At 34.4% G+C, this 72089-nt stretch overlaps 1 protein-coding gene across 1 annotated transcript; it reads right to left on the bottom strand.

Moving 5' to 3' along the window:
• Positions 1 to 22269: 22269 nt before the first annotated feature.
• On the bottom strand, positions 22270 to 64611 carry LOC136029447 (zinc finger FYVE domain-containing protein 21-like). The gene is made up of 7 exons (XM_065707859.1): positions 64368 to 64611; positions 56136 to 56186; positions 43724 to 43879; positions 32810 to 32928; positions 30163 to 30269; positions 25391 to 25506; positions 22270 to 22535 (listed from the first exon to the last, which is right to left on the bottom strand). Exons 1-7 carry the CDS (start codon positions 64485 to 64487, stop codon positions 22455 to 22457), a joined length of 750 nt encoding a protein of 249 aa, XP_065563931.1. The 5' UTR covers positions 64488 to 64611; the 3' UTR covers positions 22270 to 22454.
• Positions 64612 to 72089: the final 7478 nt, after the last annotated feature.

Genomic DNA, 72089 nt, shown 5'->3' with positions numbered 1-72089 from the left:
TGGTAACGAACTGCAGTAAGGAGCGAACCGGCTCAATAGTAAAATCACACCATTGAATTCAGCGTATCAGAGAACCCTACAGCAAAAATTTAAAGCTCCTATCTAATGTGGAATTTTGTATTTTTTGCCAGAAGACAGATTACGGGTGCATGTTTATTTGTTTTTTTGTTGTTTTTTATTTTCCCCAGGGGTCATCGTAACGACCAAGTAGTCCTAGAATGTCGCAAGAGGGCTCATTCTAACGGAATTGAAAAGTTCTAGTGCCCTTTTTAAGTGACCAAAAAATTGGAGGGCAGCACCCTCCCACGCTCATTTTTTCTCAAAGTCAACGGATCAAAATTTTGAGAAAGCCATTTTGTTCCGCATAGTCAAAAACCATAATAAATATGTCTTTGGGGATGACTTACTCCCCCACAGTCCCTGGGGGAGGGGCTGCAAGTTACAAACTTTTTCCAGTGTTTACATACAGTAATGGTTATTGGGAAGGGTACAGACGTTTTCAGGTTTGTTTTTTTTAGTTTGGGGGTGGAGTTGAGGAGAGGGGGCTATGTGGGAGGATCTTTCCTTGGAGGAATATGTCATGGGGGAAGAGAAATTCAATGAAAAGGGCGCAGGATTTTCTAGCATTACTATAAAAAAAACAATACTATAAAAAAACGAACAGAGATTATTACGCATATGAGGGGTTCTAAAGATACTTTAGCATAAAGAGCGAGGTATTTAGGAGGAGATAAATACCTCGCTCTTTATGCTAAAGTATTTTTAGTAATTTCAACTATTTATTCTGCGGCCTTTCTGAGTCAGAGGTCATTAATTAAGAATTGGGACAAAACTTACGATTTAGTGTAAAGAGCGAGGTATTAACCAGGGGACAAACCCCCTTATATACATAATAAAAATATAATAATATGAAAGTTTGTTACGTAAGTTAATTCCCAAGTTATGTGTATTTTTTTATGTGTCTCTAAAGAAGAGCACCATAACTTTTAATTTCCGTTCAAATAAGCCCTCGTGCGATGTCTAGGACCACTGGGTCGATACGATCACCCCTGGGAAGACGAAGAAAAAACAACTAAAAAACAAATAAACACGCATCCGTGATCTTTCCTCTGGCAAAAAAACAAAATTCCACGTTTCTGCAGAAATGAGCTGGGAAACTCTATAATAGGGTTCTCAGATACACTGAATCTAATGGTGTAATTTTCATTAAGATTATATGACTTTTAGGGAGTTTCCCCTTTTTATCAAAAATAAGGCAACTATTCTTCGGCTTGTGGCTTTTGATGAATAAAACTAGACTTGATGAAACTTACATATTTGAAATCAGCATTAAAGTTTGCTTCTTGTGATGCGACTAGTATCAAAATCCTATTTTTAAAGTTTCGGTTACTATTGAGCCGGGTAGCTCCTAGTAAGGATTACCACGTTCATTACCACTAACTGTTTGAATAAAGTCAATGCTTCGCATTCATGAGACCTAAATATCTTATAAATTATATTAACTTAAGAAAATTTGAATTACTAATCTGAAATGTTTTAATCTGACAGTTTCGAATTCTTTAGCCAATAATAAACAATTTTCAACCAGGTTTCCTCAAATCCCTAACTACCGGATATCGCTTGGAATATGGATGGAAATCAAAACACAAGCATTATACATAAACATTAGTAAAACATAGATAAAACTTAAACATAGAAATAAGGTCGTTAACCTGAACTAAATAACCGACGACAAAACATATGCTATAGCAAGTCTACTAAGGCAAAACATTAATTAATACGGCTTATTAAAATCATTCTGACAAATTTAGGTCCGTTAAAGAAACAACGTCTTTCTATCGTTTCTTTAATATCGATGTTTCAAACTTCCAAGTAAAATAGTCAAGGCCTAGGGTGTTTTTTCACAGTTGAAAAAAGTTTGAAAGAATAACAAGATAAGTCAAGCATGGTTCTGAAACGTGGGCACTTTGGAAAACGGATGAGGATTTGCCAAATGTTTTCTAAATAAATTATCTATGGATTGTTTTGGGTACACTTCTGATTGACCGCATTTCAAACAGTAACCTGTACAAAAAATCTGGTCCAATCCCTTCTTTCTAAGGCTATAGTGAGAGAAAGATTAAGATGGCCAGGATATGTTCTGCAGATGGAAAATGACAGATTGCCAAAGAACGTCTTGTTGGCCAACCATCTAGGGCCGCACGAAAAACAGGTCGTTTCCTAATAGGGTGGGAGGATGTTTTAAGGAAAGATTTAAGGGAAATTGGAACTTTTCGGGAGGGTTTATCAGCATCAGGTGGTTTAGAGCTACTGAGAGTTAGAATTACTAATTAGTAGTATAGTAGTAATAGATTTTTCAAACCCAAACCAACTTTAAAAAGGACCAAATTCAACGATTTGATATGACAATATCAAAGCAGAAAAATGAACAATATTTTGAACTATAAACTGTGTTAGATGGAGTGACTTAATTTTAAAACTTGATTAAGAAGCTTGAAATATTATTATTCAATTTTAACGTTCTTTTTATCCCTAATATTTTTTATCTAAAAATATTTTTTTTGATTAAAATTTAAAAAAAAATTATTTAAAAAAAAATTTATACAAATTTTTATCCCTAATATTTAAGTCCACTAATTCCAGTACACGTAAGTTCATCCTTACAGTTCGTAGTACACGACACTATAGTACACGTCAATGAGCCACCAGTGACCCCATAGAAAATGGTTTAGCGATATTTTCTAAGGAATCACTGAGTAAAAGTTTCAACTAAATGTCAATAAACATATTTCACTACTTATAACTTCCAATTTAATAGAGGTCGGAACCGTCTTTAGTGAGCCTTTCAAAAAAGAAGTTGTGTCACTTGTCACAGTTTATTAGTATGAATTCTTGCAACAAGAAGCCCCTCCTTAATGCATTGTTCAATACATTTCAAACATACTTTCTTCCCTTTAATGGGCGTGTTTTCATTGAGTTACAACGCTCAATAAGAACATAATTTACCTCAATAATTGAGTTGTATTGTGCTGATTTTCTTTTTTTTTCTGTTACCAATGGTTTGTGGCGTGAAGCTGAAAAATCAGGATCTTTGGTCTACAAATTATTGTTTATTTCAATCATAAATTATTATATTCAATAAGAACTGATAGAAAATCAGACAACAGTTTTATTATGTTTATTTAAACTTTAGCACAAGCTTTGCAGAGTTTAGCACAATGGCTGATGAATAAATAAGCACAAACGTATTTTTTGGAAAAACTACGGCAAAAGCATTCATGAAATTTGAAGTTTAACAACGAAGTGAAGTTGAAATTTGAAATTGAAATTTCATTGAACAACGTGTGAAGAAGTAAAAAAAAGGTAGAGAAGTATTTTCACATACAGTAATACGTATATTGGAATGAAAAGTTTTAAACCGTGAATGTAAAATGTCTTTCTCATAACAAGTGACATTTTTCCCTGATGCTGTTATTTTTTGCATCGTCAACTTTTTGAAATTGTAAATGTCCTTTTTGCAATATCAACTTTGTGATTATTCAGCATAAATTGTCATGAGGCTTTTTATTGAGGATACTTTTTCATCACTTTTGAAAGTTTAAAAAGAAACGGTACAAATTTTATTTAACTTTAGTAGATCATTTTAGTTTTCATCGTACTTAGCGTACTACATAGTATTTGTTAAGCATTAGACGGGGCCACTTTAGCATATTTAACGAATATAAACAAACATAGATACACAAGCATAAACATATTATAAACGAAAACCACATAAACATAAACGTATTATAAATAAAAACCCTATAATCGTACTGAAAGAATATACATAAATACATAAACATAAACATATTACAAGCAAAAGCACTCTTTACGCTCACATTCAAATTTGTCACTAAGTTTGGTATTTATGAGCTAACGTTTGTTGTTAAAAAAACTATCATTTTCGAGATTAACGGGGATAATTTGAACTCCCCTCCCCCTCAGGACCCATATAGCCTTAGTTGAAATATGAGCTCACACCTCCTAGTCAAAATATGAATTTAGTCTACGGGGTTCAACCTTCCCCCCTCCATATTTATCTGAAGGGCCTCCATTGTCTTTTGTTCATAAATAAAAAAAAAAACAAGTTTTTTTAGTGACATTAAAACTTAAACAAACAGGAATTACTCCGTAAATGAAAGGGGCTGCCTCGCCTCAAAGCCCTACTCATCATGCTAATGTTTTCATTGTTTTAAAAAGCAGAGTAGCAAGAAATAGTCAGTCATTAGTGTAAAGAGCGAGGCGTTGAGGAGGGGACAGCCCCTTTCATATATTTAATAATTCCCGTTTATTTTGAGTCATAATGTTGCTCCTACTTTCAGTTAAAGAAACTTATCTTTTTCATTTAATTTCTGAATGTCTTTGAATTAATGCAGGTTTTGAATTTGGCTCACCGCCCATGAATATTTAAAAAAAAATTGTATATGAAATATACCTTGTTTGGCTAAATGGCTCACTCAAAATTTTGATTGGACAATTTTGGGGAAAAAAGGGGCGGTGAGGGAGCCTAGTTGCCCTCCAATTTCTTTTGATTACTTAAAAAGGGCACTAGAATTTTTAATTTTATTTACGAACGTTTTTATTAGTAATAGAAATGCGTAAATAACGAATTAAATTACGTAAACAAATTTCTATATTCGTATATTTTCATTATGTATATATGGGGTTCACCCCTTGTCAATACCTCACTCTTTACGCTAAAGTTTAAATTTTGTTCCAATTCTTTAAGAATGACCCTTGAATCATAAAGGGTTTAATTAGAATAAATAGCTCTTATAAAAGTACTAAAAAAAATCTTTAGCGTAAAAAGTGAAATATTAACGATGGAGCGAACCCCCCTCATATACGCAATATGTTAGTTTTAAATTTTAATTTTATTCCTTACTTTCATTTGAAAAAAGTTGTTTTTTCTATTTAATTTCTGATTGTTTTTGAACAATGGTGGAAAATCCGGCGCCTCTATCATGAAAAATTCCCTTCTTCTGTGAAGAATTCCTCCATGGAAAGATCTTCCAACGTAACCTTCTCCCCCTCGCCCCCCATCACCAGAAATAAATTCATTGAAAACGTCTGTATACTTCCCAATAACCAATACTATATGTAAACAACAGAAAAATTTCACAACTTGCAGCCCTTCCCCAGGGGACTGTGGGGGATTATGTCATCCTCAAAGACATAGTCATTAGGTTTTTCGACTGTGCTGAACAAATTGGCTACCTCAAAATTTTGATCTGGTGACTGTGGAAAACAGATGAGCGTCGGAGGGGGCTTAGTTGCCCTCCAAGTCTTTTGACCTCTTTGAAGGGGAGCTAGAGCTTTTAATTTCCTTCTCGCGAAGTTGTAGGACCACTAGGTTGATACGTTTACCGCTGGGATAGAAAAAAAAACAAAAAACAAATGAACTCGCATCCGTGATCTTGCTTCTGGAAAAAAAAAAAAATCTCGCAATTTTGTAGATAGGAGCTTGAAACCTCTACAGTACGGTTTTCTGATACACTAAATCTGATGGTTTGATTAAGATTCTTTAAGATCATTAAGATTCTATGACGTAGATAACTTCGAAGACCACGCTGCCTTTCCATGACGAATGTAAAACAGTTCAAAATAGGGACGATACCTTTTTATTGACAGTTGTTATTTCAAAAAAGAAAAAGTTCGATAAGATTAGTAATAAGGATAACAGATTATATTTACCTATTAATTTTACTTGTAAGCAGATTGAAGATATTAATTTACCAGAAATTTTAAATCAGCGGCATGTGAAACAGGCCCTTTCTAGTAATTTGAATTATAATGATAGTCCAGTTTTAACTTATAAATTTTCAAAAACTATTGGGCAAATTATTTTTAATTATAATTTAATACTAAAAAGATTAGATAGTGATATAAATTGGAAACCGGTTTGTAATTGTAAGCAACTTGGCCCATTTGTAAATCCTACTTACAAACATGTTATAACAGGGGACTTGTCAATAATAAAGCAAAATGATCTTCAAATTATAATGAATAAAGGGGCTAATTGCCGTCTTTCTCATCATCTGAAACCATCGAGTGTTCTTGATGACTTGGAAAATGATTTTGATTTATTTATTGATAAGTGGTGTAAGAAAGAGAATAAAAATAAAGAGAGTTTTCAAAGTTGGAAGAATTTAATTATTAGTAGAATAAGAAATAGAATATATTCTAACTTAAAAAATAGTAACACTAAATCATTATTTTATAATGCGAAGATTAAACAAGCAATTGCTAATCTAAAGAATGAATTTGTAATTGTGCCAGTGGATAAAGCTAATAATAATTTTGCCATAATTTGTCAGAATCTGTATTGTGACATCTTAAAAAGGGAGTTATGCACAACTAATGTTTACGAAAAGGTAAATATAGAGGATGAGAATTTAATTGAAAAGACTGAAGAAATACTTTTTAAAAATTTCAATATTAAAATAAATGACAATGATAAAAAGTTCCCTTTCCTATATTGGACTGTAAAATTTCATAAGAATCCCCCTAAACCACGGTTTATTGCTGGAGCAGCTAAATGTCCAACCCGCATTGCTGCTACTGACCCCTCTTTAATTTTAAAGGAAATTGTAAATAAACTTAAAACCTATTGTTCTGGTATTAAAAAATTTTCGAATTTTAATCCATATTGGAGTGTTAATAATTCACTGCAGGTGATAGATTCTTTAACAATGGTTTCAGCTAAAAGAATTGAGTCTTTCGATTTTGCGACAATGTATACTAATTTATCACTTAATGTAGTGTTTGATAATTTAAAAACTGTTATCAAGAAATCTTTCCTCTTATCTAGTAGAAGGTTCTTGAAAATAGACACATATAATAAAAAAGCTATATGGACAAGTTGCTTTAATACTACAGTTAACTCGAGATGTAACAGCTTGGATATGATTTTTGAGTTATTAGAATTTGTTTTATACAATACTTATATAAGATTTGGTGGTGATTTATACAAGCAAATTGTGGAAATTCCCATGGGGGGGAATGCCAGCCCATTTATAGCTGACTTGTTTTTAAGTCAACAAGAATATAAATATATGATGGGTAAGAATAATCCAATTAATTTAAAACATGTATTGTCAAATAATAAAAGATATTTAGCTGATATTTTGGTCTTAAATTGTAAGGATTTCATTTATATTTCTAAAAATATATATCCATCAGAGCTTATTCTTGAACCTAGTCATGGCGCTGGTCATGAAGATCATTTCTTAGATTTAAATATTAATATTTGTGATAATAATAAATTAAGTTTTAAAATGTATAATAAAACGGATGTTTTTGATTTTGAAGTGATTAGTTTCCCATTCCCTGAAAGTAATATACACTCAAATATGACGTATTCAGCGTTTTTCTCACAGTTACTTCGCTATGCAAGGGTTTGTAGTAATTATATTGATTTTAAAAATAGATGTAAAATCTTAAGCCAAAAATTGATATCAAGAGGTTTTTCTGCAAATAAATTAACTTGGCAATTTAAAAAAGTTTGTTTTCATTATAACGAACTTTTAAATAAATATCAAAAGAATTATCTAAAAATACTTAAAGAAATTTTCAACTAATTTCGGAGGTTCGAGAATTGTTGTTGCAGCGCCATTTATTTTAAATTGGGTTTCTAATTGAGCGGATTTTTTTAATAAATTAGCCACATGGTAAATATGAATTCTATAATTGTTTAGTTCATTCAGGTTTTTTGCAATGTGTTAATATTTGTGATTTGGTAAAATTTATTATATTTAGTTTACCTATTGTTGCTAAAAAGAGGGATATATTAACAGGATAAGCTTGTTTTGGTGTTACTTGGTTGTTTTACATTTGCTGTTTTTTTTTTTTTTTTTTTCATAGGCATGTATTTTGGGGGTGATACCTGACACGGGAATGCCATGGATATTCTGTGGTAGCCACAACACTGTGCTGGGTAGAGAATTTAAAGTTTAGAAACCCTATATAGGCCAGTGTATTCTCCTGATGAGCCCTTGTGTTGGGTTGTTGCCTCTGAATTATTTGTCTTTTTTATTTTTTCTATTGTTTGGTAAATTACGACTCATACTTATTGACGACATGACTGCCTGTCCATGGATTATTCTTTATGGTTGATTGTGTATGGCTATGCTGTTTGACCTATGTGATTGTATAGATGAGTAGGGTTAAGGCCTCATTCAAGTGCTGGTCTATATTAATCACTAATTTAGGAAAACAGTCTTCCTTTTCTCCTTCTGTCTTTTTTTTTGTGTTTTTGCTGTTGCATTGGTGATTTCTCTTTTCATGATATAGTTTATTGCTCTTATTTTTTTCAATGCAACAGCCGAGGCAAATCTCTTTGACCTTTTCGGTTCTGGTTCATTAGAATTAACTGACATATTACGTGGACAGAGGTCATAGATCTTAGGTGAGGTGATATTTACTTTATTTGACCTCAGTAAATTATCATAAATTGAGTTCAATCCAAATTCACCTGTATCTCTGTTTATAGAATTATTCTTGAATGGAATTTTTTTAATTTCGATTGTTTCCCTGAAAGTTTGCTTTAAACCTTGGTCCCTAGAAATCAAAGAAACATTTTCAAACAAAATAAAATGATTTGGAAAATTAAAGATATGCTCCGAGAGGGCCGACGTGAAATCTTCAGGTTTGGTATTTTGCTTTAAAGACGATGAAATGTAATTATGATGTTGTAGCAATCTCGTTTTTAAATTCTGGTTAGTACGTCCCACATAAGAGCTTCCACAAGTACATGGAATTTTATAAACCCCACTTTGTTGCTCTACGGAAGTCCGATCCTTTCCAGAATTTAAAAAACTAGCCAAAGTATTACTACCTCTTAAAGCTACCTTTAAACCATTATTTTGTAAAACTCTTTTAAGTTTTTCACTCAAACCTAGAACATATGGTAGAGAACAAAAAATATCTTTCTTTTCTGTTGTTTCCAGAATATCGTCAGAACATTCTAGAAATTTTTTCCTTCTTTTCGAAAAAGTCTGGTCAATTAACCAACCCGGATAATGGTTACTTATTTAAATCTCTTTTAACAACAACAATTCCTCCTCAATTAATTTTGGAGAACAAATTCTAAAAATGCGGTCAGTTAAAGATATGATTAAACCAATTTTTACTTGGCGAGCATGACCGGAGAAAAACGACAAAAATCTGTTATTGTTAGTAGGTTTTCTGTAAATCTTAAAATCCAGACCATTTTCATTTTTTAAAAGAAGGACGTCCAGAAAAAGGAAGTTTATTATCCTTTTCTAATTCTATTGTAAATTTTAAATCCCCTCCCCAAAATTATGATGTTCTAAAAAACTTTTTAATTCCTCCACCCCATAATTCCATACTGAAATTATGTCATCCATATATCTCCCCCAAAATTTATGTTTTAAAAAATATGAATCTAACGCTATTGTTTCAATATTTTCTACAAAACAATTTGCTAATAAAGGACTTAAAGGGACCCCCATGGGTAAACCATTTACTTGTTCGAAAAAACCCCTCTGAATTGAAAAAAAAATAAGAGAACATGTTGCACAACCTGACTAAATTCATAATTACACCGACTTCCAAAACTGTTTCACCACCAATTAAGTCCAAATTTCTTAGTATCTTTCTCTCAAGAAGAATTTCTGCGGCTTTTACATCAATACTCGTATACATTGACACTATGTCGAAACTTGAAATTATAGAATTTGAAGAAATCTCAACTTCTTTTAGTTTTTTTTTACAAGTTCTGACGAATTCTTAATGTAAGAAATTTGTGTAGACATGAGTGGTTTATAAAATGACACTAGCCACTTACTCAGAGCACTTGTTGGTGACTTGTTACTCGCAATAACTGGTCGTAATGGCAGATTTGGCTTATGTATCTTTGGAAGTCCATATAATTTAGGGCACAAAGAATCTCTTGGTAAGAATTTGTAGAAAAGTTGAGGTGTAATCTTCCCTTCTTCCTTCAAACTCTTTAACTCGTTTTTAAACTTCTTTGTGTATGAGTCCGTCGGGTCAAAAGAAAGTTGTTTGTACGTTTTTTCATCTTTCCGTAAAGCGTTTAATTTTGAATCGTAGTCCTTGGTGTCCATTACCACTAAAGTGTTACCCTTGTCTGCTTTTGTAATAATAATAGATTCATCCCTTCTTAAATTATTAAGAATCTTTATGTCTTTGATAGAATTGTTAGGGATTTCTGGTTTTAAAGCAAACTCTGACAGGGCTTTAACTGTAGAAGCTCTTACTAGGCTAACATCTTTGATTAGGATGGGGTTTCTATGTAAAGATGTTTCTATTGAAGAGATAATTTCTTCTACTGGGACTTTATTAGTTTTAAAACAAAATTTCGGATCTTTTTCTAATGCGGACTTTTCTTGTAACGTTAAGGTCCTTGATGAAAAATTAATTACACCTGGTCCAAGAGTTGACGAAGGTATTACGGCTTTATTTTCATATAATTTTGAAAACTTTTTAAGTAATCTTTCTCTGGAAAGGTGAAAGTCATGATTGAAATGATTTCTTGCTGTTTGTTGAATAAAACAAAAATCACTTGCACTCACCTTTTTTATATAATATTTTCCAGGAAAAGTTTATCTTTCTCTAATAAAGCTTTTTTTCTCCTTTTATCTTTAATCAGATGATTTAAAGTCTTGAATTGTAGACCTCGTTCGAACTTTTTCCCTTTAAAAGTGCCTAAATGTAGATTGAATTTTATTGAAGGTGGCTAAATCCTTTTCTTCTTACATTGATGAAGAAAACCTTGTTGATTTATAACCTTTGCGTGTCTCTTATGGGTGTTAATATAATTAGACACCTCCTTGGTCACATTATCCCCATATACTCGACGTAGATAACTTCAAAGACCACACTGCCTTTCCATGACGAAAGTAAAACAGTTCAAAATAGGGATGATACCTTTTTATTGACAGTGAAATATAAAATTATTTAACTGGATATTTCGAACACATATACAGTGTTCATCATCAGCAGTAAAACTAAAAGACATGAATAAAAATAAACAAAATTTATACCTAATAAACTAATTACCTATAGTTTATTGCTCTTATTTTTTTCAATGCAACAGCCGAGGCAAATCTCTTTGACCTTTTCTCCGGTCATGCTCGCCAAGTAAAAATTGGTTTAATCATATCTTTAACTGACCGCATTTTTAGAATTTGTTCTCCAAAATTCATTGAGGAGGAATTATTGTTGTTAAAAGAGATTTTAATAAGTAACCATTATCCGGGTTGGTTAATTGACCAGAATTTTTCGAAAAGAAGGAAAAAATTCTAGAATGTTCTGACGATATTCTGGAAACAACAGAAAAGAAAGATATTTTTTGTTCTCTACCATATGTTCCAGGTTTGAGTGAAAAACTTAAAAGAATTTTACAAAATAATGGTTTAAAGGTAGCTTTAAGAGGTAGTAATACTTTGGCTAGTTTTTTAAATTCTGGAAAGGATCGGACTTCCGTAGAGCAACAAAGTGGGGTTTATAAAATTCCATGTACTTGTGGAAGCTCTTATGTGGGACGTACTAACCAGAATTTAAAAACGAGATTGCTACAACATCATAATTCCATTTCATCGTCTTTAAAGCAAAATACCAAACCTGAAGATTTCAAGTCGGCCCTCTCGGAGCATATCTTTAATTTTCCAAATCATTTTATTTTGTTTGAAAATGTTTCTTTGATTTCTAGGGACCAAGGTTTAAAGCAAACTTTCAGTGAAACAATCGAAATTAAAAAAAATTCTATTCAAGAATAATTCCATAAGCAGAGATACAGGTGAATTTGGATTGAACTCAATTTATGATAATTTACTGAGGTCAAATAAAGTAATTATCACCTCACCTAAGAGCTATGACCTCTGTCCATGTAATATGTCAGCTAATTCTAATGAACCGGAACCGAAAAGGTCAAAGAGATTTGCCTCGGCTGTTGCATTGAAAAAAATAAGAGCAATAAACTATATTTAATTAGTTTATTAGGTATAAATTTTGTTTATTTTTATTCATGTCTTTTAGTTTTACTGCTGATGATGAACACTGTATATGTGTTCGAAATATCCAGTTAAATAATTTTATATTTCACTGTCAATAAAAAGGTATCATCCCTATTTTGAACTGTTTTACTTTAGATTCTATGACTTTAGGGGATGCTTACCCTTTTTTCGAAAATAAGTCAAATATTGTCAGGCTTTTAACTTTTGATAAATAAAACTAAACTTGATGAAACTTATATATTTAAAATCAGAATAAAAATTCGATTCTTTGAAATATCTATTGGTATCAAAATTCCGTTTTTTCTTATAGTTTGGTTACTATTGAGGCGGGTCGCTCCTTACTTACAGTTCGTTAACATGAACTGTTTGATTAAAAAGGGCAATACAAGTTCCAATCTCCGTTTAACTGAACTTTTTCCAAATATCCAGTGATCACTTATTCGATATAAGACCATTAAAAAATTAATAAATAAAAAAATAAGTAGCCACATGTAGGGGACTTGTAAGAAAGTTCAGCTGTTAGCTCATAATCATCTTCGGCAGTGAGGGGTTTGCAAATTTTGCTATTTGGTGTAACTTATTATTTGTTTCCAGTGTATTTGATGATAATACCGAGTTGGTTCCAGTGGTAAGACTTGTAGGGGACTTGTCAGTAATAATCGTCTGTTAGGCTACAATCATCTTTAGTGAAGAGGAGTTTGTAACTTTTGCTAGTTGGTGCAGCCTACCCATACTCACTGTAACCTAGAATTAAGTGTTTACGCAACGGGTACAAACGATAACATAAAACAACGAGGCAGTTTTGTAATAATTAATAGAGTGGTATCATCTATGGTATTTTTGATGCTGAAAAGTTACGGATAGCTTTATAATACCAACTAGATTATATAAGATATTGTTCCAAGTCTTGATCCGTCACGATGTGTACGATTGAAAAGGATAAAGTTCAACTGGCTGCAAAGTCAATTTAGTCCCTTCTTTCGATATTCTTTTGTTATAGTTGTTTTTTCAAAGCTGAGGAATAGCCTTTGATCATGTGATTATTGATCGCGTTCTTCTTTGAACATAACGTTTTAAAAGCTTCGATAGGCTGACAACTTCAGCGTTTAAGCGATAGCAAAAAAACAAAACCAAAGTGTTGCTCTCGCAACGCTTTATTCGACGAAGCCGGACAAAGGTTGCCGCAACACTTCACGTTGCTCAGGCAACGTAGGTCTAGTTTATTTTTAATTAGTTTCAATAAAACAATCTCAAGTTGAGAAAAAAATCACACATACAAACAAAAGAAACTATTACTAGAATCGGGTGAAATTCAAAATGAATTGATGGATATATGAATGTGTGTATACCGTCACAATCTCACCGAAATAATCAAAAGCCAAAGTTAATAGTCATAGTCAATAATCAAAAATAGTAGTCAAAAACTGATTGCTAAGTAGTTCTCAATGGGAGAATGAGCAGGGTAATATATATTAGGAGGATCAAAGCTTGACTTGACATACATGCTCATCCACCCCTTGAGAGCAGCTTATTAAGCTTCTTTTTCAATTATCTCAGTAATATGAAGATATAAGTTAGCCTACGACCTTTAGGCGTATCATTGACAATATACTAACTTTAAATAGAACCGCTATTTTATGTTCAAATTGTAATGCTACAGAAATTATCGTCATTCTACCAATATAGGAAATTGAAATAATCTTACACGAAATAAATGTTACCAAAGAGTAAAAAAACTTAAAATTTATTTTGGGTTTTTCAATAGCTAATGATGAACAATTCCCTTCAAAAATTAATAATACCAATCCGGCTTTTAAGATAAAACAAGTACAATTTCAATATGCGAAAAACATAAGATAAAATGATTTTTAAAAGCTTAAAATTCTGAATATTTCTGTCTTTGAGAAAAAGAGATAGCCGTAATGCATTCAAAGAAAAATTTCAAGCTTCTAATATCCGATGATCTACTGAAGATAGCGGCGACTGGATTAGAGCAATCAATTTTTATGATTTCATTTAAGGAAATGAACTATAAATAATCTTTGCCAAAAAAAAATATCACGTAATGCCTTATGGGATTACTGCGGCTAAATTTTAAATTATTGGAAATTTTCATTAACTAGGCTAATTGGACATTAACATCAAATTTTTGCTGTTGAAATTTTCTTCCATAAAACATGGAACAATACGCACCCATTATATCTTCTTCTTCTTCAACTTAAGCTTATATTCTCCTGAGCGATGATAGCTTGCAATTTAGTTCTTTCAAAGAAAGGTATTTTATCGCCGTGAATTGCAGTTTTGACAGTTAAATTATAATAACCTGTTCAATAAAAAAGATCTAATCTTTATTCTCTTGAACAATCAAATACTTACTGCTGAACTACTGGGTACGGTGGTAAGCTTAACTAAGCAAATTCTTTGGCTCTGCGAACTAAATCTTGGAATGACATAAACAATTATTTGGATAGTGTTTACAAAACGTTCAAACATATAGGTATTTTAAAAACTTCGCGATGACACTGAAAATTAGTATACCTTTCATTTACAAATTTAATTCACGGATGGTTTTTTTTAATTTAAAATTGAAGAATTAATTTCTTAATATCAATTCTACAAGCTTTGACTGGTTGATTAATTATTTTCATTGTTAAATTGAAAAATAGTGATATTGGGTACCATTTTACGAGGTTTGATTTGAATACCTTTGGCGGACGGATGTAAATTACAAGCTATTAATAAAGCTTTAAGTTGAATAATAATATCACAAAACTAACTCTTGATGTTACGACTGATCTTTCATTTATTTCTATTTTTTTTATTGTTGGATCAAAGGTTTATGATACTGGGTATCAATTACACCTTTTTTATTAATACATCTTTAGTGTATAGATGTTAGTTAAAAGCTGTGTATCAATCAATCAATCAATTTATTAATACTACAGAAAACTATTACAAAAGTAAATCAGTTAATAGGCCCAAGAAGCTATGCTTGTAATGTGCCACAGAGAACAAAAATAAAACACTTGTAAAATATATACAAAAAAAAAATTAAAAGAAGAGAAGTGACATACAAATTGGGATAGAATTAAAAGAGAGACAAAAAATTATTTAACTGGAAAGACCCGACGAAATAATGCCTTTGCAGAAAGAAAAAGAGGGACATCCAAAGGGATGGAGTTCCATAATAGAATTGACTGATATACAGGAGACCTCTGAGCTGCTGTAGAGGATCGTTTTGGTAAAATAAATCGTCGAGAAGAATTACGCAAAGAAGAAAAGTACCTACCTGAGCCTGTCCTTGAGAAAAACTGCTGCAGGGTCGGTGGAAGAGTACCTAGAAAAACAGAATGCGCTAAATAAAGAGTACTTTTACCTATAATTTGATCCAGCGGAGCTATTCCAGTATCATTATAAAGATCAGAGGAAGGGTAAAGCCGAGGGAGAAGAAAAGTAGCCTTCACTGCCCTATTTTGGGCTCTTTGAAGTGAGCAGAGAAGAGATTTATTAGTATTGCCCCAGACAGAGCAGCAACAAGAAAGGTAAGGATGAATAAAAGCATGATAAAGAGAAACCATAATATCAGGAGGAAGAAATGAATTAATCCGGTGCAACATTGAAGACTGGCGGAGGATTAAGGAACGGGTGTGAGTTATATGCGGTTTAAAAGAAAGAAAACAGTCAAGATACACACCAAGAAGTTTCACCATAGTAGCTTGTGGTATAATATCGTTCCCAAAAGTCAGGGTGATTGGCTCCCGTACGTCTCTCATGCGGTAAGGGGTCCTAAAGTTGACAATGGCACTCTTTCGGCTGTTAAGAGCCATACCATTTGACCAGCACCAATCCTTTACTTTATCAAGAAGACCTTGAGCTATAGAAGTTGCAGATGGCAGGTCCACCGCAGCAATGAAAAAATTACTGTCATCAGCAAAAAGAACAGGGTGAACATGGGGATGAAGACCTTCAACAAGATCATTAATGTAGATTAGAAACAAAAGTGGTCCAAGCACAGAGCCTTGTGGGACACCTTTCAATACAGGCAAAGTAGTGGAAGAAGTACGGTTAACCAAAACATACTGAGATCTATCTGAGAGGTTATACTGAAGGTTATACTTTTTAAGAGTATAACCTTCTTTGAAAAAAAATGTAAATTGCGGCCAGTAAATAACAGCTGATTCTGAGTAATATTCTCATAATACTTAGTCAAGAGGACTTGAATAATGAAAAAATATTTTGATGATAAAATTAAAATTTTACGATATAGGACAACTTTACGATTTCTTATAAGATACGGGAAAGTATTAAAAAACAAATGGTGCATCTATCTCGTACATATTTGAAATGCAAGCTTAAATTTGAAAAAAAATTCAAACATTAATTCTAGAAGATTTGTTGACAATTTTTTTCTATTTTCAAATTGTCACTATATACAAAACTAGTTTTTCCTACTAATAAAAACAACTTTTTTTTACTAAATGCAAGGACACTTAAAACGACACTTAAAACGAACAGAAATGATTCATATATGATGGGTGCTGCCCCCTCCGACTTTTGAAACACAAAGTTCCTTTTAATTTGGTGTTGCGCAATCTGATACTTGAATTTTTTACCCAGTCAGATTTTTGTCGTTTTAAACTGGGAAAATTGGATATTTCAGCCAAGTGTGGTTTGCGAGAAAATTTGATATTATTTGTGGATGGTGTTCTGGATGTCAGAACACGCTGGTTAACAATCAGCAGGTCTCCGCGGTCCATCGTGCTGTTATCCACTGCCATCCAGGGGCCTGCCCACATAAAGATAAGTTTATTTTCGTCTCTATTTGATGCTAATCAAATTCTAACTTTATTGATTTTTTTGTATTTGCTGGTACCGTCATGGATTCGACTAACGTTCAAATTGGAGATTTGTTCCTCGCCAAATTTACGGATTATCCCCTTTGGCCGGTTTGAATCCTAAAAGTTACGAAGACAAATACCAGAGACAGCAAATTTGTTGTTTTTTGCTACGACAAAAAAGACGACCTTCAGGCTCTATCCGTCGCGAGCTAACTTAGTTTTGACGGCAATGAGAAGGAAGCATCAGCAAAGAAAACTAAAGGTGTTAATCATGCGTTTGAAGAGCTAAAAAATTATCCTGATGTTTACCGGCTGTTTCTAAAAAAGGGCAAGATTCGGTAGCAGATAGCCTACTCTGAGATTCCGCTACTGATCTTCGTAGACTACTAGTGGCTACAGAGAATGAACTTGTGGCTACAAAACAAACTCTAGCTAAGGAAATCGAGATAAATAAAGCTGAAAAAATCGACATTGCAGACTGCAGCTAATTTTCATGCTAAATTTCCAGCTGAAACACTGGTTTCCGTAATCCATGATGCAGTATAAAGTGAAGAAGCAGTTTAGTGGCTCAGGATTACTTGTCGCTGAGAGCCTTATGAAACGTAAGCGCAATCTTCTCGGTGCTTCAAGAAATAAGTTTGGAAACCGCAGTGCGTAGTCTGATCAAGGCCGCATTTTTGTGTGCGACACAGAAACTGCTCCAATCAGGCGTATGTGGTCAATTGATGACCTTTTATATAGTTTTTTTAATATTTGAGTCATTTTTGTTTTTTATTTTTCTTTCTTCTCTCTTTTTTTCAAGTCTATTTCTTGGTCTTTTATGTGAAAAACCGTAATGTCTGATCAAGATCGATTTGGTCTTAAAGATTATTTATCATGAGTTATTGCCGGCGATGATGATATACCGATTGTTGAGTTAAAGCCTATGAGGTAGAGTGATTATACTCGGTTGCCGTATATTCGTGATATAAATGAAATGGGTCTGCGATTATGTTCTTTGAATGTCACGTGACTATAAGCTACTTGGATATTTTGGAATTAATTGAACAATTTTCATCCTCTTTTGATATTATAGGATTATGTGGAAAAAAAAATTAATTCAAACCAGTCTCTCTCACTGTATTCATTTTCAGATTATGGTCTTCGTGTTAAAAGCCGAGTGATGAAGTGTCGTGGTGATGTTGGATTCCTTGTAAGGAATGGGATGAATTATAATGAAAGAGATGATCTTAGTATATGGATTGAAGGTAATATTAAAGTTTTTTTTTTAACTGAAATTGAACTTCATGGGAAAAAAAATATAATTAGTTAACTATGTTGAACACAACGGCTATCTCAAAATCTTTATGAAACAATTTTGGGGAAAAATAGGCGTGGGAGGGGGCCATGTTGCCCTCCAATTTTTCTGGTCACTGAAAAAGGGCACTAGAACTTTACATCTCCGTTCAAATGAGGCTTTTCACGATATTCTAGGAGCACTGGGTCGATACGATCATCCCAGGGAAATAAAACACACATCAGAATACAAAATATTTCAGCAGAAAATAGAAAATTTCACTTCTTTTCAGACAGGCTCTTGAAACTTCTGTAATAGGTTTACCTGATATGCTGAATCTGCTGGTGTAGTTTTCATTGAGATTCTATGAATTTTTGGTGGTGTTTCCCACTTTTTCAAAAATTGTAACCTTTTCAGGTGCTCGTAGGCACCTAGGCCCCTTCTCACGCTCATTTTTTCCTAAAAGTCAACGGATCAAAATTCTGAGATAGCCATTTTATTCACCATAGTCGAAAAACCTAATAACTATGTCTTTGGGGACGACTTACTCCCCCGAAGTCCCCGTGGGAGGGGCTGCAAGTTGAATCTGCTGGTGTAGTTTTCATTGAGATTCTATGAATTTTTGGTGGTGTTTTTGGTGGTGGGTTTTTTCAAAAATCAGGCAATTTTTTTCAGGCCCGTAACCTTTGATTGGTAAGATTAAACTTATTGAAACTTATATATTTGAATTCAGCATAAAACTCCGATTCGTATCATACATCTATTGGTACCAAAATTCCGTTTTTTAGAGTTTCAGTGGCTATTGAGCCGAGTCGCTCCTTACCTACAGTTTGTGGTAGAAGAAATGTGAAGCCAAATAACTTGGGATTAGCCTACAGTTTCTTTACCACCCTTCTTAATTATAAATTATTGCTATAAAAACTGCAAGTATAGACATGCACATTTTTTAAGCCGGTAATGGAAAGTCTAAGCGATAAGGACCACTCGACTGGCATTCTAGATCGCAGGTTCTTGAGTCAATTGTGTACATTAAAAAAAACGCAACATTTGACCAAGAAGCTTTTTCAGACAGTTCGTGGTAACGAATCAAACAGTTCGTGGTAACAAACTGTAGTAAGGAGCGACCCGGCTCAATAGAAACTGAAACTCTAAAAAATGGAATTTTGATACCAATAGTTACATCAAAAGAATCGCATTTTAATGCTGATTTTAAATATATAAGTTTCATCAAGATCAGTTATACCCATCAAAAGTTACGAGCCTGAAAGAAATTTCCTCATTGTAGAAAATATGAGGAAACACCCCCTAAAAGTCATACAGTCTTAACGAAAATCATACCATCTGATTCAGCGTATCAGAGAACCTTATTGTAGAAGTTTCAAGCTCCTATCTAGAAAAATGCTGAATTGCTTATTTTTTGCCAGAAGACAGATCACGGATCCGTGTTTATTTGTTTTTTGTTTTTTTTTCCAGGGGCGATCGTATCGACTGAGTAATGGTTATTAGGAAGTGTACAGACGTTTTCAGGGGTATTTTTTGATTTAGAGGGAGGGAGAGTTGAGGGGGGGGGGTACGTGGGAGGATATTTCCATGGAGAAACTTATCAAGGGGGAAGAGAATTTCAATGAAGGGGCACAGGATTTTCGAGCATTATTTGAAAAAAATTATTTCGTTTTAATTATTTATGTGAGGAGAGCGAAGATTAAAACATGCATTAATTCAAAAACGTCCAGAAATTAAATAAAAAAACAAGTTTTTTTTTTAAATGAAAGGAAGGAGCAACATTAAAACTTAAAACGAACAGAAATTACTCCGAATGTGAAAGGGGCTTTTCCTCCTCAACACCCCGCTCTTTACGCTAAAGTTTCTTACTGTTTTAAAAATAGAGTTAAGAGAAAGAGTCAAACTTTAGCCCCTGTATAACAATCCCTGTTGTTATAAGATATTCACTGTCTTTTATGACATCTACCATTTTCTATTAAAACTTTGCCTTCAACATAATTTTGAGGATTTTTGTTTTTAAAGGATGATAAGGAGTTTTCTACGGAGACACTACATAGTTTTTTAGATCACAATGCTTTTCTGCTTACAAAAGAATAAGAGAGAAAATATGGGTTTTAACGGATCATTAACGGATAAATCATTAACGGAGACACTAAATTAACTCGGTTAAGTTAGCGGAGACACTACTTGTTACAAAGCAAAACCTATCAAAATCCAACATGTATTCATTTAATTTTTGTCCTAAAAGAGATTTGGCTTCTTTCAGAGTCTAGGTTTATTGTTTAAGCTTTTACGGGTCTCGAAATCGTGCATGAACTGAAGTGAAAACTGATAAGACTAAAAGAAATAAACGCTTTTAGGAATTTTTCAGGCTGATGAGGAGATTTCTAGGGAGAAACTAATTCCCCCATTCCTAGCTTACACACATGCAAATACGATATGCTCTTTTGGACAACCCTTTTTTTAACTTTGAAGTGCCCTTTCGATCCAGAACGGAGGAGTGGCGGTGTTTCTTTCTCTCCACTTTCCACTTTTGTACAGACATGTCATGAATACCTCAAAGTTATATACACATTAATCGGAGTAGGCAAAAGGTGAGTAATAGTATTTAGTCCTTTTCGTGACGCTGAACTGGAATATAGTCAATTAAAGAATGTTGCTTTGATACTACCCAAAACTTTAGATGGCGTTGATTTGTTTTCAGCAACCAACGTTTAAATGACTGATCATATTATAGTCATTTTTGCTTATTCGTTTGTTATTGTTTCTTATCTGGGGAGGGGGGACGAAAAATTATTTAAATTAATCTTAAATAACAATTAGGTGCATCAGTGTGTATTTTTGGGCGAATAGGCGATTAAAAATTAATCAAATTATGGAAAAATAAAAGTGTAGAAAATATTGAGGTTTTACGGAGTGTTTCTAGAAGCTATCTAAGCTGATTTTGTGCATAGTTTGTGGCATTTATTTAAATTCTGGGTGATAGCCCCTGCGTTCTCAGCTCCATTTTCGTAATTTTCTGCACAACTTTTTCAATGCATAAGAATTCATATTACTGAACACTCGGCTACTTTCCTTGCTATCCCAGTTTAATTTTCTGCATTCTCCATGACATTCCTTGAAATTCTGTGGGAAAATCTTGCAATTTCGGCACCAAGCTATGCAATCCAGAGCAATATTAGGTCAAGATTGCTGGCCTGAACAACATTTTGGTATATTTGTCTAAACTCTTATTATGAGAACCTCGTTTTGGGTGCTTAATGTCCACTCTAAATAGTGAAGTCCTGGGTATGAGAAGAAAAATCCCTGATGACAAAAGCAGCAATTTTGGTTACATTATATGCAATCTCTGTGATATTTTATTCATTCTGGGATCTTTTTTGTCGATTTTTAACCCCAAAGGAATGCCACATATTTAATATGCAGGATAAAACTAAGATAACTTTCTTACACTTGCTATTTCAGTTTCATAAGAAGATCTATTTACCAGCGGCTTTCTTGATTTTGCTTATTAAAGGAAAAAATATTTTCTAATGAATATTATCTTAATATAATTTCAATTATTTCTACCACAGTATTCAATCTTCAACTAAGATATATTTTATTTATTTGCAAAGGCACATGTTAATAAACAAATATAACAGCATAAATAGCGAGAACACTAAGACAATATGCACTTAATGTAAAGTTCTTCAATAATTACATTTCAAACAATCCCATATTGTAGAATAGATTGGAAATTTGCATGTGGCGTTATGCAAATGCAAAAGGCTTGCAAATCTGGAAATGTTGAACAGAAAATATTTCATTTTAAGCCATCAAAAATAGAAACAAAATAAGCATAACGCCTCGCTGTACAATATTTACAATCATCACAGATCCTTTTGCACCAATTTTAGCATATTCATTTTGAATAATTTGTTAAAGGTGAAAAGAAAAATGAAACTAAGTTTAAAGTACCAAACACATCAAGCTTGAAATAAACCTACGCTTCATAAGCCAGAGTGATTTTTTTTTCCAAAATTTGACCCTCGAAATAAAATTAAGCTTGCTTTTTTTTGTATAGGGTTGAGGGTCCTGCTTTCATACTCTTCTGAAGCAACGAAATACGCTCCAATGTAATAGTCCCTTTAATTTTAATTTAATCCAGTAAAGGTAATGTAGAAATAAAGAAAATTACTGAATGTATACAATAAACTAAAAATCGCACGAAAAATATTGAAATATTCTCCACAACAGCATGTGCACAAATATTAACGTCAATACCGCGTCAACAAAACGTGCTAAGAAACACAAAATTCAGCAGAAGTGTTCGGGAATCTCACAATTCGTCAGCTTTGTTGCTGATTCAACGTTTCGAACAGGGAGAGTATCCATTGCCTAAAAAACAATTAAATTATGAGAAATAAACAGCCTATACAGAATAAGGAAATTAAATGGACACATCAAAAAAATATTAAATTAAGAAAATTTCAGAGTCTCAAATAAGTTCAATCCTGAAAAATGATGATACAGAAATATTTTTAAACACACTTCTGTTTCTGACCTAACTCCAGTTAACTAATTTTAGGAATAAACTTATTCTAAAGAAATTCACAATTAAGGTTTAATAATAATCGGAACTCTGTTCCACCCAAGCTTAATTTACTGAAATTTTTTTAGTGACTCTCCCAGTTAGAAGTCTTTAATGTAAACCTTAATTTATCAAGAAAAGGACACATTTGAAAAGAAAAAATCCCGTTTGGACAGATGTGAATTAAAAATAAATTTAATATTGGGAAGAGCTTTTGAAGCTCATAAGGGTCAATAGGATTAATTATTAATAATTATAAAAATTATATTATTAATAATTATGATTATTAATAATTATGATTATGATAATTATGAGAAAGATAATTATTGTGATTAATTAAGGGTCAATATGATTAAATACATTCGTGAATAGATTACTGAGAACCTGAGTTTACACATTTCATTTTGAAAATTTTTATCGTAAGCGGTCGAAACTCACCAATCAGATCACTCTAAAGTTTGATGAGCAGTAGTCTTGAAAATTATTATACAAAAAGGCAGTATTAACTTTTAATATTCTAGTGTTTTGTTAACTGTTAAATCCGATCAAAAGTGACAGATAAAATCGATTAAAGCAGTAGCTGGATCATGGCATAAATAAACTTTTATTGGAAATTACTCTAGCTATTTCAAAGAAACCAACTATTATCCATCAATTTGAAACAATGATAAGCAAATCTCTACCAAAGTTAAAATCAGCATTAAAATGCGATTTTTTTTTATATATGATGAGAGTAAGTCACAACCTCATACATGTCGAGATACTTCTATAAAACGCACTAAAAGTAACAATGTTTAAATTCATCCAAGAATCATTTTCAACATCGCAAATAGAGCCATAGCCCAACTCCTTCACAGGACCTGCAACTACTTCGTTGGAACAAATACACATTCCCATGAAAATTGATATATCAACAAATAGCTGGTTGGGGTATGAATCCTAACTTTAAAAAGCTTAAAGAAAAAAAATCTTGTGGGAATTATTAAAGTGGTTGTCAGGATTTGACAAGGAAAGCAACATGTTAACAACAAGAATAAAAACTACAACCAGAAAGAAAAAAAATATTATTAAATACTCGAAAATCGCCTTTTGGCAAAAGACGAACTCAAAAACGGAAAGAACTACTTCATTTATTGCTACAAAACAATAATATAACTCCATGAAGCCAAACCCTTACATAATTGTTCAGCATCAAATATAAACAGCCAAAAGTCAACACAATACCGTCAAAACAGTCAAGGGTAGGAAAGATCGGTATAGTGGCCAAAACAAAAATTAGTACTACTAATGAGAAACAAGTTTCAAACCTTTGTTTAGGTAGTATAAATGAGACTGTTTAGCAACAGGATTTTAATAGAACCGTTTAGGGCTAGCAAGGCTTGCCCGTCAGTATTGGCTTTTGTGAACCTAACATGCAGTATAATAAGAACTATCGACTGTGTGATTTGAAAACAAAAGTAATTCAATTATCATTTGAAAAACAATGAGCCATTTGAGAGGAAACCGTTTATGAGGAAGCTCATAAGCATTAGGCACTGATTAGTATCGCTTAGGAATAGAAGGGCATCAAATATACACAAATTTTATTATCAATTAGAATTTAACAGAAGAATTTAGAATCTTGATCAAAAAACATAATTCACAAACATAATAAGGCCTATTTACCTTTCTCTGATTAAAAAAAGGAGTAAGTGATTTACCCTACGAAGAAGTGTGAGCTATTTGAAAACAAACTATTTTGTCGGTATCTCAAGAAAATCAACCACAGAATAGCGTTTCCAATGAGCAGAAGGGCCCCAAACATTAATTTAAATATTATGTTTTTACCTATTAAATCTTTGAATTTTAATATTAAATCTTTACCGGAAAATTCAGGACTAACATAGCTAGTATCTCAGACGCTGTTCGTGATCAATCTAGTGTGTAGGGAAGTGCGACCTACTTAATTTCTTTAATTCAAAAGACGAAAGTAATTCAATTGCCTTATGGAAGATTGTCAGCCATTTGAGCTTGTCAGCTATTTGAGCTGTTTATAGGACGACTCGCAGGGACCAATGATAAGAGTTACGGTTGATAATAAGCAGAAGGGCATTAAGCCCTTGTTAAGATGACAATGTGTTAGCAATTAGATCTTAACCAAAAATCTTTAGACCCGCAAAACTAGTATCTCTGATTTGCTTTTCGGTAAATTTAGTTGACGGTTGATAATGACTATAAGGCTACCAAGCCTTTATTAAGATGACATTGTATTAGCAATTAGATACTGATTACCGATTAAAATACTGATTATTAGAACCCACTACTAGTGTACAATAACTCCTCCTTAGAAGGATAGACTACAAAATTCTGAAAAGAACTTCAGAAAGTTGAAAATACTTACTTGGATGTTTCCTAAAAGGGCTTCACTTTACCCCATCCCCCTTTATTGTGCAAAAATATTGCACAAATTATTTGGCCCAAATATAAGGATAATCGTTAACAACAAGTAGAAAATGTCAAACCCTTTTTTTTTAGATGGCACTGCATTAGTAATTCGATCTTAATCGAAGAGCATAGGACATGGAAAGCTAATATCTCAGCCGTTGTTTTGGTTAATTTTGTGTGCAAAAATAGGCAGAATATTTAACTCCTTTCACTCCCGAATCAAAACCAATTCTATTACCCTTTGAAGAGCTGTGAGCCATTTAAGAGCTACTTCTTTGTACGGTGGCTCACAAGCACTGAACCTGGTCTCAAGCAAGTTACCATCATCAAAAGTGATTGTCATTGAGCTTGTACCTATAAATAGACAAATACAAATAAATAGAGTAGATAAAGAGCATTTTCCTGAAGTACAGAAGCACATTTCTTAGTTAGAAGCTTGTTCGTTTCACGTTCACTCCTAAAAAAGATAATTTTGCCATTCTCTTGGACAAATTTGCTTTATTTTTTCTTTGCTTTATTTTACTCATTTGTTAAGCTCAGGTCAGTATTATTTACGTTAAAAACTTTTACTAAATCACATTTTAGCAAGCTTGTGACAAGTAAGCAAAACCTGAAAAGCTCTTATTTTCAAGTTCACATTTCAAGGTTGATTTCTGTCCCTTTTCACCCTTTTGCAGGCTAGAAAATCCTTAACCGCACTCATGGGGCGTGAACAAAGGTGAAAGGAGGGGGAACATTTGCCCTCTTCCATTCTGTATTTCCTGGAAATTTTTGCGATATATATATGTATACACCTCTTTATGATATTTTCTTTTTTTACGGAATGTAGTCGCTTTGTGTACAAGCTTTTAGTATTTTAAAGTAAGTGCACTACCATTTGAATGAAACTTTTTGGGATTAGCTCAAATATCAATTTAAGGCCGTGATTAAGTGAACTTGAAAACATCTAGGTTCTAAATTTAAGTTAGGGTAGCCTTCTGTCTCTCAATTCTGTAGAGACCGTCGATTGCCAAAAACCCTTCAAATAGCACTTATTCATTGGCGGAAATAGCGATTAATTATACCAGCTTTTTAATCTGGTCTCTAGGGGTGTTATAGGCGATCTGAAACAATTCTTTCTGGCAAAAACCTTGTAAAAATTTCAGGTAGCTGAAAATATTCTATGGGACTGTTCGAAAACAGGAAAATACATCGAAAAATAATTGCAATCATCTTACAGGTTGTTGTCTTCTCATGATAGTACCGATTTTGTTCTAAAAGCAATATCCTTCATAGAGTATACTTGTGAAAAAGAGCTAGACATTTTCTATCTAAGCAATTAGAGGAAATAGAGCAAAATACTAGCAAACATTTTGTAGCATCTTCAAGAAGCTATGGCCTGATATTAAAAGCGGCATCTTCCGCCCATGAACACTTGAGTACTTTTTAAATATAAATTTTCAATTTTAACATGGGATTTTCGAGTTCCATCAGTTCACTTAATCACGGCCTTAGAATGAAAGATCTTAAGCCGAACTGGCCAGTTATGACAAAAAACATCAAAGAGAGAAAAAACTCTATGAACAACAACAAACAAGGGTGCGACCAGTAGATAGAAAAGATGAAAAACTAAAACGACGCGGATATTTCGCTTGTATGTAAACGAGGCATCTTCAGAAAAGAAAAAACAAAGATAAAAAACTAAAATAAAATCAAATAAAACCACCACCAATGTTAATAAATACAATTGACGCAACTTATCCACGTAGGTCACAAAATATAATAGAGTTACTTCGATGAGAACACCAAAGCAACTGACTAAAAAAGTACAAAAATGGAAATGAAGTTAATTATTCTGTTGCAAAATAATCCTATTTTTTAGTAATTCTTTTTGGTAATCTCATCCCCTGGTGATTTTGTAAAATCTTAATTCCCTTATTATTGGTTCATTTTTCAAAAGAATATTATAAATTGGGTCAGTATTTAAATTTCCCATATCTCTGTTTACTGAAGGATTAGCAAACATATGTTCTTTTTTTATTTCTATAGCCTCCCTCGCACACTAAGAAAAACCTCTGTTATTAGACATAGCCATGACTTCATCAGATTGTAGAAAATGACCAGGATGAAACAAAATAAGTTCTAACAAAGCCGAAACAAAAGTTTCAGGGGGCTTGCCGAATTATAGAGTTTTTTCTACTCTATTTTTCAACTCAACAATTATCTGACAAATTATTCAATGGGTACATTAATCAATGAGTTATTGAATGAGTTATTGAATGAGTTATCCTATTAATGATCTACCTAATTTATTCGACAAATGACTTTGTTTATTTGTAATTTGAATTTAGTCTTGTAGCTCTAACATTACAGTTCTATTTTCACACCTTTTCCTGCAATTTATTGATTTCAAGTAATTTTGTGTTTACCAAATTTAAGAAGACACAAAACTTAATCTTTTTCATGAAAGTTTATTTTGTGCAGAAAATCTGTAAAGATTCAACATAAAAGAGATAAACTAATTGTTTTTTTTTTTTATGTCTTTTAGATTCTTCGTATTTGCTGAATTCAAGCAATTTAATGTTTACCAGATTTAAGAGAAGGTATGAAATTCAATCTAGTTTGTGAAAGTTTATCTTGTGTTGAGAAATACAAATTTGGGAATGCATGAAGTTGACTAACAATTTCCTTCGAGACTCGGCTATAAGGCAATGCAAGCTGTTAAGAGTCCACAAATCAACTCTATTCAACTTGAAAATTTGATCAGGTCTGAAAATCAACCGAGATTTAAGCTCATTGGTTTAAACTGCAATACAAAACCAACCGGGATTCAAACTGCAACACTTAACGTATAAGATGTTAACAGTAAAAAATCTGCCTGGTGTTTGTTTCCTACGTATTCCCCAAAGAAAGGACAGGCTGGTAAGGCCGTCTCTGGGAAAAGAAGTTCAAAAGGAATGGAGGAATATTTTATGGAGGGAGAGGAGCAGATTAATTATTCGTTTTTGATTATTATTCATTCCTGAGTAAAAGATAATAGCCTAAAAAACATTTAAAAGTTAATATTAAAGTAAGAGGTGTATTATGAATGATATAATAGTTTCCACAAGTTACTTTATTGTTAGATCACAGTAATGGCTTGCTTGTCAGTGACTTAATTATAAAAAACTGCGAGTAAAGAACGATCTGGGCTAATATTGTTAAAAATCTGAAAAGCCAATGGCAAAGAGCAGGGGTTTGAAGGAAGAGCCCCCTTATATGCAGTTAAGGTTCGTCTTAAGTTTACATATTACTCTTTACTTTCATTGGAAACGAAAACCTTTTTTTTACTTTTATCTTCAGTTTACTGTCAGTAGCCTACCCTATGAAATATAAGAAATATTTCTAAATATGATAGGGAATGGCACCTCTATCTCAATCTCCACGCTTTTTAGTAAATTTAAACTTTTATTTAATAATATTTTGAAAGAAAGGCTCATTTAGTGTATTTTCTTTTCTATGTCGTTTCCCAAATAATGGGCCATTGAGCCATTTGGGATATTGTTTTTGTTATTGTAATTTTATGGTAATAAATGGAACTTGAACTTGAATCAAAAATTGACATTAGGCTTAGTATTTTTCCCGGTTTTCGTGTGTAAGGGGTGTTCCCAAAAAGATTTATTTACTAGGGAATGCCTCCCGTCTAAAAAAATGAACTCGTGAGACCTGAGGCATCCCCCTTTCCATCCTCACTCACAAAAAGAACCCACTAACCTTCTTACCAAAAGCCGATAATAAACTTTATATATCTGTGCATAATTAAATGAAGCCTCAAATAAATTACCTTACTTAGAAAAAATCCTAAAAATGACAGTTTCTATTAACTGTTTGTTTGTAGAGACTTCTTTAATCTTTAGGAACGAATGGGCAACTACGAGTCATTATATTCTCTATAACTGAATAGTTAAATTGATAATTTAAAAATTGACATTTAAATTGATGTATATTCAGTTAAACTGAATAGTTAATAAGATAGCTGAATAGTTAGCTTTTCTATTCTTCCAAACGGATTGATAATTTCAGAATTCTTAGTAACTCCTCTTTTCGATCCTCTTTCGGCCATTATGTTTTGCATCCCAAAATGACCAAAAACGCAACTTTGATACTGCGAAATAACTTTTGCATGAAAAGGACGCAAGAACTTTCCATTTGGTCTAAATGAGCCCTCTCATAATATTTTAGGGCAGGTGGTCACACATCCGTGGCCATCCTTCTTGAAAACAAATTAAAATTTGCCATTTTGTGGACAAGTGTGTAAAACTCAGCTATTGCACTTCTTTGATATGTTCAATTTGATGGCATAATTTTCATCAAAATCATTTACAATTAATGGAATATTTCCCCCTTTTCCTAAAATTATGGAATTTTTTCAGGATCGTAAATTATGAGGGGTAGCATTGACACTAATCCATTCTTCACATTTGGAACCCCTTTGAAAAGTCAAGGCATTTGAGGCATATATTTTCATGAAGATTCCTTTTTTAGAAGTGTTGGCTACAACTAGTACGCGTCACTCTTTACTGACAGTTTGCTACCACAAACTATTTGATCAGATAACTACACAGAAGTTAATTCAGTAAAGGGGCTCTTTGTCCATATTCAGAGGAATTAAATAAAAAGAATTAATACCAACTATTAATTCACTCACATATGAAACACAAAACAAACTTTTATTTAATACAACTTTTTGTCGCACCGGGAACACGCTCAAGGTTTTGAATAAAGCCCTGTCTGTGTAAAATAACCAAATCTTAATAAACTACCATATAAAAAAATCACCAAAGGGACACGCAACCTTGATACTGCGAAATAACTTTTGCATGAAAAGGACGCAAGAACTTTCCATTTGGTCTAAATGAGCCCTCTCCTAATATTTTAGGGCATTGGTAACATTGGTAATCTTTAATTATTTTTTTTTCTTTGAGATTAATTTGACATTAACTGTTTCAAGTAAATCTGAACACATGGATGTGCAAACAAGTGTCAACATACCTGTAAAAGCTTCTCGCACCTGTCCTTCTGTCCAATAAGACTTGATAGCGCTTAACGGTATTTCTGAGAAGTGATAATCGCAAGATCCAGAAGAAATCATTAGGACCCTATAAATAAAATATGTGTTCTAACCAACCATTAAAGCTTAGTTTTTTTCAAGTAGAAATTTTCTAAATTAAACTAGCAAATATTTAAAAATGTTCAAAAAAATTACTTTTGACTTGTTTTGATTGGCAAAATAAACCTATTTAGTACTTTTCTTTTCTAGGATGCTATATTTTGAATCTCAGTGCTTCTATTTGTGCCGGTTATTTATATTTATTTTGCCTCTTTTATAGACAATGTAAATTATTTGTTACTAGACAGGTTAGAAAATTAGATGTTGAAATTATCATCATTGGAGAAATTTATAGGTACATTTTGCAAAGGAAAATTACTACTTTTAGGTATAAATGTAATATCGATCCGTAAATACAGCTAAATGAAAAAGATTATTTTTCAAATGAAAGTAAAGAGCCACATTAAGACTTATAACGAACAGAAATTACTCCTTAAATGAGGGGGGATGGCTCTCCTCAATTCCAACCGTTTTATACAAAAGTTTTACAGTGTTCCAAAATACTTCTTGACCCACTAAAGTGGACCTTGTGTTTGAACAGGCGTTCTTAGAAACTGGGAAAAAAGAAACTAATTGTAGTGTCAACCATTGGGAATTGAGGAGCGGTAGATCCCCCCATATGTGGAGTAATTTGTGTTCGTTTTAAGTTTTAAGATTCTTCTTTCTTTCATTTGAAAACACTTATTTTATTTTATTTCTTTGTTTTGAATACCATACCTAGGGCTACCCTTAATGCAAGAAGAGCTGCAGCCCCTTGAAACTCGAATCTTTAAGTCAACTTTTAGCTCTGGGCTACAATGCCTCGGGACAAGGAGCTCATTTAGTTTATTTACTTTTGAAATAAAGCATAATTATCCAACATAATCTATTATATTTGAAAAGATAGGGGTGTTTTTGCCAGTTCAGCCCTCGTACTGCATGTTTCCTTCTATACTGTTCCCTATATTACACCTTCACCTATTCTACCGTTAAGCATATTGATACAATCATTTATATTACATAGAAAAAGAATACCTGTAAACAACAGCAGTGACCCCATAGCACCCATATTACCGGAATGTTCCGAAAATTCAGTGGATTGAAGGGAGGCTGTACATTAATTTCTACTTCCGTCCCGTAGATAGAGTTAGGAGAAAGAGTCAAACTTAGCGTAAAGAGCGAGGCGTTGAGGAGGAAAAGCCCTTTTCATATACGGAGTATATGTTCACAGTGATGCTGAGAATTTGGGAAATCCTGTATATTTATGTAGTGTTGATTTACAAGCAGAATTCGATTCAGTAGTCCAATCAAAAGTATTTATGACTGCTTAATTTTGGAGTTCAGTCCCATATTGTTGCACTGCTTTCATATTGGTATAGCCATAGTTATGTTACGCTCGAACTTGAAAAGACGAAAAATTCGTCTTATTTGAGGACTCAGGCAAGGTTCAATTTTAAGTCCTACTATGTTTAATATTCCTACGACCACTGTAACTAAGACGATTAATGGTGGAATTTATAGTGACCTTTGTGATTTCAGTTTAATTTGCTACGCGGATGATGTCCTGCTTATTAGTTCGAGTTTTTATACTTTATAGGCAAACCTTGATTTTTTGATTTCTAGTTATAAGCTTCTAGGACTTAATGCAAATACTGCTAAAACTGAATTTCTTGCTTATAATGCCTGAGATAAAGCTACATCGTTCTTGTCCGTTGTCTTAGCAAGTAAATCTATCAGAAAGTCTACTGCGCTGAAATACCTCGGCCTCGTATGTGGTCAAGACAAGCATAGTGCTTGGGTTCTCAGTGTTGAATATGCCATATCAGGTTTCCGCGCCCGCTATGCCAAACTGGCTGCACTGAAGTATAGTTTTCATAAGCGTGTACTTGCTAAATTATATAGTATTCGCCACTATACAATTCGCCACATATATAATTATATTTCGCCACTGTGCGATTCACTGTTTAAAACTGAGCAGTTAAAGGTTCGATCGGTGTTCTGTCGTTACATAAAATTTTTATTAAGATTCCCGCTGCATTACAGGAATTATATTATTTTGCGAAGATATGGTGTTCCTGACCCTCTAGATATAGCGGATTCATTAGAGTGCGATGTGTTTAAGAAAAATTTCAAACTTTTACTTAATTTTCTGCCATCTAGCATTATTTACTAGTGCTCTTTGGATTAATTTTGTATTATTTGATTTGCTTGTTTAGAAACTGATTTTCTCAGCTCTGCTTCTTTTTGTATGTTTTAAGCGGGCGCAAATAAACTTATCAAAACTTATGTGACGGGAGCCCCTTGCTTTTTAAGCTAAAGAATAACTAGCAATTAACTGAAGCATTTTAAAGCACAAAAAAAATACCCAGTCGCTAATTGCAAGTATTTTAGTTCATCTATTATATTATCGTCAAGTAATTGCTTGTACCACGAACCATGCTCCAGATTATTTTAAATAAAGCTTATCAAATATTTTAATGAATAGCTTAGTTCTGAAATTCCAGCTATTAATCCGGCTGTCAAAACCCTTAAAAAACATGTTAAGCTCACCAGCGAGTGTCATCCAAGTAGCAGACCGCTGAGACTGGATTGCTTGGTGTACGTCTTGATTCTGCAGTGTTTGGCCGGTTTTGCTGCCAGACATTCACATGGGCACCACCCCTCAAAATCTGCAATAGAGTAACCAGCATTAAAAGCTGTTCCTGCTTAAGGATAAATAATTGATCAAGATGGCGTTGAACTAATTTTATGCATCTTTTTATGCATCTTTTAATGCATCTTTAGGATTCATGTTTCTGAAACGTTCCCTGGGGAGCAAGACATTTGCAAAATTTCTGCCTGGCCAAGGAAACAACCCCCCCACCCCCAACCCCAAAAAAGATACCAGGTCCCTGGGGAAATTTTGAATTAATTTTCTGAATTTTCCCTTGTAAATTAGGGGAATTTTATTGATTTTTCCGTTGAAAATTCGAATTTGATTGGATACATCTCGCAATGAATTCAAACATTAATTGGATAAATACCATTTTTGGTAGGCTAGCTTGCATCAAGCGTCGAGTTGGGTTTCCCCATGCCTCATTTGCTTCAAATAAGTGCCTTTCCACCGCCAGCTTCTTTCAAAGCTTTTCATTTTTGACAGTTCTCTCACATTACTCACATACTCTACTATTCTTGAAATGTTTAGAAACTTAGTAAAGTCAAAACAGTTCTCCGTTTTATTCTGATTCACTAACTATCTTCTATATTTCCCTTATCCATAAATCTTATTTTGCAAAAAATTATATCGCTGCTGAACTGACTATTTCTGCACATAACCAGGTACAGTCTAACAATGCCCGGTTATTTAAGCTAAGCAATGTTGATTCAGTACCAAATAGCACCAATTTGAAAAAAAAAAACACACAAAAAAATGGGAAACCGGGACACCGGCACATAGGGAGTATAAATGACGACACTCAAAGAGAAAGCGACCGGGACAAAAGGAATGTTCGATTAGCAATCACCGTCAACAAAGCACCGGGACAAAAATGACGACCGGGACACAGGGAGTATAAATGACGACCAGGACATAAGTAAAAAAACAAGAGCTAAGAGCTCATATGGCACTTGTGACGAGGCAAGAAGAGCTAAGAGCCAAGAGATCATATGGAATGAGCTCTAGCAAAATTCTATAAATCAATAGATTGATTTAAAAAGGAAAATAAGAGGCTTAATGCCGGTCAAGATTTAAAATAAGAGCTCTGAGTCACAAAGTCCTTCTAAATATCAAAATTCATTAAGATCCGATCATCCACTCGTAAGTTATAAATACCTAATTTTTTCTAATTTTTCCTCTCCCTTTTGCCCCCCAGATGGTCGAATCTGGGAAAACGACTTTATCAAGTCAAGTTGTGAAGCTCCCTGACACGCCTACCAATTTTCATCGTTTTAGCACGTCCAGAAGCACCAAACTCGCCAAATCACTGAACCCCTCCCCTCAACTCCCCCCCAAAAAAAGCGAATCCAGTATGGTTCAGTCAATCACGTATCAAGGACATTTGTTTATTCTATCCACCAAGCTTCATCCCGATTCCTACACTCCAAGTGTTTTTCCAAGATTTCCCCCTCCAATTCCCCCCAATGTCAAAAGATCTGGTCGGGATTTGAAATAAGAGCTCTGAGACATGAATTCCTTCTAAATATCAAATTTCATTACGATTCGATCACCTGTTCGTAAAATAAAAATACCCCAATTTTCACGTTTTCCAAGAATTCCGGTTTCCCCCTCCAACTCCCCCGAATGTCACAGGATCTGATCGGTATTTAAAATTAGAGCTTTAAAGCGCAAGATCCTTCTAAATATCAAATTTGATTAAGATCTGGTCACCCTTTCGTAAGTTACAAATGCCTCAATTTTTAAAATTACCCCCCCCCCCAACTCCACCAAAGAGAGCAGATCCGGTCCAGTTATTTCAGTCACGTACCTTAGACAGGTTTTGATTCTTCCCATCCAGTTTCATCCTGATCTCACCTCTTAAGTATTTTCTAAGATTTCTGGTTCCCCTCAACTGCCCCCCCTCCAATTACGCTGGATCCGGTTGAGATTTAAAATAAGAGATCTGAGTTACGAGATCCTTCTAAATATGAAGTTTCATGAAGATCCGATCACTCCTTCGTAAGTTAAAAATACGTCATTTTTTCTTATTTTTCAGAATTACCTCCCCCCCCCCCGCAATTGAAAGGATCCGTTCCAATTATGTAAATCACGTATGCAAGACTTCTGCTTATTTTTCCAACCAAGTTTCATCCCAATCCCTCCAATCTAAGCGTTTTCCATCATTTTAGGTTTCCCCACCCCAAACTTCCCCCAATGTCACCAGATCCGGTCAGGATTTAAAATAAGAGCTTTGAGACACGATATCCTTCTAATATCAAATTTCATGGAGATCCAATCACCCGTTCGTAAGTTAAAAATACCTCCTTTCTTCTAATTTTTCAGAATTAACCCCCTCCCCCAACTACCCCAAAGAGAGCGGATCCGTTCTGGTTATGTTAATCAAGTATCTAGGACTCGTGTTTTTTCCCCACTAAGTTTCATCCCGATCCCTCCACTCTGTGTTTTCCAAGTTTTAGGTTTCCCCCTCCCAACTCCCCCCCCCCCCCAATGTCACCAGATCCGGTCGGGTTTAAAGTAAGAGCTCTGAGCCACGATATTCTTCTAAATATCAAATTTCATTGAGATCCGATCACCCGTTCGTTAGTTAAAAATACATCATTTTTTCAATTTTCAAAGTGTTTTCCAAGATTTTAGGTTTCCCCCTCCAACTCCCCCCAATGTTATCAGACCCGGTCGGGATTTAAAATAAGAGCTCTGAGACACAATATCATTCCAAACATCAAATTTCATTAAGATCCAATCACCCGCTCATACGTTAAAAATACTTACCGCCCCCCCAGATGGTCAAATCGGGAAAACGACTATTTCTAATTTAATCAGGTCCAGTCCCTGATACGTTTGCCAAATTTCATCGTCCTAGCTTACCTGGAAGTGCCTAAAGTAGCGAAACCGGGACTTTAGGTTTTCCCCCTCCAACTCCCCCCAATGTCATCAGATCCTGTCGGGATCTAAAATAGTAGCTCTGAGACACAATATCATTCCAAACATCAAATTTCATTAAGATCCATTCACCCGCTCATAAGTTAAAAATACTTCATTTTTTCTATTTTTCTTGCGAATTAACCGGGCCCCCACTCCCCCCCCCCCAGATGGTCAAACCGGGAAAACGACTATTTCTAATTTAATCTGGTCCGGTCCCTGATACGCTTGCCAAATTTCATCGTCCTAGCTTACCTGGAAGTGCCTAAAGTAGCAAAACCGGGACCGGAAGACAGACCGACAGACAGACAGACCGACAGACAGACAGAGCGACCGACAGAATTGGCGATTGCTATATGCCACTTGGTTAATACCAAGTGCCATAAAAACTAAAAAAAAAAGGTAAAAACTACAAAAAAATAAAAAGAAAAAAAAGTAAAAACTAATAAAAAAACTAAAAAAGCTAAAAAACTAAAAAAAACTAAAAAAAAAAAAATAAAAAAGGAAAAAAATGAAAAATAAAGGAGAAAAACAAAACTAAAAAAACGAATGTATATATAGACCGGGACACCGGGATACAAATGACAACCGGGACACAAGGAATATAAATGACGACCGGGACACAACTACAACGGGGACGCCGGGGGGCCCAGGGGGATATAAATGACGACCGGGACACAAGGAATATAAATGACGCCCGGGACACTCAAAGAGAAATCACAGACTGGGACACCGGGACACAAATGACGACCGGGACACAGGGAATATAAATGACGACCGGAACACAGGGACACAACTACAAAGGGGACGCCGGGGGGCACAGGGGGATATATAAATGACGACGGTGACACAGGGAATGGTCGATTAGCAATCACCATCAACAAAGCTCAAGGGCTATCATTAGAATCATGAGGTATAGATCTGAATACGGATTGTTTTCCCATGGACCATTATATGTTGCATGTTCAAGAGTCGGTAAACCTGACAATCTATTTATATGCATAGACAATGGGACAGCAAAGAATGTTGTATATTCGCAAGTTTTACGTAGTTAAAAACATATATATATATATATATATATATATATATATATATATATATATATATATATATATATATATATATATATATATATATAGCAAGTGTAACTTATCTGACGACTGAACATTTCAAGCAGCGATCCTCCTAGCCAATGAGTGATTAAAGTCCCGTGAAACGCTAAGAATATGACTACGTTCCAGCTTCAAAAAAAAGTTAATAATATTTAACAACAATGTAAATTTTCCTACAAGATGAGATTAAATTAACAGCTGGAACGATCGAAAATTAACTTTGTATTAAATTTTGTAGTTAATTTATGTGAATACTATTAACTAGTGTCTTCGATACATTAAACTCTGCACAGCAATTATAAAATTAGTAAAAGTGGAGGCAAATGACCGATTTTCTTAGAATTAGTGAGCACTAGGCATTAACACTCATATTTTTCGTATTTTTATATTTTATTAATCATTATAATGCGTGATAAAACAAAGCACCTGTAAATGTTACTAGTACCATCGTGGGCATACCAACATATACAGTCAATGAATTCAATAATATCTATCATGAAATGTGTGATGAAGCTGTAGCTGAAACCTTGTTAAAATTCGAGCGTGGCCCCAAAATGGATAAAGTGACACCTTAAAAGAAAACCTGATGAATTATTTTATGGAATGGATTAAAAACATTCATTTTTTATGAGGATATTCCACATGCTATTATTTCAATAGAAATATATTATTGACTTACTTTGCTATGTTACCATTAATTTTAGGGTACGCTAGCAACTCCAACATTCAGAATATTTTTCAAAGTCGGAGCTGAAAGAACAGAGATTTGCAGAGAGATGGGTACTACTACCGGGTTCGTAGAGTCATAGTACTAGTTAGAGATAGGTTAACAGGTTATTGGGCCTAAAATTTATTTTCTTAAGGAAGTCTTCGTGCGGCATAATTTTTGAGTTTGCGTTTTTATTGCTCAATATTGATTATGGTGAAGCGTTATGTGAATTATAATATGCTTGTCTGCAATAGAGACTTGTGGAGTACTACATTACGCGATATGAACAGACTGGGATTCTCTGACAGAGTGATTCTCCCATTTTACAGGGTCGGAAAGGAGCTGAATGCTATTCAAGATAAAATAAAAGAAATATGCAGTTTTTTGGAGTTTAAGCGTTGTTTGTTAAGGGGAATGTGCCTACAGACAAAACTGTTAGCTGAAAAGCGCAAGACAATATTCCCCTATTCAATTTGGAAGATTCCAAGCGCCCTGTACATCTATATAGAATACATAACACCGAGGACGAGATACAATTATTTAAGTTCATGGATTCCAAGACACAGTGATCCTCGGAATATGTGTATAAGACGTTCTAGGAAGAAGAGGAACGAAACCTATGGTATACATTAGGCCCACGCCAAGTGAGTAATAAATGGTGATTAGTAGCACTGCTTGAAATGGGGGCTATAAAATTTGTGGTTGATACATTGGATCAAGAAGCTAAAGTCAAAACTATATTAATTTTCGTCTGTGACTACCAAGATATATCTCTCGACCTTTAATGTCACAAGAAGAACATACTGCTCTGAAACGAGAGGATGTTAGATCAAGGACGTTTAACGGAAGGTGGTCAAATGATTTCATTGATACCAGAGAACATGCAAAAGCTGGATTCTTTTTTGTTGACCACAATGATCAGGCTCATTGAGCTTTTTTCGCAGGTGTGGTTCGAGACTGGGAAGAGGGAAATGTGCCTATCGATGAACATAGGAGACACTTCAAAATATGTCCTTTTGTTCAAGGAGTTGATATGAGGAACATTCTAGTGAAATCTTCTGCTTTAACTGGAAGCTATGAAATTTGTGAGCGATACATGAGGTAAAAATCAAGTCAAAACTATATAGGTTCACTTTGGTTCCTTTATTTTGGGTCAATTAGCGTGGCGGGCCACGTTATGTCAACCTAAATGACCCTAACTTGAATGCATTTATTTGAAAAAAAAGTGCGATTCAAGGTTGGCTCCAGGTACCCGGTTACTTGTAAAAATATGTTTTGCTGCCATCTACATTTCTATCAGAATAGATGGCAATACTTGGGCTAGTAAAAAAGATCACCCCCTAGGATTGTAAATGAATAGTGTTAGCGCTATGGTGGTTCGGTTCTCGCTATGCATCTTTCGCTTTTTATGCAGATGATCTTCACGCAAGGTGTTGTTCCCTCCTCCTTCTGCGTAGGGGATCTAACCCCCATTCCAAAGAAAGGGAAAAATGACATCAAATGCTCGTCTTTCCGCCCCATTACAGTCGCCACATCTTTATGTAAACTATTCGAGCTTCTATTCATTAATGAACTGGAAACTAAATGCTACACCCTGCCACGTCAATTCGGATTGACATCGCCCACTGGTTGTGCCGATGCCTTGACGGCTGTAGTGAGTGTGCTACTCGATGCGGATTTTTCTGGAGAGAGCATAGCCTTAGCTAGTCATAACATCAGCCGTGCATTCGATTCACTCATACACGCTGCAATGTTATTAAAAGCTTCACAACGAGGTCTGAATCCCTGCATAGTTCGATCTCTACGTGATATGTACTCGAGGCTGTCCATTCGCCTAAAGCTTCCTCCCGAAAAAAAATTGCCTCCCCAGCCTCATGAAAAATTGATCCCCGTTTTGAAAGGTGCCTGCCAGGGAGCTGTCTCCTCCCCTCATTTGTTCAATAATTATGTTCTTCGAGCACAAAATAAATGCCCAACCTCATGCATTCTTTCCTCTATAGACACCTCCTTAATCTGCTACGCCGACGACGTCTTGAACTTAAGTAGAACATTGCAAAAAGCTTCTGACATTTTTGAAACGCTTAAAACTGAATATCTTAAACTAGAACTCAGTTTTAACACTGAGAAAACCGAGATAGTTCTCTTCAATTGGCAAAAAAAACACGGGCCTTCACTGCTTTTTGGTGAAAATCTCGTGAATACTGCTGACCACATAAATTACCTCGGAGCCCCTATTGGCTCGTTTCTAAGGCATACACGTCTTCTACTGATCAAACACCTCAATCGACGAATCTCCGGCTCGTATGCTTCCATAGTCTCTACTAAATTCCGTTTTAGGCGCCCCCTCCTTGCCAGCCTATACAATCCTAGTGTTTTACCTCATATTCTGTACCTGGCACCATTTTGGAAACTATTCTCGAAGGCTGAACTGTCTAAAATCCGTGCGCTTTTCTTCCGTTTTGCTAAATACCTCCTACATTTTCCTCCCTGGTACAGAAACTCAATCCTCATTAAAAAGTATCACATAACCAACCCTCATGTTGCAGTTGAAAATTTAATCAAAAGACACAATATTAAAATAGTAGATCACGATTGGTATAATCTCTTTTTACAATAGATCTGTTTTCGTTTTATTCATTTTAGTGTTATTTTGTTTGCCCTTTTATTAGTTGAGTCTCTTTCTAGTTATGTCTCTTCTGATATGTTCTTATATATTTTCTTATATTTATATGTTCGTGCTCCGTCTTTTTCATTTCATATGATTGACGGGTTTTCAAATAAATAAATAAATACATTATAAATTCAATCGAAACTGCTTAGACACTGAAAAAATGGGTCGATGATTTCGTTAGAAAAGGAAAACATGTCGCCATTTATAACTATACTAAAAAATATCACTATCAATTACTTAGTTAGGTATAAGACCGCACTGGGAGAGTCTTTAACACGTGATCTTTAACAACTAAGGAAGCAAAGAGTAGTGTTTATGGGCGTGGCTGAACGTATTAATCTGATACTACTAATTTCATTTAACTGTTGATTCATTAGGTGATTTGTGAAGGTTTTTGTCAATATTGCTGAGAACAATTTATTGACATCAACTTGTTAGTTCAGTTGACAAGCACGTCATTTCTTCTCCTTAAAAGTTCCAAGTTCAAATCCTACACCAGTCAAATATTTTCGAAACCATTAGAAAATGCTTAGCGATCGTCTTGGAACACTACGCAATCTGTTTTACAATACCATCAAGAAAGGTAGAACCGTCTTGTCCGAGTTTGAACTATTGTTTCTCAAGAGCGCCTTAGGAAATCCCCATTACTGGTTTTGTTCAGAGTTTATTTGTCTTCCAGTGCACCATTAGAATCGCCTTGTCCGGGTTTGTTAAGAGTTTATTGGCCCTCCAAGTACTTTAGGCAACAACGTACAAGTAACTCAAGGGTAGAGAAATCGATTGCGCAATTAAAATAGCAAGCAAAAAGCAAATATAAAAAGACCACACCTTGACAAGCGAGGGGCTTCTTACTTTCAGTGAAAAGGTGGATAGGGGCAAGCCGAGTATAAGGTAACATACTCACGCTTTAAAAAAATATCAAACCCAATCAGAAGTAATCGGCTTCTCAGCAAATCCAATAAGCCGTTGTAGCAAGCAGCCACATCCAATGAGAAGTAATTAACTTTCAAGCAAATCCAAAAAGATCACACAAATCGGGAGTAATTAGGCAGTAAGTAAATTCAGAATGGGCATATTACTATCGTTCGGGGTAAATTTTCACCGGGATTGAATTGTCTAGAGGACATGTCCACGGGAAAGGGGTTTCTCCGTGGAGTAAGCATATCTAGAATGCGCAAACTACTATTGTCTGGGGCAAATTTCCACCGGGATTGAATTGCCTAGAGGATTTTCCGTGTTTCTCCGTGGAGTAAGCAAATCCAGAATGCACAGATTACTATCGTCCGGGGTAAATTTTCACCGGGATTGAATTGCCTTGAGGATATTTTAATGGGAAACGGGTTTCTCCGTGGAGTAAGTAAATCCAGAATACACATACTACTATCTTCCGGAATAAATTTTCATCGGGATTGAATTGTCTAGAGGGTATTTCAATGGAAAATGGGTTTCTCTGTAGAGAAAGCAAATCCAGAATGCACATACTACTACTGTCCGGGGAAAATTTTCACCGGGATTGAATTTTCTAGAGGATATTTCAATGAGAAAAGGGTTCCTCCATGAAGTAATGAAATCCTGAATGCGCATACTACTGTCGTCCAGGGTAAATTTTCACCAGGATTGAATTGTCTAGAGGATATTTCTATGGGAAAGGGGTTTCTCCATGGAGTAGGCAAATCCAGAATGCGAATACTACTATTGTCTGGGGTAAATTTTCACCGGGATTCAATTGTCTGGAGGATATTTCCATGGTAAAGGGGCTTAAGCATGGAGTAAGCAAATCCAGAATGCACATAATACTATCGTCTGGGGTATATTTTCACCGGGATTGAATTGTCTAGAGGATATTTCTATGGGAAAGGGATTTCTCCGTGGAGTAAGCAAATCCATAATGCGCACACTATTATCGTCCGGGGTAAATTTTCACTGGGATTGAATTGTCAAGAGGATATTTCCATGGGAAAGGGGTTTCTTCGTGGAGTACTACTATACTACTATTGAACAGGGTAAATTTTCAACAGGATTAAATTTTCTAGAGGATATTTCCGTGGGAAAGGGGTTTCTTTGTAGAGGCGGTGCCAGATTTCCTGGCATTGTTAAAAAAAAAGATCGGAAATTAAATAAAAAAAATTTCTTCAAAAGAAAGTAAGGATTAACATTAAAACTTAAAACAAACAGAAATTATTAGGTAATAGCTGTTGGGGTGGCGCTTCGCGCCCCCCCAAGCCCCCCGCACCATATTAGTTACGCACCATTGTAGTTGTGCCCCTGTGTCCAACCTGTGAATATAGATAGATACATATATATATATATATATATATATATATATATATATATATATATATATATATATATATATATATATATTTAACTACGTAAAACTTGCGAATATACAACATTCTTGGCTGTCCCATTGTCTGTGCATATAAATAGATTGTCAGGTTTACCGACTCTTGAACATGCAACATGTTTTTCCATGGGAAAAACAATCTGTATTCAGATCTATACCTCATTATTCTAATGATTGCCCTTGAGCTTTGTTGATGGTGATTGCTAATCGAACATTCCCTGTGTCCTCGTCGTCATTTATATATCCCCCTGTACCCCCCGGCGTTGTTGTTGTTGTTTCCCTGTGTACCGGTCGTCATTTGTGTCCCGGTGTCCCAGTCTGTAATTTCTCTTTGAGTTTCGCGGTCGTCATTTATGTTCCCTGTGTCCCGGTGTTCCGGTTGTCATTTTTGTCCCGGTCGTCATTTGTGTTCCGGTGTCCCGGTCTGTAATTTCTCTTTGAGTGTCCTGATCGTCATTTATATTCCCTGTGTCCCGGTCGTCATTTGTGTCCCGGTGCTTTGTTGATGGTGATTGCTAATCGAACATTCCTTTTGTCCCGGTCGCTTTCTCTTAGAGTGTCCCGGTCGTCATTTATATTCCCTATGTCCCGGTGTCCCGGTCGTCATTTGTGTCCCGATGTCCCAGTCCGTAATTTCGTCAGTCGACAAACAAACATTTCGTTACTCGACAGACAACTTATTTTTATATATATAGATATGAAGGGGCTTCTCCCCTCCTAAACACTTAGCTCTTTACGCTAAAGTTTGAAATTTTGTCCCAATTCTTTAAGAATGACTCCTGAAGCACGAGGACTGTTTAATTAGAGCAATAAGACACTTTTTTAAAGTACTAAAAACCTTTGGCGTAAAGAGCGAGGTGCTGAGGATTTGGAAAGCCCCTTTATATACGAAATAATTTATGTTCGTTTTAAGTTTAATGTTACTCCTTACTTTCAATTTAATAAAAAACTTGTTTTTTATTATTTCATAGTTGACTAACATACCATTTTCGTTTTGTTCTACAAAGCTATAAAATCGTTTAATACACAAGACGATTTATTTTTACTTACCCTTATATCTCTTTGAAAGAAATCACGTTCGTTTCTAGCAGTGACAGCACATTTTCTGCAATTTCTGACAGGGTCTACAAAGCCCATTCTGGGGATAGAATAATAATAGCTGGAGCATCTGTCGCAAAAAATTCTTCCACATCTTCTGCAGTGATGCTATAATTAAATTTAATAATATAAAGTATGATATATAAATGACATTCAACATGTGGCGTCAATTTGCTAAGGTGTGGGGGAGTAGGGGGGGGAACTCATTTTCAAGATCTGGAGGCGGAAAATTTTGTGATTGTTTTGGAATTTTTCCATGAAAATACTAAATAAAGGTATTTTTAATACAAGTACCAAAAAATCATTTTTAAGAAATGAGAGAAACAAAAATTACCACTTCCCCCTCCCAATGAATACCCTTAATGTGACATCAAACTGTTCCCGCTAAATAAAATTGCAGCAAAGTTGCAACCTGGCAATGGGTGAATCACGGCCAAGAATTACCAGGATCTATGCGTTGAAAAAAAAAAACAACAACAACAACAAAAACTGTCTAGTGAGATAACCTGCTATTTGTAGCTGATTCAACAATGGTAACTATTATTTTGATTAATCTTGATAGTAAAAGAGTATTCTCAAGAAAATTATACAAATTTCAAAAAAAGCCAAAACCCCCCAAAAATGGCTGTGGATCATTGGAATCATCATTATCAAAACCCCATTCAGGAAAACCACAGTCTTCCCCTTTGAACAACAAGAAAAGTCACATTTTTACCTGGAAAATACAGTGTCCCTTTTTTCTTTTTTTTCTTTTTTTCACCACTAGAAGGGCACTGAAACATCGTAAAGAGCCGTTTAAAGGCTCATTTCAAAGGCACTTTTTATTTCTACTTATTTTTTAGATAAGTTTTTCTTTATAAATTGATAAAGCATCATGAGCTGCCATATGATACCCGAAAACAACTGTTTGGGTGCTATTTCTGGAGTGGAAAGGCTGAAAAGCAGTAAATGGGTACCATCATAATCTTCATCATCGAAAAACCTAAACTTGAGGTTTGCAATTCTTCACCTTGTATGGTCTCCCTCACAATCCGTTAATAAATTTTACAAGTCGTCTGCTGACTAGCACACCTAAGCTAGTTCTAGCGACCAGGCTAGTTCTAGGTTAGGCTAGTGGTGTTAATTCACTAAAATTTACGAGGGGAAGGCAAAATGTGTTTTTTCATTATCTGGGGGGATATTTTTAGAGAATTCTAAAAATAAAGTATTTTTCAATAAAAATAAACCAAAAAAGGTATTTTGAAAATCTGGGGGGGTGGCAGAGTCCCTACCCCCACCTTTAGCTGAAACCACCTAGTAAGGTAAGTGCAACATCATAGAGGTTTACAGTTTTAAAAAGCCTTAATTCAAATATCTTAATGACATCAAAGTTCTTTTATATAGGCTTAAGTTTGAAAAGAGTTTAAAGAAGATTCATCAGGTAGTATTAAACTTTGAATTGTATGCTATCTTATTGTCATTAACACATCTATACAGGTGATGGCCTAGTGACTAGGATCCTTCGATTTGCTCGGGGTTAAATAGGTCAAATCTTGGTTAAAACAGTTTTTTGAAACAGGTATTCACTTTATAGCGCTCATCAGTTGCAAAATCAAAAAGAAGAAAAAGAAATTTGGAGGCAAATCAATGCTTCCATGCGAAAAAAGTGATTTCCCTTGTTATTGAAGGTAGAAGCTGTGATTATCCTGTACAGGGTTTTCTAATTATCAATAATAACGATAGCAATTCCAATAGTGCAATTTTCATTTCTAATTATCAGCCCACCTAAAATGTTAAAATCTAAGAAGCAAAACAACGAAAGTATACTTTCTTATAATTTCAAAATTCATTGCAGCATTGCGGCGGAAAAATTTCATTAACTATATCACGAATTTCTGTTAATTATATCAAAGACACATCTTAAGTTATTTTAATGCCATTCAGGTTTCTAAAATCTGTACATACAGGATTCTATAATCTTATATTTCACACAAGGAATAATACTGCATAAATAATTGAATCTTTAACTGCAATATCTCAAAATTACAGAGGACAACCTACCTCATGGACTCTTTATGTGAAGAAATTATAGATTATTCTAAAAAAAAGTTTAAGAGAGATGTGAATTAAAACTTATTTTTAATATCAAATACTAAGCACTCACAGTGTGCGCTGCACTTTCAGCGAATGTTGTTCGTCTTTGTCAATTCAAGATCTGCCGGAATATATTAAATTCCTTGTGTTGGAAAGCCAAATCCTTCTATTATTTAAACAGTTTTGCTAAGTGTGGCAAAGATACTCGTAAAACTTGGAAGGTAATAAATTCAGTACTTAAACCCGGTTCTTACCTATGATTAATTAAAAAAAAAAAAAGTTTTTCTAGGGAAGTAAAGAGCGAATTTGAAACTTTAAACGAACCAAAATTATTGCTTCACAGTCTATCTAACAGACGTCAATAAAACTAGTACAAATAAACTAAATAACCGTAGTTCCCTATATTTGTAGGATTATCGAAAACTAGCGCTTTACTGAAAACACAAAATCCAAGAATAAAAAACAAGAATGTGAATAAAAAATGAGTACGTAGCCTGACAACAAAAAACTAAGCTATGAGGCTTTTAATATTCTTACATCAGCGGTGATATCAGTAACTTTAAGCATACAATTAAAATTATCTGAAAAACATAAGCGTAAAAATAAAAAAAATCTTTAATAGCCGCAAAGTCACTGACCAGCATACAGAAATATTGGATTGATTTATCAGGTAACATTTTGGTCTCAACAGCTATAATAACAATAGTGAGTAATAAACAATCTTATATTGTAAGAAATATGCTTTAGTATTCCTCAAAATGAAAATCAAATAAGCCACAACATAAACTCTGGAAGTCTGGTAATTTCTCCCGATACAGCAGAAAATTTCAGGTTATGATAAAAAGTTTATAGCTCGTCTATAGCCCTAATACTACCAAGATGATTTCACTTCGAACTTGTCTACAAACTCATCATGACATACCCTTTTCAGAACTAAAACGAGAACCATTCATTTGACTGAACCATTGTACAGAAGTGTTATCAAATTAAACGAAAGAAAAATTAGGGATTAGTCCTAAAAAGCTTTAATTTTATACCGTAAAGTATCCCTAATCGATTTGCTTTTACTTTACCAAAACTTCTATATTGTCTTATGTTTTCAGTAAAGCGCTAGTTTTCGATGCCTGAATGCCTGATTATTTTCGAATGCCTGATTAAGAAACTGAACCCTCTCCATTCTGATTCAAAGTTAACGCGCTAGTAGCTTAACTACGGTGGCTGATGATCGAATTCAATCTACTTGTTCTTGTAGTACAACAATTGTGTAACTTTCAACCCTTTTCCCGAAGACTATGGAGAGTTGTGTCATCACTAAAAGCACAGTTATTTGACCATGTTGAGCAAATACATTTGTAATTGGCTATTATAAAAGAACTAGCTGTTGGGGTGGCGCGAAGCGCCACCCCAACACCTAGTTGGTTGGGGTGCTTCGCGCCCCCCAAGACCCTCCGCGCGCGTAAGTCGTTACGTGCCACATTAGTTACGCGCCATTGTATTTGTGTCCCTGTGTCCCACCTGTGAATATATATATATATATATATATATATATATATATATATATATATATATATATATATATATATATATATATATATATATATATATATATATATATATATATATATATATATATATATATATGTTTTTAACTACGTAAAACTTTCGAATACACAACATTCTTTGCTGTCCCATTGTCTGTGCGTATAAATAGATTGTCAGGTTTACCGACTCTTGAACATGCAACATGTAAAGGTCCATGAGAAAACAATCCGTATTCAGATCTATACCTCATGATTCTAATGATTGCCCTTGAGCTTTGTTGATGGTGATTGCTAATCGACCATTCCCTTTGTTGCCGTTGTCATTTATATATCCCCCTATGACCCGCGGCGTCCCCGTTGTAGTTGTGTCCCTGTGTCCCGGTCGTCATTTGTGTCCCGGTGTCCCAGTCTGTGATTTCTCTTTGAGTGTCCCGGGCGTCATTTATATTCCTTGTGTCCCGGTGTCCCGGTCGTCATTTGTGTCCCGGTGTCCCGGTCTATATATACATTCGTTTTTGAATTGGTCTTTTTTTAGTTTTTAGTTTTTTACCTTTTTTTAGTTTTTTTTTAGTTATACCTCACGATTCTAATGACTTCCCTTGAGCTTTATTGATTGTGATTGCTAATCGAACATTCCCTGTGTCCCCGTCGTCATTTATATATCCCCCTGTCCCCCCGGCATCCCCGTTTTAGTTGTGTCCCGGTCGTCATTTATATTCCCTGTGTTCCGGTCATCATTTGTATCCCGGTGTCCCGGTCTGTATATACATTCGTTTTTGAAATGGTATATGATGAAATAAATATTGTATTTTTCCCCTTTTTCTCTTTCTAGTTTTTTTTGGGTTTTTTACTTTTTTTTAGTTTTGTTTAGTATTTTTCTTTTTTTCTTTTTAGTTTTTACTTTTTTTTAGTTTTTTTTCGTATTTTTCTTTTTTTCTTTTTAGTTTTTTTATTTTTATTTTTTAGTTTTGTTTTTCTCCTTTATTTTTCATTTTTTTCCTTTTTTTAATTTTTTTCTTTTTTAGTTTTTTTAGTTTTTTAGCTTTTTTAGTTTTTTTATTAGTTTTTAGTTTTTTTCTTTTTAGTTTTTTTGTAGTTTTTAACTTTTTTTAGTTTTTTTTAGTTTTTTTATTTATGTCCTGGTCGTCATTTATACTCCCTGTGTCCCGGTCGTCATTTGTGTCCCGGTGCTTTGTTGATGGTGATTGCTAATCAAACATTCCTTGTGTCCCGGTCGCTTTCTCTTTGAGTGTCCCGGTCGTCACTTGTGTCCCGATGTCCCGGTCTGTAATTTCGTCAGTCGAAAACATGACGTCAGTCGACACACAAACATGACGTCACCCGACAGACTCACACACACACAGACAACTTATTTTTATATATATAGATAGACTAGCTGTTGGGGTGGGGGCGCTTCGCGCCCCCCGAGCCCCCCCGCGCGCGTAAGTCGTTATGCGCCATATTAGTTACGCGGCATTGTAGTTGTGTCCCTATGTCCCACATATATATATATATATATATATATATATATATATATATATATATATATATATATATATATATATATATATATATATATATATATATATATATATATATATATATATATATATATATATATATATATATATATATATATATATATATATATATATATATATATATATATATATATATATATATATATATATATATATATATATATATATATATGTATATATATATATATATATATATATATATATATATATATATATATATATATATATCATTGTTGATGCTAATTACTAATCAACGATTCCCTGTGTCGCCGTCGTCATTTATATATCCCCCTGTGCCCCCCGGCGTCCCCGTTGTAGATGTGTCCCTGTGTCCCGGTCGTCATTTATATTCCCTGTGTCTCGGTCGTCATTTGTATCCCGGTGTCCCGGTCTGTATATATATTCGTTTTTGAAATGGTATATGAATGAAATGAATTTTTGTATTTTTCCCCTTTTTTTCTTTTTAGTTTTTACTTTTTTTTAGTTTTTTATATTTTTTTTATTTTTTATTTTTATTTTTTATAGTTTTGTTTTTCTCCTTTATTTTTCATTTTTTTCCTTTTTATATTTTTTTTTCTCTGTTAGTTTTTAGCTTTTTCAGTTTTTTTATTAGTTTTTAGTTTTTTTTCTTTTTAGTTTTTTTGTAGTTTTTACCTCTTTTTAAGTTTTTTTAGTTTTTTTTTTACTTATGTCCTGGTCGTCATTTATACTCCCTGTGTCCCGGTCGTCATTTGTGTCCCGGTGCTTTGTTGATTGTGATTGCTAATCGAATATTCCTTGTGTCCCGGTCGCTTTCTCTTTGAGTGTTTCCCGGTCGTTATTTATATTTCCTATGTGCCAGTGTCCCGGTCGTCATTTGTGTCCCGATGTCCCGGTCTGTAATTTCGTCAGTCGAAAACATGACGTCAGTCGACACACAAACATGACGTCACCCGACAGACCCACACACACACAGACAACTTATTTATATATATATATATATATATATATATATATATATATATATATATATATATATATATATATATTTAACTACGTAAAACATGCAAATATACAACATTCTTGGCTGTCCCATTGTCTGTCCATATAAATAGACTGTCAGGTTTACCAACTCTTGAACATGCAACATAATAATTGTCCATGGGAAAACAATCCGTATTCAGATCTATACCGCATTTTTTCTAACGATTGCCCTTGAGCTTTGTTGATGATGATTGCTAATCGAACATTCCCTGTGTCCCCGTCGTCATTTATATATACCCTGTGCCCCCGGCGTCCCCGTTGTAGTTGTGTCCCTGTGTCCTGGTCGTCATTTATATTCCCTGTGTCCCGGTCGTCATTTGTGTCCCGGTATCCCAGTCTGTAATCTCTCTTTGATTGTCCCTGTCGTCATTTATATTCCCTCTTTCCCGTTGTCCCGGTCGTCATTTGTGTCCCGGTGTCCCAGTCTGTAATTTCTCTTTAAATGTCCCGGTCGTCATTTATATTCCCTGTGTCTTTTGTAGTTTTTACCATTTTTTTAGATTTTTTAGTTTTTTTTTTACTTATGTCCTGGTCGTCATTTATACTCCCTGTGTCCCGGTCGTCATTTGTGTCTCGGTGCTTTGTTGATTGCTAATTTATATTATATTTATATTTATATTTTTTATATTTATTAATATTTTTTAGTTTTCTTTTTCTCTTATTTTTCAGTTTTTTCCTTTTTTTTAGTTTTTTCTTTTTTAGTTTTTAGTTTTTTTTTGTTTTTTACCTTTTTTTAGTTTTTTTAGTTTTTTTAGTTTTTTAGCTTTTTTAGTTTTTTTATTAGTTTTTAGTTTTTTTTTAGTTTTTGCCTTTTTTTAGTTTTTTCAGTTTTTTTTAGTTTTTAGTTTTTTACCTTTTTTTAGTTTTTTTTAGTTTTTTAGCTTTTTTAGTTTTTTTTCTTTTTAGTTTTTTTTGTAGTTTTTACCTTTTTTAGTTTTTTTTCTTCTTTTGTATTAGACATAACCCACAAACAACTTATTTTTATATATATTTATTTTATATATATTTATTCATATTTTTTAGTTTTCTTTTTCTCTTTTATTTTTCAGTTTTTTCCTTTTTTTTAGTTTTTTCTTTTTTAGTTTTTAGTTTTTTTAGTTTTTTACCTTTTTTTAGTTTTTTTTAGTTTTTTTAGTTTTTTAGCTTTTTTAGTTTTTTTATTAGTTTTTATTTTTTTTGTAGTTTTTGCCTTTTTTTATTTTTTTCAGTTTTTTTTAGTTATTAGATTTTTACCTTTTTTTAGTTTTTTTTAGTTTTTTAGCTTTTTTAGTTTTTTTTTCTTTTTAGTTTTTTTTGTAGTTTTTACCTTTTTTAGTTTTTTTCTTCTTTTGTATTAGTGTGAAATAATTCAGACGTCATATGCGAACAAACATGACGTCACCTGATCCACAGATCCACAGATCCACAGACAACTTATTTTTATATTATAGTTTCTTTTTTAGTTTTTTTTTCTTTTTTTAGTTTCTTCTTTTTATTGATTTGTTTTCTTCAATTTGTCAATGTTCATTCTAACATTGACACTTGGAAAAATCTTTACGTGCCAAGTATGCTAAAGCTCCAACAATTTATAATAAACCTAATAATTTGGGGTATCTGTTTTAAGGTTTTCGAATTACTTTAATCTATTGTCAAAATATATTGAAATATTTGTGCAATTCCCAGTTTTTTTTAAGTTTTTTCTTTTTTTAGTTTTTTAGCTTTTTTAGTTTTTTTTTTCTTTTTAGTTTTTTATCTTTTATTATTTTTTTACGTTTTTTCTTTTTAGGTTTTTTCTTTTTTTGATTTTTTTAATTTTTTGTTTTTTTTTTTAGTTTTTTTTTTAGTTTTTTACCATTTTTCTTTTTTCGAATTACTCTAATCTATTGTCAAAATATTTCGAAATATTTATGCACTTTCCAGTTTTTACATTCTAGTTTGTTTTCTCTTATATATATAGAAGATATAATCAGGCGTAACAAATGTAACAGACATAACAGACAGACAACTTATTTTTATATATATAGATAGATAAGTTAATAAGACTTTCTATTATAAAGAGTGAGAGCATAAAACTATATTTGGTGAAGCTGAACTTTTGCGAACTTTTGCAAAATTTTGAGATTCAATTATTTGTTATTCTAGGAATTTCTTCCTCTTAAGAACATTCAAAATTTTAAAAACACCTTTGCGAGCCTCAACGTTGGATGACTGTGTTAAAGAATTCATAGTGAATTCTCCCAACGGACTAATGAAACTTACTAAGGGGGCTGGGAGGAAGATTATACGGGAGTGGCTCTTATACATCTCCCGTTAAAAGTTTTGGACAATAATTATTACAATGGTACCGTTTTATACTTCCAAGCTTTTCTACTTAAGAAGTGGCACCAAAAATGCCGATTTTAGTGCTATATGGGACTTACAGATGGTAGAACTGATAAAAAGCACGTAGATATGAGCAATAACTTTCTAATATGAAGTTCTGGTAGCCCATTAGCCCCAGCTTTTCCACTTGAGACATGAGACCAATAGCTCCATTTCTAGTGGCATTTGGCACTTGCATGGTGGAATTTATAGGGAAAACGTAGATATGAGAAATAGATTTTGTGTAAACTATATTAAACATCTTTCTACGATGTTTTGGTAGCCCGCTAGCCCCACCCTTGAGAAATGACACTGAGTGCCATTTTGTGCTATATGGCACTTCCAGATGGTGGAATTTATACAAAACACGTAAATGTGAGAAATAGCTTTTAAATTAGCCATTAAGCATCTCTCTATGGTGTTCTGGTGAGCCGCTAGCCCTGAGAAAAAAAAATCGGGAGACAGATCACTGCTACCCATGCAAAAAGCGACTTCCCTTCTTGTTCAAGTTCGGGGACTGTAATTTCCCTCTATAAAGTTTTTGACTATGCTGATTCCAATGTAAATTTTTCATTTTGATATGACGCCATTTCCGAGCGGTTTCGGGCTTTTTTTCTAAATCACCTTAAATTCTTTTTCAAAATAAACTTTTAAGACGAACCAAAATAATAGTTACCATTCCTGAAAGTGACAGATAGAAATTTTTTCAAGAGGAAATCTTTTTCTAAACTCGTTTTTTTTAAACGAAATCGTTTTCGTTAAATTTTTGAAGTTTCTACGACACCAAGTGGACATCTAAAATTTCTATCAGATGCATTTCGGGAAAATACGAGGTGTGGCAGGGAGGGAGGGGGTCTCCGCCCTCTGATCACTTTGAATCTTAAAGAGTATTAGAGAATATGATTACCAATCCAATGAGTCCTTTCCAAGGTTTATACAATCACCCTTTCCAACCTAATATGCCCCCAGGGCATAACTTAAAACCCTTGCTTTGAGGGCTATGGGGGGTAATCATCCTCAAAAACATAATTTCTGAACCTTTTAACTACACTGATCAAAATTTTGATTGGATGTGTTTGGGGATACGGTGGGCGTATGAGAGGGGTTAGTCACCCTCCAATCACTTTCGACTATTAAAAGGGGCACTGACCCCTTAAATTTCCAACCAAATGAGTATTTTTCGAGGTTTCTAGAACAACGAATGGTCATCTAAAAAATTTATATCAGATGCATGTCGGAAAACAACAAGGTGTTGGGGGGAGGGTATCCACCCTCCGATCACTTTGAATCTCAAGAGGCACTAGAACTTCTGAATACCAATCCAACGAGTCCCCTGTGAAGTTTACACCATCACCCTTTCTAGATAAACCTTACATGCCCCCAGGGCAGAACTTCGAACCCTTACCCTAAGGGCTGGGGGGCCTCAAAGACTAATTTCTGAGCCTTTTAACTACATTGATCAAAATCTTGACTGGATGTGTTTGGGGAAATGGTGGGAATGGTAGGGGACTAGCAACGCTCAAATCACTTTCGACTATTAACAGAGAAACTAGCTCCTTCAATTTCCAATCGAATAAAGCATTTTCCGAAGTTTTTGCAACAACAAATGGCCATCTCAAAATTTCTATCAGATGTATTTCGGGAAATTACGAGGTGAGGGACGGTATCCACCCTTCGATCACTGAATCTTAAAAGAGGCACTAGACCCTGTGACTACCAATCCAATCCGAAGTTTACACGGTAACCCTTTCTATATAAACCTTATATACCCCAAGGGCATAAATTACAGCCCTTGCCCTGAGGACTATGGGGGGTTGTCATCCTCAAAGACATAATTTCCTGATCTTTCAATTACGCTGGACAAAATGATTATTTCAAAATTTTGACAGGATGTGTTTGGGGGAATGTTGGGCGTGAGAGGGGGTTAGCTACCCTCCGAACACTTTCGACTTTTAAAAAGGGCACAAGCCTTTTCAATTTACAATTGAATGAGCCCTTTTTGAAGTTTTTACGACAAGTCCTTCGATACAAAGTACCCTGGTCTAAGACCCAAAAAAATAACAACACATTGTGCCTTCATCGCTCTTTACTTAGGCAGCGCTATTGAGCTGCCTATGATTAATGAACATAAAGGGATGTTCATAAGTCAATAGCAATACCTGTGTCAAAAATATTCATTTTTTATGCAGATTCCAAATACTGAAAATTCGTAAATCTAAAAAAAATACGAATGCTAACCATCAGAAATTTTGCACAGTTTTAGTATGAAACTGTATATATAATATACAGTTTCATATATGAGTCTTTTGCCTAGTTGATATATATATATATATATATATATATATATATATATATATATATATATATATATATATATATATATATATATATATATATATATATATATACATATATATATATATATATATATATATATATATATATCAACAAAATTGGCTTATTATGCAGATTCCAAATATGTACGATTTATTCAGTTTTGCCAATCAAAGGCTGTGAGCCTGAGAAAATTTGCCTGATTTTCCAAAATAAAGGGGAAACATCATCTAAATGTAAATGAATCATAATAACCATCAGATTCAACGTATCAGGAAACCTCCTGTAGAGGTTTCAAGTGCCCTTCTTCGAAAAAGTGGATTTTTTCATTTTTTTTTTGTCAAAAGGAAGATCACGGAAGCGTCTTTATTTATTGTTGTTGCTGTTTTTTCCCAGGGGTGATCGCATTAAGCCAGTTATACTAGAATACCGTGAGAGGGCTCATTCGAAGGGAAATTAAAGCCACCCTCCTACGACCTTTTTATCGCCAAAGTAGTTCCATCAAAACTTTGTGATAGGTATTTTGTTTAGCATAGCTGAAAGGTTCAATAAGCATGCCTTTAGATATAACATGTTCCTCTTCCCCACAGCCCATAGGGAAAGCTCTAAGTTATAAAATTTGCCTATTGTCTACGCAAATTATTTGATATTGAGAAGTATGCATACACAGTTTTGGCGGGAGGGTAGATTTTTCACGGGGAGAATTTTCCAGGGGGAGTGAAGTTTCCCGGAAAGTGAACTTTTCAGGGAAAATTTTGCGCTGGAGGAATTTGCCAGAATTCCTATGCGAAATTATTTTTATTTGTCTTACTTTTTCTTTGCCGACTCGATTTTAAATGCGGAGATGTCAATGGCAATTGTCCGGGGTAAATATTCACCGGTATTGAATTGTCTACACGATCTTTCCATGGAGGGGGAGCCGGATTTCCCAGCATTATTTAAAAAACGATCAGAAATTACATAAAAAACAAATTTTTCCAACTGAAAAAAAGGAGCAACATTAAAACTTAAAACGAACAGAAACCTATTACGTATATGAGAGGGGTTTCCCCTCCTCAAGATCTCACTCTTTACGCTAAACTTAAACTTTTTGTCCCAGTTCTTCAAGAATGACTCCAGAAAAACAATGGTCGGTTAATTAGAACAATAAGAAGCTTTTTTAAAGGTACTAAAATCTTTAGCATAAGAGCGGTGGTATTGAGGAGGGGACAACCCGCCTCATGTACGTAATAATTAATGTTCGTTTTAATTTTTAATGTTGCTCCTTACTTTCAGTTGAAAAAACTTGTTTTTTTTATTTGATTCAAACAGGGGTAGATTTTAAGTAGTAAAAATTAATAAGTATTTTACAGAAAAATGTATTTACAATTTAAACATTAATACAACTTTTGAAAATTAAAAGTGTATTTTTTCACTATTTGTTATTTTAATCTTGAAATATCTGGCTTGTAGCGCATACTTGTCTATTTTGATATATTTGAAGATCATTAGAGTCTGTGAACACTAACTTACCCTTCTGTTCATCATGTTGAAAATCATATAGCAATCTTGGCATCGTTCAACCTGAAATAAATTTCAAACTAAGAAAATACGAATTGTGTATTTGGGTCGGACAATTTAAAGGCAATAGCAAACATGATTATTGTAAATATTATACGTTTAATTTAAGTAATATAGCCTACACAAATTCTGCTTGTTTTTATCCTACATGAAAGTACAGAATAGGTCAACTTTAAAAGAACAGGTTATTATCATGTAGCAGGGGGAGCTACCACACCCCTCAACATCTCCCTCTTGACGCTAATGTTTAACTAGTACTTTATTCAAACCATTCAAAAGCTCAACACGCAGAGCCAACGGGCACATTTGAGCTGAAAATGTTGCAACTTTTAGAAAAATGCAAATAAATAAACTCTTTAAAGCAGCGTGATAGAATGTATTTAATTTTCAACTTCTCTTGCGTGAGAGTATTCATCAAACAGTTCATGGTAACGAACTGTAAGTAAGAGCGACCCGGCTCAACAGTAACCGAACCTCTAAAAACTGAATTTTAATACCAACAGAGACATCAAAAGGGTCGGATTTTTATACTCGTTTTAAATATATAAGTTTCGTCAAGTTTAGTTTTATCCATCAGAAGTTGTGAGCCTGAGAAAATCTGCCTTATTTTCGAACAAGGGGGGGAACAACCCCTAAAGGTCATTGAATCTTCATGAAATTCACACCATAAGATTCAGCATATCAAAGAACCTGACTGTAAAGGTTTCAAGCTCTTATCTGCAAAAATGTGGAACTTTATATTTTTTGCCAGAAGAAAGATCACGGATGCGTGTTTACTGCTGTTTTTTTGTATTTTATTTTTTTTCCAGGGGTGTTCGTATTGGTCCGTATTGGACCCATTGGTCCTAGAATACCGCAAGAGGGCTTATTCAAACAGAAATTAAAAGTTCTAGTGTCGTTTTTAAGCGACCAAAAAAACCGAAGGGCAACTGGGCCCCCTGCCACGCTTATTTTCTCCCCAAAGTCACTCGATCAAAATTTTGAGATAGCCATTTTGTTCAACATAGTCGAAAATCTAGTAACAATTTCGTTGAGGATGATGTAATCCCTCACAGTCTCCGGGGAAAGGGCTGCAAGTTATGAACTTTGCCCATTGTTTACATATAGTATTGGTGATAGGGATGTATACAGACGTTTTCAGGGGGGATTTTTTCTGGTGGGAGGTGAGGATCAGGGATAGGGGTTACGTGGGAGGATATCTCCTTGGAGGAAACTGTCACAGGGAAGGAAATTTTCCATGAAGGGAAAAAAAGGTAAAGAATACGGTATTGGACTTTACGGTCCCTACTGGCGGTGCTGAACTCCGTTTCTTGGCCCTTCAGCCAGGAAGTGCAGTGGGGGGGTTAACCATCCTATGCTTTCGCAAACCTTACTGTTGACCTTCCCTAGATTTCTCCAGGTACCCATTTAGAGCTGGATTCGGCTCTGGTTGACCTTACAGAGTGATGACCCCTTCCCAAACTAAGTAACTGGGTACACTAGGATTCGAACCCTTGCTCTCTCGGACATAGGGTCCTAAATCCAGCGCACCAATCCAGTCGGCTAGAACGATTTGTCTTTACATGAAGGGGGTCCGGATTTCCCAGAATTATTTAATAACGATCAGAAATTAAATAAACAAACAAGTTATTTCAACTGAAGGTAAGGAGCAACATTAAAACCTAAAACGAACAGGAAGTATTATGTAGTATATGAGGGGGATTAATACCTCGCCAAAATCTCGCTCTTTACGCTAAAGTTTTTTTTAGTACTTTCAAAAGAGCTGTTTATTCTAATTAAAAGGCCTTTGTGATTCAGGAGTCATTCTTAAAGAATTGGAACAAAATTTGAAAATTAACGCAAAGAGCGAGGTATTGACGAGGGGGTGAACCCCCTGTCAAATACGTAATAATTTCTGTTCGTTTTAAGGTTTAATGTTGATCCTTACTTTCAGTTGAAAATATTTTTTTATTATTTAATTCTAGAAAAACCCACTTGAAGCAAGTTAGTTTGGCGCAAAAGGTTGAGACACTAACAGTCCTCTTTCAAATATGATAATTTCTGTTTTTTGAGGTTTAACGTCACTCTTTCCTTTCATCAAAAAAAAACTATTATCTGTTCGTTTGTATTTATTATCTAAATACTGGGTTAACCTCTTCCCCGCCCTAAAACCCACGATCGCAATACCTGAGTTTAACAACTTATGTAAAACAGTGATTCGAGAATGAATCACTGGTTTTGCTAGTAAATTTTGACCTCAACTCCTCTTCATTTAGAACGCAATTTTCTTATGTTGATTCGTCAGCTTTTTAAAAAGAGGAACGCGTCAGCTGATCTGCACACAGTTTTTTTCACAATATTTCAATTTTTTTCCATTAAAAACACCTTCTCTGCATTAACAGGAGAGATTTCTTTTCTTTCAGCACCCTTTTTACAAGTTTAGTTCAAATACTTTATTCCAAAAGAAAGTTGAGATCCTGGATCAAGTTTTGATGCCCTCTCCCCTAACAAGATCTAATGACTACTTCAAAACTGAAAGGCAGCTTTGAAATTATTGCTGCTGATATTACTAAATAAGCTGTCTGTAATAACCTTTAGGGACTAACGTGCCACCAGACAATAGCATGTTTTCTGGCATTGCAATAGTATAAACTTGCCTCTTTGACATGTCTAAACTGATTAGATATGTCTGATTTTCGCTGGATGGCAGTTTGGCCCTATTTGAGCCAAAATCGTTGTTAATGTCATAAATTGGAATTTTACCCCAGTGTTATCTCTTTGAATGCTTGAAAAGTACATTAAAAATTTTGAATGTTCCTTACAACGAGCCTCTTCTAATTTTCCATGACCAATACGATGATTCCTGAGAAAGAAACAATAAATATGCATCCGCAACTGTCCGGCTCAGGATAAATACAAAACTGCATAGCTCTGTAGATCAGAACCTGAAATCTTGGCTCTGAAGTTTTGAGACAGGTGCATTTCATGGTGTAATTTGATCAATATTGCACCCCATTTAGGGGAGAGGGGCCTCTCTTATCATACAAAAGAATTTTTTAGTCCCTGTTAACAAAAAACCAAAATGTTGTATTTTTTTCGAAAAAGTCATGGATGCGCGTTAGTTTTCATTACTCTTTTCTAGGGGCTATCTCATTGAATCAGTGGTCCTAAATATCTGAAAAGAGTTCATTTGAAACAAAACTGAATATTCTAATGCCCTAGTATCAAAAGAGATCATGCCATAGCAAAGTGCAAAAAAAATGTTTGAAGATTTCCTCTTAAGACCCATGGTAATGATTACTCTATATTTCGTTTTCAATATTTCTGACTCTCCCCCCGAGAGATGTTATGGGCGGTATAAATTTTCAGGGATGACGATCATCAAAGCACCGTTATATATGTATATATATATATATATATATATATATATATATATATATATATATATATATACTAGCTGTTGGGGTGGCGCTTCGCGCCACCCCAACACCTAGTTGGTGGGGCGCTTCGCGCCCCCCCAAGCCCCCCCGCGCCCGTAAGTCGTTACGCGCCATATTAGTTATGCGCCATTGTAGTTGTGTCCCTGTGTCCCACCTGTGAATATAGATAGATTTATATATGTGTTTCAAACTACGCAAAAATTGCGAATAAACAACATTCTTGGCTTTCCCATTGTCTGTGCATATGCAAAGCCGTATGTACTAATAATGACGTCATATACAAACGCTCTTTTTACAAACAAACAAACATGCATCCACATAACTCGTTTTTATATAGATAGATACAATACAAATTAACTGCGTAAAACTTGCGAATAAACAACATTCTTCGCTGTCCAATTGTCGCTGCATATAAATACATTGTCAGGTTTACCGACCCTCGAACATGCAACGTACAATTGTCCATGGGAAAAACAATCAGGATTAAGATCTATACCACATTTTTCTAATGATTGACCTTGAGCTTTGTTAATGGTGATTGCAAATACTAATCAAATTGGGAAATGCAATCTTTTAAATTGAAAAAGCAGATCCGTTGGAATCATGGGAATGCGAGGAATAAGAACAGCCTCACCCTCATAAGGCCCTGTCAAGATTGTGGCCTCTATTAGGTTTTCCATTGTTTTTTTTTTACGGCAAGTCGCGTGCCATTGCAAAGCTTTGGTGGGTTGATATTTCTTAAAAGTATTATTGGTACGCCTATTTTTAGTTGTAGCACGTGTGGTGGAAACCCTGAAGGATCTATGGAATTTAAAAATTCAGATGGATAATTAACCGCTTCATTTGGTTCCAAAACTGTGTCGACTGACTTGTAAAGGACTGCCTGGTCTCGAATCTTGTTCAAAACAATATTGTTGATTTCGTGGACGTCTATATTTTTGGGTGCGAGAATCGCTCTTTCACTTAGCCATTTATTATTTTTATAATTTTTTAGAATATTCGGAAATACTTTTTCAATCAATTCATTTTTGGACGTCACTAAATTACAGAAATCAGCAGGTAGTTGTATACGTCCTGAAATTGAGTCTACTGTTTGACCAGAGTCATCGTTTTGCAATCGGACACGCATATTTGTAGTTAATTTTAATATTTTTACGTGTGCCTATAAATTAGAATTTTTTAGGCAAGCATTCATTTCGTCTGCAGGAGTTAAACTACGTAAAAATTGCGAATATACAACATTCTTGGCTTTCCCATTGTCTCTGCATATACAAAGCCGTATGTACTAATAATGACATCATATGCAAACGCTCTTTTTACAAACAAACAAATATGCGTACATACAACTCGTTTTTATATAGATAGATAGATAGATAGATAGATAAAATACAAATTAACTGCGTAAAACTTGCGAATATACAACATTCTTCGCTGTCCAATTGTCGCTGCATATAAATAGATTGTCAGGTTTACCGACCCTCGAACATGCAACGTACAATTGTCAATGGGAAAAACAATCAGTATTAAGATCTATACCACATTTTTCTAATGATTGACCTTGAGCTTTGTTAATGGTGATTGCAAATGCTAATCGAATTGGGAATTGCAATCTTTTAAATTGAAAAGGCAGATCCGTTGGAATCTTGGGAATGCGAGGAATAAGAACAGCCTCACCCTCAAAAGGCCCTGTCAAGATTGTGGCCTCTATTAGGTTTTCCATTGTTTTTTTTTACGGCAGGTCGAGTGCCATAGCAAAGCTTTGGTGGGTTTATATTTCTTAAAAGTATTATTGGTAGGCCTATTTTTAGTTGTAGCACGTGTGGTGGAAACCCTGAGAATAATATCTCGAGGTAAAAACTGATCACCGACCATAACGATGGCCACTTCGTCGATAGTTGGAGCATTGTATCTACGCACATGTTGGCCAGGAGGCGTTTTGTCAGCGGAAATAACAATTTTATGCGTATAAGTAGGCATCAAATCGATGGCTGTTTTGAACAGACGCACTAAATTATTATTTTCGTGGAAAAGATGTTGTAATTGGGAAACGATTGTCCTTTCAATGTTGGGAGAAATTTCGCAACGTGCATTCAATTCACAATTTCTATCACTGATGAAGTACAATTGTAAAAATTTATGATTATCGCCTGAGAATGGTAGAAGAGACCGTGCTCTATGATAAATTTGCCCTTTTACTTTGAAAGTAGACATAAATTGATCTGGATTTTCAATTTGGGCTCCAAACGACGTCATTTGGAAACATGAGTTGTATTTTCTGATTCATTTATATTCCTTATGTCCCAGTGTCCCGGTCGTCATTTATATCCCCCTGTTTTATATCCCGCTTATTTTTCAGTTTTTTCCTTTTTTTAGTTTTTTTTTTACTTTTTTAGTTCTTTTAGTTTTTACGTTTTTAGTTTTTTTTAGTTTTTTAGATGAATTTTTTTTTTTGGGTTTTTTACCTTTTTTTCTTTTTTGTTTTTATTGGTTTTTACCTTTTTTTAGCTTTTTAACTTTTTTATTTTTTTTTTATTTTTATTTTTAATTTTATTAGTATTCTTTTTCTCTTCTATTTTTCATTTTTCCTTTTTTTAGTTTTTTTTTTAGTTTTTAGTTTTTTAAGTTTTTTCCTTTTTTTAGTTTCTTTAGTTTTTTTAGTTTTTCGGCTTTTTTATTTTTTTATTAGTTTTTAGTCTTTTTTGTAGTTTTTGCCTTTTTTTAGTTTTTTCAGTTTTTTTTTAGTTTTTAGTTTTTTACCTTTTTTAGGCTAACCAGGATTTGAACCTGGGACCTTCATTCTCCGTTCTGACACCCTCTCTCACCGAGTGACTACTCCAGCATGTTCATTTTGGTGTTTTAAATGGTATATTATTAACCAAATTAATGTGTTTTACAATATACTAAGCATCGTCATAACAAAAATGACGGCAACTAATTTCATGACGTCAGCCGAAACATGACGTCACCTGATCCACAGATCCACAGACCCACAGACAGACAGACAACTTATTTTTATATATATAGATATATATATATATATATATATATATATATATATATATATATATATATATATATATATATATATATATATATATATATATATATATACATATATATATATATATATATATATATATATATATATATATATATATATATAATATATAATATATATATATATATATATATATATATATATATATATATATATATATATATATATATATCATGAAAAGAGAAATCACCAATGCAACAGCAAAAACACATAAAAAAAAAAAAAAAAAAAAAAGACAGAAGGAGAAAAGGAAGACTGTTTTCCTAAATTAGTGATTAATATAGACCAGCACTTGAATGAGGCCTTAACCCTACTCATCCATACGATCACATAGGTCAAACAGCATAGCCAAACACAATCAACCATAAAGAATAATCCATGGACAGGCAGTCATGTCGTCAATAAGTATAAGTCGTCATTTACCAAACAATAGAAAAAAAAGATAAAGACAAATAATTCAGAGGCAACAACCCAACACAAGGGCTCATCAGGAGAATACACTGGCCTATAGGGTTTCGCCACTTTAAATTCTCTACCCAGCCAAGTGTTGTGGCTACCACAGAATATCCATGGCATCCCCGTGTCAGGTATCAGCCCCAAAATACATGCCTATGAAAAAAAAAACAGCAAATGTAAAACAACCAAGTAACACCAAAACAAGCTTATCCTGTTAATATATCCCTCTTTTTAGCAACAATAGGTAAACTAAATATGATAAAATTTACCAAATCGAAAGTATTAACACATTGCAAAAAAAAAAAAAAAAAAAAAAAAAATAATGAACTAAACAATTATAGAATTCATCTTTACCATGTGGCTATTTTTTATTTTTTTTTAAATCCGCTCTATTAGAAATCCACACCAATATTAAATTTATTCTTTTCTAGAGTAGGATGGTCATATATAAGTGATTTTTTCTGTTTTCAGGGATAACACTATCAAACTAATAGTGGTAGCTCATCTTTCATATTTTTGAACTCCTCCAAACCCTAAACGGTAAAATTCTAGTTGATTGACTTTTGGCTATCTTGGAAAGGGGTTAGGAAAATGAAACTTTCAGGGATGGGTCTAAAGGCTAAAGTATGTCCCGGGAAGGTATTTTGAAGTACCCACCTCCGCTCCTTCTCCCCCTAGAGGGCCCTGAAACTCGTCTTAATGACAGGTCTATTACCTATTGAAATTTTGACAAAATAACATTTTACCTTAATTTTCAGTTACCAGTTGCCTTTTCTCTGCCTTTAGTTCTAAAAATGCAATTCCTGTTATTTGAGTAGAATTCTGTGCCATATCAATGTTTTTTTTTTGTTTTTTTTTTTTAATTTAGGAAATGTATTTGCATATCTTTAAAACTTATAAATTGGGATAGAGCAAAGTTGTGAAGCTGAAACGATTTTGTTATACTTCATTCAAGCAGAAGATCTATTTTGCAAGGTTTCACTTGTATAACACACATATTTTTAAAGGTCATCAAAGGTCAGGACCCTCTAGAGGGAGAAGGAGTGGAGGTGGGTATTTCAAAATTCCTTCCCGGGACATACTTTAGCCTTTAGACTCATCCCTGGAAGTTTCATTTTCCTAACCTAACCCCTTTCCGAGATAACCAGAAGTCAATCAACTAGAATTTTACCTGTTTGGTTTGCTAATAATAAGGATTTAACTGCTAGCCTATTAAAAATCTAGTAGTTTTAAACAATTAACTGTTCTTACATCTTTGTCAGAAACCCAATTTGGTTCTTTCAACTCAAACGGGGACTTCCTTGCATCAATCACTTTAACACCAGATTGTGTCTTAATCCATTTCTTTCCATTTTGTGAAGCTATTTCCATCTTATATTCCTATCTAATAAAAAGTTTGTAAAAATTGATCTTCACTCTGCAAGTTCAAATTATCCATATCAAGTTCGGAAAGGGTTATTTGGGTGTTCGCCATGAATTCTCCGTATTCGCGTAGGGTAAATATTGTTTCCTCAGAGGCAATAGGTGTTGACAACTACTTAAAAATGGTGTAGTGTCCAGCCCTACGAAGAAAAATCATAGACATATTTTGCGTTCAATACAGCAAATGGCTATTGATTACAGTAAGAGTACTACTGCTACTACTATCAACTAGCTGCAGCAACAAGCCATCTGATACTATTACTGCTTCACACGCTCCCCCTCCATCCCAATCTGTTCAAAGCTACCATCTTTACAACCTCTAAAGAAGTCCAAATTTCCTTATTCTTCCTTATGACCTCTCCTTACCCCATTCTGAAATGACTTGCTTTTCGTTTAGCCATAAAGGGTTGGCTGAAAAGGATTATGCTCTATTGAACGTCATTTGAGCATAAGAAAAAGAAAAATCAAACTAACTATACAATATAGTCAGGTATAACCAAACGCGCCTTTATGGAAACTTTGTCGTATAAGTGTTTACGTTGTACCAATGGCCAAGTTCTTGTCAAGATCAACAGGAACAAGAACTTGAAATATTTTCAAACAGTTCCTGGCAACAAACTGTAAGTAAGGAGCGATACGACTCAATAGTAACCGAAACTCTAAGAAACAGTCTCGGTTACAATAGAAACATAAAATGAATTGAATTTTGATTCTTATAGAATTCAACAAGTTTAATGTTGCCCATCAAAAGTTACGAAACTGAGAAAAATTGCAAAATTTTTGAAAGAAAGAGGAAAACCCCAAAACATGAAGTGATCTTAATGAAAATCACCCCATCAGATTCAGCATATCAGAGAATTCTGCAGTAGAGATTTCAAGCTCCTGTGTGCAAAAACATGGACTTTTCTTCTTTTTTTTTTGCTAGAAGGAAAATCACGGGTGTGTATTTATTCGTTTGATTTTACGTTGGATGCTCATATCGAACCATGTATCCTAGAAGATTGAGAGAGGGCTGATTTGATCAGAAATCAATGGTTTTGTGCTTTTTTAGGTGATCAGAAATGTTGGAGGGTAGCTAACTCCCCTTCCACGTCCCTTTTCTCCTCAAACTTCCCCGATAAAAATTTTGGGATAGTCGTTTTATTCAGACTAGTTGAAAGATTTAGTAACCATGTCTTTCGTGATGGCTTGATCCCACACAACCTGGGGGGAAGGGCTGCAAGCTATGAACTTTCCCCATTGTTTACGTATAGCATTGGTTATTGGGACGCATACAGATATTTTTTTTTGGGGGGGAGGGCTGTGGGGGAGGAATATGCTCTACCGGGAGAATTTTCCGTTGGGAGGGAAGTTTCCAGTGGAAATTTTACACGAGGGAAATTTTCCAGAATTCATATAAAGAATTTGCTAATTCTCCGTCGTAGATTTTCTCCATGGAGAATTATCACCAAGAATAATTCTCCGTGAGGAAATTATCCGCGGGAGAAACTTTCAAATGGAGGCAAGGGGTCCGGGAAATTTTCCACATAGAAGTGATATCTATTAAAGTTGAACAATGATCACAAATTAAATAAAATAAAGTGTTTTTTCGAATGAGAATATGCAAATGAAACTTTTTCAGGCGGAATCGTGAGTAAAAAGCTTTCTGGGAGGGGAGAGGGTATTTAAAGCAAGGATGGAATTGTCCAGGTGTAATTTCTCGGGACAGTAGTTTACACGGGATGAGCTTGGCATGGAGAATCTTTTTTTAGGTGGGATTTTCATAGAGGGGGAGGTGGGTTTCCCGGTATCAGACCAGATCAGATCAGAGATAAATTAAAACACAAGTTTTTTTCACCTGACAGTAAGGAGCAGCATTTAAATTTACCGTACGTCAGGGGGCTGCCTCCTCCTCGATATCCACTTGTTGCGCCAAAATTTTACCTTTGTCTGAACTCTTAAAGAGCGATTTCTGAAACACAAGGACCGTTTAATTAGACTACCTAACTTTTTAAAAAGTGCTTAAAAATTTGTGTAAAAAGAGGAGTATTGAGGAGGTACTGAGGAGGGTTACCTCCTTTTCAATACCCGATTTTTACGGTAAAGTTTGACTTTCTGTTCCAGTTATTTAAGAATGACTCCTGAAATACAAGGGCCGTTTAATTAAAATAATAAGCTTTTCTAAAACTTCTAAAAAAACACTTTAGTGTAAAGACCGAGGTATTGAGGAGGAGGCAGCCCTCCTCATATACGGAGTAATTTCTATTCGTTTTAAGTTTCAGTGCTGTTCCTTACTTTCAGTTGAAAAAACTTTTTTTTTAATTTAATCAATCAGTTCGTGATAACGAACTGTTCGTGGTAACGAACTGTAAGTAAGGAGTGACTCAGCTCAATAGTAACTGAAACTCTAAAAGACGGGATTTTGATATCAATAGACACATCAAAACAATCAGCTTAGTATTCTGATTCCATATATATAAGACCATCAAGTTTAGTTTTACCCATCAAAGGTTACGAGCCTGAGAAAATTTGCCTGAAATTTGAAATAGGGAGGAAAAATCTGCTATTTTTTGCCAAAAGAAAGATTGCGTATGTGTGTTTATGTGTTGTTGTTCGCTTTATTTTTCAGGAGTGATCTTACCGAAATAATAGTCCTAGAAGATCGGGAAAGGCTTCCTTCAAACGGAAATCAAAAGTTCTAGTGCCCTTTTTAAGTGATCAAAAGGATTGATTAAGGGCAACCGCTCCCCCCTCCCACACTCCTTTTTCTCCAAAATTAGCCGATCAAAATTTTGAGATAGCCATTTTCTTAAGTGTAGTTGAAAGATGTAATAACTATGTCTTTAAGTGTAAAATGACCCTCCACAGCTCTTGGGGAGAGGCCTATAAGTTATAAAATTTGCCCATCGCTTATGCATAATATTTGTTATTGGGAAGTATTCCAACATTTTTCGGGGGGAGGATGTATTTGTGCTTGAGGGAGTTTCCACATTGAGAATTCTCTTTGGGGAGGTAAATTTCCGGGGAATGAACTTTTTACAAGGGAAATTTTATGCTGGGGGTTTTGATGGAATCCCTATACGAAATTATTTGTTAATTGTTTCATATTAGCTTTTCTAAATCAACTCTGCATGTGGAGATGTTTTGGGGGCATTATCTGGGGGCTATTTTCCTCATGTTTTGATTTCCAGGAAAAATGATCGGAAAAAAATCCGGTGAGAGATCATATGATCGGAGAGCAAAAAATTTAGTGCCATTTTAAATTGACCACAATATTGGAGGAAAGCTAGCCTCCCTCTTACGCCCGTTTGTTCACCAAAGTCTTCTGATACAAAAATTGAGATAGCCAATTTTGGTTCAAAATAGTCGAAAGATTCAGTAGCTAAGTTTTTGAAGATAACCTGACCCATCGACATTCACGGGGAAATCGCTACAAGCTTTTAAATTTTCCTATTGTTTACATATTTTATTGTCTATTGAGAAGTATCTATATATTTTTTCGAGGGAGGTATTTTCGGTGGGGGAGCGTTTATTTTATACGGGAAGAGTTTCACATTGGGAAGGTAGTTTCTGGAGTTGAACTTTCCAGCGAAAATTTTATTTGGGGGGGGGGAAACACTGCCAAAATTAATGTGCGAATTCCGTTTTAAGTTTTCATGTAGCCTACGGCAGCCAAATTCGAACCTGCATTTGTTGAAAAATGTTCAGAAATTAAATAAAAAAAAGTTTTTTTTTAAACTGAAAGTAAGGAGCGACAATAAAACTTAAAACGGATAGAGTTATTCCGTATATGAAAGGGGCTGTAGGCTCCTCAACGCCTCGTTCATTACGCCAAAGTTTTACTTTGTCACAACTCTACTTTTTAAAGTAATTAAATAAAAAACAATTTTTTTCAACGGAAAGGCAAAAGCAACATTACTTAAGCAACAAAACTTGAAACAAACGGAAACTATTAGGTATATGTGGGGGCTGAACCTTCGTCAACACCTCGCTCTTCAGACTAAAGTTTTTCGGCACTTTTAAAAAAGTTATTTATTCTACTTAAACGAGTCTTGTGTTTCAAAAGTCTTTTTTAAGGAATCGGGACAAAACTAAACGTTAGCGTAAAGAGCAAGGCGTTGAGGAAGTGGTGACCCCCGTCATATACTTAATAATTTCTGTTCGTTTTAAGTTTCAATGTTGCTTCTTCCTTTCAGTTGAAAAAACTTGTTTTTTTTTAGTTTCTGAGTTTTTTTTTAAATAAAACCAGGAAATCTGGCTTCACCTACATTGAAAAATCCCCCTCCCACGGAAGTATCATCTGGAAAATTCAATCCTGGTGAAAATTTGCCCCGGACAATTACCCCTAACACCTCCACGCGTAAAATTGAGTAGGTTAGGATAAAGCAAGACATTACGTCTTCATTACGTAATGTGTACGCAATCAGTACGTGGCGTTCATTACGCCAAAGTTTTACTTTGTCACAACTCTACTTTTTAAAGTAATTAAATAAAAAACAATTTTTTTCAACGGAAAGGCAAAAGCAACATTACTTGAGCAACAAAACTTGAAACAAACGGAAACTATTAGGTATATGTGGGGGTTGAACCTTCGTCAACACCTCGCTCTTCAGACTAAAGTTTTTCGGCACTTTTAAAAAATTTATTTATTCTACTTAAACGAGTGTTGGGTTTCAAGAGTCTTTTTTAAGGAATCGGGACAAAACTAAACGTTAGCGTAAAGAGCAAGGCGTTGAGGAAGTGGTAACCCCCGTCATATACTTAATAATTTCTGTTCGTTTTAAGTTTCAATGTTGCTTCTTCCTTTCAGTTGAAAAAACTTGTTTTTATTTAGTTTCTGAGTTTTCTTTAAATAAAACCAGGAAATCTGGCTTCACCTACATTGAAAAATCCCCCACCCACGGAAGTATCATCTGGACAATTCAATCCTGGTGAAAATTTGCCCCGGACAATTACCCCTAACACCTCCACGCGTAAAATTCAGTAGGTTAGGATAAAGCAAGACATATAAAGAAATCTCATGTGGGAATTCTGGCAAATCCCCCAGTATACAATTTCGCTTGAAAAGATTACTCCATGTAAACTCCCCCTTCATGGGAAATTCTCCCCGTGCTAGATCCCCTCAGCAGAAAATTTTTCCTCCCCTACCCACCGAAAAAATGTATGTATTCTTAAGTATGCAACTTACATATTTATAATCAGCATAAAAATTATAATTCTTTTGATATATCTATCAAACAGTTCGTGGGAACGAACTGTAGTAAGGAGCGATCCGGCTCAATAGTAACCAAAACTCTAAAAAATTGAATTTTGATATAAATAGCTACATCAAAAGAATCGCATTTTAATGCTGATTTTAAATATATAAGTTTCATCAAGTTTAGTCTTAGCCATCAAAAGTTACGAGCCTGAGAAAATTTGCCATATTTTAGAAAATAGGGGGAAATACCCCCTAAAAGTAATAGAATCTTAACAAAAATGACACCATCAGATTCAGCGTATCAGAGAACCCTATTTTAGAAGTTACAAGCTCCTATCTGCAAAAATGTGGAATTTTGTATTTTTTGCCAGAAGGCAGATCACGGATGCGTGTTTATTTGTTTTTTGTTTGTTTTTTCCCAGGTGTGATCGTATCGATCCAGTGGTCCTAGAAGGACCACTGAATCTAACAGTGGTGAGACTACCACTTGTGAGAGGGCTCATTCTAACGGAAATGAAAAGTTCTAGTGCCCTTTTTAAGTTACCAAAAAAATTGGAGGGCACCTAGGCCCCCTCCCACGCTAATTACTTTTCCAAAGTCAACGAATCAAAATTCTGAGATAGCCATTTTATTCATCGTAGTCGAAAAACCTTATAACTATGTCTTTGGGGACCACTTACTCCCTCACATTCCCCGTGGGATGTTAACCTTTTCATTCCATAACATTCTAAAACTAAAGTTTTTCGGCACTTTTAAAAAATTTATTTATTCTACTTAAACGAGTGTTGGGTTTCAAGAGTCTTTTTTAAGGAATCGGGACAAAACTAAACGTTAGCGTAAAGAGCAAGGCGTTGAGGAAGTGGTAATCCCCGTCATATACTTACCCCTAACACCTCCACGCGTAAAATTGAGTAGGTTAGGATAAAGCAAGACATATAAAGAAATCTCATGTGGGAATTCTGGCAAATCCCCCAGTATACAATTTCGCTTGAAAAGATTACCCCATGTAAACTCCCCCTTCATGGGAAATTCTCCCCGTGCTAGATCCCCTCAGCAGAAAATTTTTCCTCCCCTACCCACCGAAAAAATGTATGTATTCTTAAGTATGCAACTTACATATTTATAATCAGCATAAAAATTCTAATTCTTTTGATATATCTATCAAACAGTTCGTGGGAACGAACTGTAGTAGTGGGAATGTAGTGGGAACGAACAAACTTAAAACGAACAGAAATTAGCCCAACATGCATTGATTCAAAAACGTTCAGAAATTAAATAAAAAAACAAGTGTATTTTAACTGAAAGTAAGGAGCGACATTAAAACTTAAAACGAACAGAAATTACTTCGTATATGAAAGGGGCTGATTCCTCATCAACGTCCTGCTCTTTGCGCTAAAGTTTTTTACTGTTTTAAAAAGTAGAGTTGAGAGAAAGAGCCAAACTTTAGTGTAAAGAGTAGGACGTTGATGAGGAAGCAGCCCCTTTCATATACGAAGTAATTTCTGTTCGTTTAAAGTTTTAATGTCGCTCCTTACTTTCAGTTTTAAAAAAACATGTTTTTTTTATTTGATTGATATCAAAATTCCGTTTTTTAGAGTTTCGGTTGCTATTGAGCCGGGTCAAACCTTCCTTACAGTTTGTTACCGCGAACTGTTTGATAAAAACTTTAGTGTAAAGAGCGAGGCTTTGAGGAGGGGACAGCCCCTTTCATACATGGAATTATTCATGGATACTTTCAGTTTTTTTTTTTTAATTACGTCATAAATCGTCGTTTATGAACGCAAGCAAGAAGTTACAGAGAAGTTGGCGACGGCCGTCAATGGGCTAGATTGAATGGATAAGTCATATTTGAGGTTTTTAATCTTGCAAACACGTAATCAACAATGTATTGAGTTTGCATTTGCAAAAAAAAATTAAAAGAATAGCAAAAAATGGAAAATTATTTATCTAAAGTTTCATCTTTTTTCTAAATTAGCCCAAGAAAAGCTGTTTACGGTTGCATTTGCATAAAAAAAGACGAATTTTTACAATTCAAATATTACTGCATGCCTGATGAAAAGAATAAAACAAGAACAATGCTCGAAAACCCGTGCTTACCCCCTGAAACCCATACATACTACAAGATCGGAGCTACCGGTCTGCAAATTGTCTGAATTTGTGTCATGAAAAACTTGTTCCACTTAAGAAAAGAGGAGTAAAATTTTATTTTTCGATCTGTATGCACTTCTTTGAGAGTCAAACCCACTAATTGTTAACTTTACCATATATTCACAATAGCATTCCTTATATTCATTGAAGTAAAGTACTAGCTACGGATTGAACACCATTTCATTTGCAACTTTAGTCCAAAACATGGACTAAAATTTGAATGG

The sequence above is a fragment of the Artemia franciscana genome, chromosome 7, assembly GCF_032884065.1.
Source record: "Artemia franciscana chromosome 7, ASM3288406v1, whole genome shotgun sequence".
Taxonomy (NCBI): Eukaryota; Metazoa; Arthropoda; class Branchiopoda; order Anostraca; family Artemiidae; genus Artemia; species Artemia franciscana.
Note: the sequence above shows the minus strand (reverse complement) of the source record. Positions and strands in the feature narration are given on the sequence as shown.

Excerpts from the sequence above, each read along its gene's own strand:
- LOC136029447 (XM_065707859.1), bottom strand. The coding sequence starts at position 64,487 with ATGGAAATAGCTTCACAAAATGGAAAGAAATGGATTAAGACACAATCT. Across the intron at positions 32,929-43,723 it reads TCTTTCAAAGAGATATAAGG|ATTTTGAGGGGTGGTGCCCA; the intron begins GTAAGTAAAAAT and ends ACTCTATTGCAG. Across the intron at positions 22,536-25,390 it reads GGCTCACAGCTCTTCAAAGG|GCAATGGATACTCTCCCTGT; the intron begins GTAATAGAATTG and ends ATTGTTTTTTAG.